The 72089-nt window shown below is 34.4% G+C and overlaps 2 protein-coding genes across 2 annotated transcripts; both read left to right on the forward strand.

Annotated features, from left to right (window-relative positions):
* Nucleotides 1–3065: 3065 nt before the first annotated feature.
* LOC128993169 (vacuolar protein-sorting-associated protein 36-like) lies at nucleotides 3066–32052 on the forward strand. The gene is made up of 4 exons (XM_054416931.1): nucleotides 3066–3095; nucleotides 11216–11380; nucleotides 11651–11866; nucleotides 31180–32052. Exons 1-4 carry the CDS (start codon nucleotides 3066–3068, stop codon nucleotides 31348–31350), a joined length of 582 nt encoding a protein of 193 aa, XP_054272906.1. The 3' UTR covers nucleotides 31351–32052.
* A 4654-nt stretch (nucleotides 32053–36706) lies between these two features.
* On the forward strand, nucleotides 36707–37531 carry LOC128993170 (uncharacterized protein K02A2.6-like). Its single transcript, XM_054416932.1, has one exon. The coding sequence runs from the start codon at nucleotides 36707–36709 to the stop codon at nucleotides 37529–37531; it is 825 nt and encodes a 274-aa protein (XP_054272907.1).
* Nucleotides 37532–72089: the final 34558 nt, after the last annotated feature.

Here is a 72089-nt window from a genome sequence, read left to right on the forward strand (position 1 = left end):
AATATAAAATGGAAATTATAAATCAAATAAAGTAAATACAAATAATCCTATGTTATTATATTATTTCATAAATTCCAATGATTTTTTACTTGGATATAACTGCTATTTGATTTTTGATACAGGGAAGAAGTATTTTGTTAGTTTTATTTTATGTGCTGTATTATTTGGCCATACTAGTGGTTCTGATGTAATATTAACTTCAATTTTAACAGGAGCTCGACTCTTAACTTATATTTCAATATTCTTTGTACTAACAACCAGCTTTACTTCGTAGCTTCAGAATTTTTGTGACATATATTTTATATACAGAGTGTCCAAAAATCACAGGTTGGTTAAATATTTGTTGAAATATTTGAAATACAGATACAAAACATTGCACACAATTCTGAACATATTTAATTATTTACTATTTTTAAGTGCGTTTAAAACGTGACTTTTAAAAAATATTTATATTTATAAACTATACTTATAAATAGGTGTATTACAATATAAAACTACTATTACTTACATGGTTCATGTCGGAGCGTTGTATTGACGTTTTTTTCTTAAAAAATTCTCGGTTTAGTGTGAAATTTAATTTTAACAAACTGACAATAAACTTTTCGCCGTCAAACTTCTCGGTCTCCAAACGCGATAATGTTTGTTGAAAAATTTTAAAAAATTTTGCCTTACTTTTTTTTGCTATCGTGCAGAAATTGTTGTATATGATAAATATTGAACTCAAAATGCATGAATGTTTGGAATGTACTAGATTCAGGCCCAATTTATTCAAATGAGGATTTTGTAATGTAAGTTTTTCGATGCATTGAATGTCAGCTTTTAACCCTTTTAATCCCTTAAGAAAAATATTTACATTCGTTTGTCTATCAACGAAGCCTCCTAAAGCTTCAAGATACTCGTACAACTCGATGGAAAATTTATTTTCCAGCAAATTAAACCTAGCGCTTAATTGTTGAACAGAACTCATGTTCAGAATAAAAAACTACAACCCGTAGAATTTTATAAACGACACGGTTGTATTGTTGAACTGAATTGGTAGGGTCTGAGTGCGGCGTTTATAAACTGACCCACCTCACGATGAAACACCCCACCACCCACCACCCCATGACCTTACACAAAGATGAGTGTGACGGCTTTTAATCCTGCCACTCAACACACCCTCTCTTACGCGATGTTGAATAATTAAATACAGATGCGAGTGACAGTTTTAATTACACCTGCCAATTAACACACACACACTCACTCACACGCACACACACACACACACACACACACACACACACACACAATCCCACAGTTGTTCGCATTCGAAAACGACATAGACGTACGACATGCGATATGTTTTAGTTGTTCGCATACGAAAACGTCATAGACATGTGACATGCAATATGTTTTAGTTGTTCGCATTTGGAAACATCATGGACATGCGACATGCGATATGTTTTAGTTGTTCGCGTTCGGAAGTAAAACATATTAATTGAAGTCAGCTGTAGATACTATAATTTGACAGTTAAAACAGTAGAGGTTAAGAGGTAAAAGTTCTACTCCCAAAATTCTAAAGTTTTATGATTATGAGAATATTTTGATTTAAATATTTATGAAAATGTACTTATTTCCATGGAAACAAAAGGGCCATTACAATGTATAAATCTTTTTTATGATCTTGATATGGTAGCTTTTTGATTGAAAGTTTGAACTCATAAAAAGGTTTGGATCAGGATTAATAGGTTGTTAATTAAAACTATGAGATAAATGTACAGGTAGGCCTACAGTTTTAAATATTCTACTAACTCGATATTTACATTTTTATTTGTGTTTTAATTCAATTTACAAACTAAATTTCAACTTTACCTACTTTTATTCTGTCCAGAGATAGCTACCTCTTATACTTTCTTCTATTATCTACTTCACATTAGCTCTTTTTACATTTACAGAAATCTCCTTAGCAGTTGTGTTCTTACAACACTGCTTTAATTTGACTTTTTTGTCCTAGGGTGCTAGGTACAAGCCCAGAGTTGATTTTCATATTAATTCAGGCTAAATCTAGGGGTTACAGCATTATCACTGAAATGAAGTCCATTAGTGATTTGGCGGGATTTAAAACCAGGACCCCAGGTACCGGAGTCCCGAGCTCTAACCACTAGACCAGCTCGCTGACTATTAATATCACAAAACTAAACTGCACGCAATTAAATTTTGTTTCTAAAATCAATTAAATATATATATATATATAACGTAACTATGTTTCTTTACTCAATGTTTTAAATAATGATGTAAATTAATGCAAATATGTACACGTTTTGAACCATGGAACGATTTAAAATAATAACTGTTATTTATTATGTTGTTGATTTATAAATTAACTTAATGAAATTTGTGCCCTGATTAACAATAATAGTGTTTGGATTTTTAACACAAGGTAATACAAGTTTTCCATTAGTTTGTTTTTGCTTATTATTGTGATATATCCACACTGATCTGCAGGTAAAGATTAAACTTTGAATAAAACTCAGTGGATACGGAAAAATATATCGATTATATCAAAATGAATAGTGAAATCAATACAAACTTTTTTCGGGGACTTTACCACCATATTCGTAGACGTTCGATAAGGCACTCTAGTACAGTATATCGAACCATCAAATCTAATTAAATGTAATTATCCACCGGCGTAGATAATTCCATGCCGATATGTGTTCAAATAGCTGTCATAGATCTGCATATATGTATGTTATATATTAAGGAATACATAAAAGTCGACGTATAAGAGTTTTGCTCACTCCGTTCAATGAATTTGATTAAAAGAATAGCATACTTTTTAACTTTTCCTAGACTCAAAGTCGCCTGTGTGCGCCTGACCTAAAACCCAGGTGTTCTGTATGAAATGTCTTTAAATATTAGATTCGCAATGTACACAACAAAAACTTCTTGGCTTTTGGAGAACGTACTTGGCGTGGTAATTGAAAAGGCGTGGTAATTGAAAAGGCGTGGTAATTGAAAACTCGGAAAGGAGATCGCTTTACGACTCGCTAAGGAGATATAATCGGAAACCCGAGGACTCAGTAATGAGATTTACTCAGGAACCCGAGGACGCGGTAATGAGATTTATTTGGTAACTTGACAACCGAGATCACAGAGATTACCGAGATTACTTGAGGTAATGAGATCACTCGGGAACGCGCACTCCGGATCGTAAACGCGGGAAATTATTTCGCAGCAATCTATAATATTAAAACGAAACAGTGTTTTTTTATTTCACGATTCTGAATCAACCACTCGACGGATTTTCATGATTATATTATAAGTGTTGAAAGAAAGATAATTTTGGGAACTAGGGAATGTCGAAGCCATAATTTTAGTTTAGGGTCCCAGTTTTTTTTTTTTTAGAAATTAAGTTTTAATTTTTAAAAAGTCTAGCAGCCGACGGTAAGATTCTAAACTAGCTTTTGGCATAAAATAATTTGCTTAACATAACAGCTGTAAACATTCAGCTTTTGTGTCACAAATTCAGCATTTGGATAAAAATGTAAAGACATACTTAGGGTTGACTTATTTATACTATGTATAATGCTAATCATTGATACGTTCAATTCTTCTGTAAGAGGATGACAGATTAATTTAATATACATAGTAAAATACTAGGATGTTCAAATTATTTTGTAAAGAAATCTTTGTAATCTTCGATTTGTTTTAGAGCAATATAATTTGTTTTAACTAACAGCTGGTTAGTTATAAAAATGCCCTATAGACCTATGAGGTTATTTACTCTGATTTTGTCATTGATTATAGGAAATAAGTAAGATTAGTAGACCACCAAGATAAGTACAGTAACAACATCGATGTGTACAAGTTGAGGCTCTGTACATGAGTTTAATAAAAAAAGGTATGCAAATTATTTTACTGCTAAACTTTTTTTTGGAAAGGGTAGGAAAATCACAATTTTTACATGTTTTAATAATTCATCTTGGCAGCTTTTTGTTTACAATCAATGTTTTTGAATGCTTGAACTTTGTTTGGATTAGGCCCGGAAATATTGATGTCATAAAGATGGAGATCAAGAATCCTCAGAAATACGATTTTAAATTACCACCACAACCTCAGACGGGTGTTATCCGAAGATATACAGATGAATGACATAGATTGAACACAACGTCATCATTGACCTAGGATACTGCAATTAGACTAACCATCCTTTTATGAAATCTAAAAAGTGGTTTTGCTTGTGTTTAGTTGTGGTTACGTTTGGAGGCGCTGAATATTTTATAGTTAAAATAAATTAATATGAGGAATTACGATGTACATTGATTCAATGAGGGTGGTTTAATTATCAAGGATATTGGAACTGATAACGGAATGGATAATAAACATAGACAGTTAATTACGTCACTAGCTCTACTAGCGTTTTTACTTCTTAAATTTCTTCAACATGTGACCAGTTCTTTTGTTCAAATGAATATTATTTTTGACTCAGCTGTTTACAAAACAAACTATATGTTGTTGTTTTTACATTTCTTTGTTTACACTTATTTATTTAGCAATTGATGCAGTGAAATTGATATAAAGGATATCTGTGGACGATTCGTTTAATGATGTCAGGACACTAACGTTATATTATGTGTACTGTGAATTTTATTGGATGTTTTTGTTTTATTTGAGGGAGTCTCAATTCAGATTTACTGGAAATTGTGTATAGTATGAGTAATTGTATTGTGGTGATATTGATTATGAAAGAGGTGGGTATGCGATGGAAGGTGATATCATTGACTAGACCTATACACTTCTCAATTGATAATTACTCTTTTTACTGTAGGCTGCAATAAAATTTGTCTTTATACGTGTAAACTAGCTGTTCTGAATTATAGGCCTACACCGTTGAGTTTGTTTATTCTGACTACTCCCGTACGTAGGACGGGCTAACACCTCGTACATATAAAAATAAAAACATGACATGGGTCACAATGACCTGTGCGTGATAGAGCACAGAATAAAATGTTTAAGCACACAGAATAATAAAATGTCCCGAATAAAATGTTTATTCAGGATCGGAACAAACGGTATAACGGTTTACAACAGTCCTCTAAATAGTTGTGCGAACCGCTTTATATGAAAGTCAATATGAAAGGGTCAATTGAAGATTACATAAGCAACCATATACGATCAACTAATTGTCATAGTGTATTTTATACGAATTCAAATTTTATAAAGACAACATTTTGATTAGATTCGTCAACGAATCTTCTATATATATTAATACGCAAGTAGGTTTCTTTTCACAGTCATAACTCGATAACGGTTTGACGGATTTTAACGTTTGAGGTGTCAAATTAAAGGTATTTTCACGTATATGTGCAAATACGTCTCAGAATATTAAGAAAGGGTACCACTTGAGTACACTTAAGGGCTAAAGTTTGGAAGGCGGCGCTATCTGTTGACATTAGATCAAACTCATTTCCTTTTGTTTATAAAAAATAACACATGGACGTAGTTTGAAATAGTTTTTAAGGTTAACCACAGACTGCAGGACTTAAAACTTCCAGAGCAAAGCTAGAATATTTATGTTTTGTTTCAATCTGTTAACTAAGTCTGGTTCATAGTAAAGAGTTTCCTAGCAATACTAGACAACAAAGTGTTTGTAATAGTTAAATCATAGACAAAAAGAATAAATATTTCATTCTTTTTGACTATGGTAAATCTGATTTACCTTACATCGTACTTTACCGATTATCGTGTAGTTACAGTTCGATGCGATGAAGTGAATGTTTAAAAGTGATTATTCTCAGGGCAGTTATCCGTTGCATTACCATATTATCATGTAATTTACAATGTATATCAAAATTCCAAATTCCTTTATAGTGTTTTCTGTTGTTTGGTTAACTTTCTTATTTCATTTCAATTTAAAATCAAACGCCGCCAGTACAACATGACCGCTTGCATCAACCTCTCAATTGAACATTTGATGGGTACATAGTGGTAGTACCACCGTTGTGATAGTCCAATCTTGGACAAATGAACGTTAAATGTTTACATTGTAGTGGCTTACATATTTTTTAAGCAAGAAAAGACTGGCCGAGACAGTTAAGTTTTTACTCTTTGTTGCCATAAATGAAAGGTTCTATATTTTGTTACATCATAATATTTTTATATTTCTATAATCAGTCATTTAAATTATTTAGAGCGACTCTTTGATTAAGGTCTGGCTGTTTATGTTTTTTGTTTATTTGTTTATACAAGTTTCGGTTTTGCTCGATTTTGAGCAACAGGTTATCTAGTTTTCATAAATCACTCCTGAAAACCCCCGTAAAATACATTTAAATGCTGCCTAATTATTACTAGTTACGTATATACAGTGTATATAATGAAATCAATTCTACATCCAGAGTTCCTAATGCCGGAGATCAGAAGACTCTATTAAAGCAATTTCGAGGTTAGAGACCGAATTGGTCAAATGATGTAACAAAGCAATACCAAGCAATGGAGATCCGAATGTGGGATACTAATATTTATATATATATATATATATATATATATATATATATATATATATATATATATATATATATATATATATATATACATAAGTTAAATAATAAAAACCAGAGTACCCTGAAATTCATTTTTATTTCAACTGATACGTATTTCGGCACTAAGGCCATGATCACAGTATGAGTTATAAAAGTATGTAAACAAATAAAATAAACAAATAGTTAATAACATATGTTTTGAATTCATATTAAATTTTGATTAAATGGTTAGGTGAATTTTTTTAACATGTGAATGTGTAAGATTCTTTCCTGATTTGACTGGTTTTTTCATGAATTGGATTTTGTTTTTGTTTTTGCATTACATTGAGAATTTGGTCGCCGTGTTCTTTTGAGTGTAGGTATATTTGCAGTTCTTCTTTTACATCCATTTTTTCACCCTTTTTCTCATAATTTAGAATTTTGACGCATTCTTCTAATTTGCCATAATTATGATTATTTTCTAATATATGTTCTGCATACATTGAGTGTTGAGATGTTTGATTGTTTGATTTTACGGCTTGGATGTGTTCTTTGAATCTGCATGTATGATTCTAAAATGTACAAACAATGTGATGGTCTAGCGATGGGATCACCACTTTCTGGCCTATTAGCTGACATATATTTGAATGACTTAGAAGAAAATAAGATAATGAACAAAAATAACCCTCATAAGGAAGATCTAGAAACAACGCATTCAATTTAATTAATAAACTATCAAACAAAAACCCACATACAATTGACAAATATAACAAATCTGGAATATACAAAATTAAATGTCTAAATTGTCCCAAATTCTACATTGGTCAGACTGGAAGAGCATTTTCATGCAGATTCAAAGAACACATCCAAGCCGTAAAATCAAACAATCAAACATCTTAACGCTCAATGTATGCAGAACATATATTAGAAAATAATCATAATTATGGCAAATTAGAAGAATGCGTCAAAATTCTAAATTACGAGATAAAGGGTGAAAAAATGGATGTAAAAGAAGAACTGCAAATATACCTACACTCAAAAGAACACGGCGACCAAATTCTCAATGTAATGCAAAAACAAAAAGAAAACCAATTCATGAAAAAACCGGTCAAATCAGGAAAGAATCTTACACATTCACATGTTAAAAAAATTCACCTAACCATTTAATCAAAATTTAAATGAATTCAAAACATATGTTATTAACTATTTGTTTATTTTATTTGTTTACATACTTTTATAACTCATACTGTGATCATGGCCTTAGTGCCGAAATACGTATCAGTTTAAATAAAAATGAATTTCAGGGTACTCTGGTTTTTATTATTTAACTTATGTATTGAAAAAGTAGCCCTAAAAAGTGAACAGAACTATCAAAAAAAAAAATATATATATAATAAGTATAAATGTGATTAGGGCTACTACTATATGAATAATTGAAAACATTTTAAAACCATTAGTAGCCTTTTCAAAACATTTTTATTAAAATGTTTTGAAAAGGGTACTAATGTTTTTAAAATGTTTTCAATTATTCATATATATATATGAATTTGAACGGATGGTGTTTTCGGCCTCTAGGGACCTCAAAACGAAAAAAAAATCGGTCCCGCGTCCAGGTCTTACCATGAGTACTACGGTAATAGCTTATTCCCTATATGGGAAATTCGCTAAAACAACAAAAATATTTGCATTATTATTATTATTATATGTTATTATTGTATTACAATTGACAAATATAACAAATCTGGAATATACAAAATTAAATGTCTAAATTGTCCCAAATTCTACATTGGTCAGACTGGAAGAGCATTTTCATGCAGATTCAAAGAACACATCCAAGCCGTAAAATCAAACAATCAAACATCTTAACGCTCAATGTATGCAGAACATATATTAGAAAATAATCATAATTATGGCAAATTAGAAGAATGCGTCAAAATTCTAAATTACGAGAAAAAGGGTGAAAAAATGGATGTAAAAGAAGAACTGCAAATATACCTACACTCAAAAGAACACGGCGACCAAATTCTCAATGTAATGCAAAAACAAAAAGAAAATCCAATTCATGAAAAAACCAGTCAAATCAGGAAAGAATCTTACACATTCACATGTTAAAAAAATTCACCTAACCATTTAATCAAAATTTAAATGAATTCAAAACATATGTTATTAACTATTTGTTTATTTTATTTGTTTACATACTTTTATAACTCGTACTGTGATCATGGCCTTAGTGCCGATATACGTATCAGTTTAAATAAAAATGAATTTCAGGGTACTCTGGTTTTTATTATTTAACTTATGTATTGAAAAAGTAGCCCTAAAAAGTGAACAGAACTATAAAAAAAAATATATATATATATATAATAAGTATAAATGTGATTAGGGCTACTACTATATGAATAATTGAAAACATTTTAAAACCATTAGTAGCCTTTTCAAAACATTTTAATTAAAATGTTTTGAAAAGGGTACTAATGTTTTTAAAATGTTTTCAATTACTCATATATATATATGAATTTGAACGGATGGTGTTTTCGGCCTCTAGGGACCTCAAAACGAAAAAAAAATCGGTCCCGCGTCCAGGTCTTACCATGAGTACTACGGTAATAGCTTATTCCCTATATGGGAAATTCGCTAAAAAAACAAAAATATTTGCATTATTATTATTATTATATGTTAAGCAGGTGTTCCATCACTGTATCTAGTATCACAATTAACGTCATCGGTAACTTATCACAAAAATCGGTAACTTATGCATTATGAATTTAGCTATTCATAATGTAATTCAATATTCATAATGTAATAACTACTACGAAATTATAAAAAATTCAAAAAAAATCTTAATAAGAAGAATTATTTAATTGCCGTGCCTGTACAATAAACATAATTGTTTACGTATTTTAATAGGTGCTTTTCCAATTACGTCATTTCATTTTCAATTAAAAAATTTAAACATTATAGGCTGTTATTTAAACATGATTGATAAAACCTATTTATCTAGTATATATCAAAATTAAATGCAAGAAAATGTAAAAACGGCCAAAAAAGGGATACAACCCATTAATTAAGATTAAACATAAATACCCCCGCCGCAGCAAACCTGCAGACTAAGCGAATTTCAACTTGTCAGATTACATATTTACTAAAATATTTCCATACATAAGACATATTTGTTTACAATTTAAATAATATTAGATTTAACGAGTGCTTAGGTTAGCTGCTACAGGGAAGGTAAAGAGTGTTTTTTGACCAAACGTCAATAGTATAGGATGAAATAAATAAATTTGCCAAATTTTATCAACATATATCCATAAACAAGTAAACTACAACAGTTTTCATTTTCTCCATAAGAATAACATGGTAATTTTAAATTTGCACTTTTTTGAATTTTCTCCGTAACCATTAGGCATACAACAATGCTTCAATATACTAAATGATTTCTTTTTTAAGCTCTACAAAATGGTTGGGAAGGAAGTTCCAAAATTTTATGTTTTAAGGCTCAAAAATGGGAAAAACCAATTTTTACCCCATAAAACCCCCCATAAACCCCCGTTCCCATGGTCCGATCATGCTGGTTCGCGAACTCGTTCGAATAAATGTAGGTTTACACGTTTATACCAAATTTCATCAAAATCGGATAATTTTTGTTCGAGTTATCGTGCTAACGGACACATATATATATATATATATATATATATATATATATATATATATATGAATTTGAACGGATGGTGTTTTTGGCCTCTGGGGACCTCAAAACAAAAAAGTAAATCGGTCCCGGGTCCAGGTCTTACCATGAGACCTACGGTAATAGCTTATTCCCTATATGGGAAATTCGCTAATAATCAAACAAATTAAACATTTATTTCAAAATTGTTGAAACTTACAATTTAAATATTGTTGAGAAAATTGATTTCAAAATTGTTGAAACATGTTTTTTTAAGAACTTCACAAACAATTGTTAAATAGTATTGTAAACAATTTAAACATTGTTTTAAAGTTGTTTATAAAAAAAAAAACTAAGAATAAAACAATTTTAAAATTTTAAAATAGTTACAGCTTGTATTAAAACTTATTTTTTAAACTGCAAAAAACTGATTGTTTAACAGTTTTTAAATTGTTGTAAAATAGTTACAACTTGTATTAAAACTTATTTTTAAACTGCAAAAAAACTGATTGTTTAACAATTTTAAAATTGTTGTAAAATAGTTACAACTTGTATTAAAACTTATTTTTTTAAACTGGATAAAACTGATTGTTAAACAATTTTAAAATTGTTTCAATCTTATATTAAAATTGTTGTAATATGAAGTTTAAAACAAAATGTTTAAAAATTGTTATACAACAATTGTAATACAACTTTTAACAATTTTTAACAATTTTTTTTGCTTATTGGGATATGGGTTCTGCCGTATTATAGGCCCTGGTAAAGACAAATACTGTGTGTTCTACCTCTCTCTGATTTTAAACATCGTCACCTGAATATAGTTTCTTCTTTTAACTTATTCTCAAACTCCTTGTGGGTCAATCAATTTATTTCCAAATATTTAATTAAAACGTATATTAGTTGAGGTACTGTTTTAAGAATCTACATAAAAATGTAACAAACATGCATCCTCCACCATTGTAAGTATTGTATTGTATTTTAATTTTGGCAGTGATAAAAGGGTGTAGGGGTACTTTTATTTTGAATAAAAATATTAGATTTTTGCCAGGAGAAGCAGGGTGAGATCACCAAGGATGAGACTGTCAGATTCAAGTCATATTTGTTGAGTCTTGGAATTGATGATCCAGTTACAAGGGACAATTTCCGCAGTGAAACGCAGTTCCACAAGAGTTTAGCCAAGCAGCTTGCAGACTTTCTAAAACAACCTGTTGAGGTAAGTTTACACCCCTTGGACAAGCTTCAAAATATTAACAGCGAATTTTCCCATAGGGTAGTGCATTTCACCATAGTCATTGACCAATGTATTTTTTTGTATTTCAAGTACCCAGAAGCCATTTAATGTTAAATAAGGTATGCACTTTTGGGAAGTTGTAAATTGATATTTTGTCATAAAATGGTTCCAAGGGTTATAAAATGGATTGTTATTTCCAATTTTTAGTGCTCAAATTAAAATAATTCTACATAAATCCACATCACTGTACAGGAGGTGGGAGGCATGATGTCACTGGCAGACGTGTATTGTCGGGTCAACAGAGCGCGAGGTCTGGAGCTATTGTCACCAGAAGATCTACTGACCGCGTGTCACACCATGGCTGGGCTCGGACTGCCGCTGCGGCTACACAAGTTTGATAGCGGAGTCATGGTGTTGCAGCTGTCCTCTCAAAACAGTGAGGCTGTCGTAGCGGCCACCGAGCAGTCAGTGAGTCCTTTATGATTTGTATAAATCCATAAGTGCATTTTGTTTTGTATTATAAACTTAGTCTTTGTACACTGGTTTTAGCATATTTCCTATATAGGGAATAAGCTATTACCGTAGTACTCATGGTAAGACCTGGACCCGGGACCGATTTACTTTTTCGTTTTGAGGTCCCCAGAGGCCAAAAACACCCTCCGTTCAAATTCATATATATATATATATATATTTATATATATATTTATACTTTTATACCCACCCGGAATGGCAGTCACTACGCTGGTAATTTACTCGGTGTGGCAGTCACCCGCCCGAAAGCCAGTCAGCTCTCCCATAAGCCAGTCAGGTATGGCTTCCCGTGCATTTTATACGTATGAAACAGCTTACCCGGTGCTGCCGCCTGTGTCGATAAGCGTAAGGGTACGTCCACAATGCACGCTGGTTTTCTGAGTCAGACTGTCGGCGCCGATTAAGTCAGACTCGGCGCGCTTATCATCCCATGCTAATAAACGTAAGCGGCCATAGTGCACCTGCGCGCCGATTTTCTGCGCGCAGGTAGTCTGACTCAGATTTTTACCGGAATGAATTGTTCATTCTGGTTTCAGACAACCTGCTTATATCGGACTGTTGATTTTTGTTTTTGTATTGAGTGTATAGGTTTTTCATTACATTAACCATGGATATCGACAAATTGCTACCAAACGTTCAACACGTTCCAAAAAATTGCAATAAGCGCATCAAAGTGCATAATTTTTAACAAATATAGTAACATTGTACCTTAAATTTATCTGCTGATTGACAATCAGCAGATAAATTTAAGGTACAATGTGATTTAATTAAATTGTTTGTAATATTGAATTTTTTCAAAATAAGCAATTTAACTTACGGAAATAAATTTAGTTACTTCAACGGGACATGCTATTTCAAGGTTTTGTGATATTTTCCCCAGTTTTTGGCAAGCTTGTGCTCATTTTTAAGAAGGTGCTCAAGCTCATTCTTAAATATTAAAAAAACATATTGTCGTCTGCAAGAAGTTAATAATATGTATTAAACCTGTATAAAATATGTATAAATATGTATATAATATGTATTTATCAATGTACAGTATCCCTTAAATAGGACTCAACACAGACAGGTCCGGCTGACAACCTGCTTGCATTATGGCCACCTCATCTGAGTCAGACACTCGGCACCGAAAATCTGAATCTGACTCCCTGCTTAAACCAACGTGCATTGTGGACGTACCCTAACTGCAATACCAATGCGGAGACTGTCTCATCGTCCCGTGTGTAAGAATGAACTATCGTGGAGTAGTGTAGCCAAGTACGGCACCCTCCTCGCATACTTTGTAGTGGTACACCGAGCGGTCTGTAGCCTTCGTTTACTCCTTGTTACTATTTATGTTGGGATAGTAACTACGTGATATCTAGTAATATCTAGTTAACTACGTGTTAATTTTTAAACATGTTCATAATCCAAAAAATATGATACACCGCTAATAAGGAAAGTCGAATATTAATTAATTATAAATGGTTGAATGTTGATCCTACCCGTTCATCATCTCATTTTTTAAGTTTTTTATTTTGTTTTTAAATTATAAAAGTGAAATATTTTCACCTTCAGTAGAACCTTTAGTCAATTTCCCCTTTATTGACGTACAATATTCACAGTGTGGCCACGGACCGGGAAGATTGGGAATTATACGGATTTTCTTTATCTCGGAAATATACGTGAATCTTGTCTGAGATACGGAGACTGTTTTTTTACGCTATTGCGGAACGCGAAGGAGGAACTATTACGTATGGCAACGATATTATCCTATCTGATAAGAATAACCACGAAATTACACTCGAAAGATAAAAGATTTTTATAATAATTTTAATTTTACCAACAAACTATTCCAGGAATTCTATTTTGGGACGGATGAAAGATAAGGAAGCAACAAAAGGTGGTCACGCACGAGTGCAAATGCGAGGGGGGGGTACAATATGACAAACGCCAGAAACGATTATTTGTTTACTTTTTCAGATTCCTTATCAAATCTCTCTCTCTCTCTAACGATGTACAGATTGTGGACTTTACTATTTAAGTTTCCCTGCAATTATTTTAGTTCAATCCCATACCTATCCTTATGGTTTCCTTTCTATTGTTTTTCAAAATAAATAGTAAAGCTGGTTAAACCATTTTTTATTTAATTTTCTTTAAACCAAACACTCTTTACCATCCGGTATTCTGTAGAGTAAAATGTTTAACACTGTGTTTATAAAAATTGAATGGCTCCACAATTTCGTGTTTTATTTTTTTAAAGTAATAGTAACTTTGATATTTATATATACCAATAAGTGCTGCAAGCTGTAATTAATGCTTCTGATTAATATCAAAATAAGTTATGAATTAATTTTTGATACATCGGTCATTGAATACCAACCATAATGTGATATGGTTTTCTATTTGTAACTTGCAAATACAGTAGAACCTCGATTTACTGGGGTCGGATCAACATGATGCCTATATATTATATAACCTCACAAATCACAAGAACATGTTTTATTAATTGTGTTTTCAGTCTAATATTTTTATATGAACTATATATTTAACTATTTCCGGTAATTTTAATGTACAGTAGGTTCCACATCATTGAAACATTACAGTTCATTTGACAAAAATAAAATGGAAGCAAGACAGAGAAATATTGATCAGTAGCTTCAAGGTCAAGCAATACTCTCGCACCTACAGACTGACAATCTTGCACCGACACTGACAGTGACAGACTGACAATCGTCTGCTCCTGTCTGCTGTCACAACACTACAACATTTTGTGGTTGGGTGATTAGTAACCATGACAACTTGTGGATGAAGAGAAACCAAAGAAAGAATAGAATAACAAAGAGAAATAATAAGCGGTGTTTTACATCATTGTTATCTATATCTTATTTTTATTACTGTTGTTATTACCTGAAAGACTTAAGTACAGTAGGCCTACTATGATTTTATGGTGTTTTATGAGTTATTTAACGTTTTTATCCACATTCCTCTGTTGTGAAACATCATGTAGCCTAGTAGTAGCCTATGATGACTACGGTATAAATAGTTTACTATATATAGTCTAGACTTTCTTTTGTTTTGTTCTCTACGTGATTTATTGCTGTACAGTAAGCAAGTTTTGTTTTATTTGAGTAAGCACACGGTGTAGTTTTTATTACTGAACTAAGGTTAATGACTTAACATATCACGGTTGCGCAATACTTATTGTATTTTGACTATTTAAAATGCAAATTTATCATCACATTAACGTACATTTATACAGGGTGTCCCGGTATTCTCTACCAATATTTTAGGGCATTGTTCCTGAGTAAGAAACATATCTAAATATCGTACTGTATTTAAATTTTCCAGAATTTTTTAGTTACTCACAAAGCTACCATTTTGATTTTTTTAGGCCTAAATCATTTGAAACCTGTTCATTACATATTTTTGGTCGAGTTTTCGACCCCTGGACGACCACTAGTTAAGCTTAAATCGGACTTATCTACCTTCAGCTAATCCATCATATGATAGTATGTTAGAGAGTATGTCCATGCTGAAGTTTTACTTATACATGAAGAATGACTTAATTTAGTACCAAGAAATTAATCACACCCCTTGCATACGCTGTATTGTAGCTGATTGCTACTATTTTAACCTGTGGTCGCATATTAATTCCTACAATAGGAACGTATTAAAAAAATATACTTTTTTTATTTTTTAACATTTGTATGATTTATTTACAATATAAGAAATGTGTAAGATTAAAATAAATTAATGTGTTGGATTGACCAGTTAAAATTTCCATCATAGTAAATTAAAATTCCACTGAAACTTAAACAATAAAAGCCGAATTAGTTATAAAGAAAACGCTAGTTTCCCTTATATTGCTTTTACAATCCAAATAAACATACCGAGCCACGGCTCGGTCCCCCGGTACTTTTTTTTAAATATTCAAATAAAGTCGATTATTTTATACTAGCAGAGTACCCGTCCTTTGTACGGGGTTGGCGTATAAGTATAAAATGCTTATTGCAGTCATACTCGTGCTTTGCGTTTGCAATGGGAGAGGACGCGTACGTTATAAGAAAAATTGGTTTACTATAATTTACTGTATACTATAGTATAGCACATCTACGATATCCATAATGTTCTACCACTGCACCTAAACAAAAGAAAAACGTAAAGTTCTCACAGCTTTTTGTTGCTGTTTGGTTCAAATTAGCTAAATTGTTATAAATGCAAAAAGAATTAATAGTGCTGCACCCTGTTGGTAAACCTTATAACCTTTTAATGCAACTTAATGCATAGGCCCAACTTGTGTAGTTGAAACAGCTGGAAACATTCTTTAATTCCTTTTAAATATGAATACTCATAAGGTTAACGTGGGAAATTCTAGAGCCACTGGTCCCCTAAAGGATTTTTGAGATAAGAATATGCCTATAAGTTAATCGGGAATGTGAGCTATCATCATACCAAATTTCAACTCAATCCGACCAGTAGTTAATGCGTGATTGAACTTCAAACAAACAAACAAACACACAAACTTTCACATTTATAATATTAGTATGATGTTTAATGAAATATGACATGAAAAAGTTCGTCCGCTGCTACTTTAGTTTATTTTTTGGTCAGGTAAGTTTATAAAACAATGGATTCTGTATCTACAGGGTGTTTTTTTAAAAACTTGCATCTTTATTTATGTAAAAACCGCAATAGATAGAAATATGCAGTTTGCGGGAATCATCTATTGACGTAGGGGGCCCAATTGTTTTGAATTTAACGTTACATTCACATTCCCCCCTTTCCCCCCTGCCCCCAACTTATTTTTTTTAAATAGCAAGGTACCCCTTGTGACATATCAAATGAAAGAGCATGAAAAAAAAAATGTTTGATGAAAAAAAATTAAAAATCGGTTCATAAATTTGCGAGATATTTCCCCCCCCTTCCCCGGAACTTGATTTTTTTTTTAATAGCAAAGTACCCCTTGTGACATATCAAATGAAAGAGCATGAAAAAAGAAAATTTTTGGTGAAATTTATTTTTCATTTGATATGTCACAAGGGCGGGTACCTTGCTATTAAAAAACAAGTTATGGGTAGGGGGAAAAGGGGGGGATTATCTCACAAATTCATGAGCCGATTTTACATTTTTTTTCACAAAAAATTTTCTTTTTTCATGCTCTTTCATTTGATATGTCACAAGGGGTACTTTGCTATTAAAAAAAATCAAGTTCCGGGGAAGGGGGGGGGGAAATATCTCGCAAATTTATGAACCGATTTTTAATTTTTTTTCATCAAACATTTTCTTTTTTCATGCTCTTTCATTTGATATGTCACAAGGGGTACCTTGCTATTTAAAAAAAATAAGTTGGGGGCAGAGGGGAAAGGGGGGGAATGTGAATGTAACGTTGAATTCAAAACAATTGGGCCCCCTACGTCAATAGATGATTCCCGCAAACTGCATATTTCTATCTATTGCAGTTTTTACATAAATAAAGATGCAAGTTTTTAAAAAAACACCCTGTAGAGAGTAAAATTTTCTAAATCATAATTTTTAATTTTTAGCTTGTGTACTTAATTTAAATTGTACGAGAGGGGCTTCCCGCCGTGCCGGGTTGCGCCATGCGGGCATATTCTGATCCGGTGGCGGGTGTTTGGTGTTTTGAATAAGAATACTGAATGGCTCGTTTTAAGATCGTATCATTTTAAGATTTCCTTGCATTTACGAGAAATGTATTTTCCATTTTTAAATTTCTCAGGTACTACAAATTTTATGAAATAACATTATTGCATTGTTTAACAATAATATTGTACTTAGTAACTGAAATAAAAGTCAGGAGGTCAGTTATCAAACATACAATAGGCTTAAATAACGTTAAGTATTACTAATTAACGTTAATCATAAACAGTAGTCAATATTTAGGTTTGTCGCACTAGATTTAGACACTTCACTTTATTTTGGTAAATTTTAATTACGTTACTGATTAAACACGCAAACTGCGGACTTGCATTTGCTATTTTATATTCAGGTCGGATTTATTTAAAACTAAACAAATACCAACTCATTCGTGGTCCAAAAATCCCCCTCTTCCAAGTAAGACTATAACGGTACATTGCAAAACGAGAAAGTTGAAATTCTCAGAAGTCATCAGAATGTTCGTCTACCTTTGCGCGCATCCCTTGCAGTGATTCAATGGTGTCAGACTCCGACCAGCTTGTCGTGTGCCGAGTGCTTGAAACTGTGCAAATTTGACTAGTAGAGTAGCAATCTTCTTCTATATAAATAAAATTACAGTTTTGTCTGTCCATTGCGTAAAATCATGCAGTTTTTGGTTATTTTTACGTTTCATAGCCTAAGAAAGCCGAAACGAGTCTTATCTCAATTTCTGTCTGTCTGTCTGTCTGTCTGTCATTCTGTCTGTAACGCCAAAATGTCAATTTACGCTGCCTACTCCGAGAAAACTAGATATGGCCTCGCTACTTTGGAAATAAAATAACGAACCATCAAAAACCCGATTTTTAACTCTTACAGGTGCAGCATATCTTAGTACTCATTAAACTAATGTTATTTAAATAGAGAATGAATGTAAATATTTTTATGAGATATTTTAGTGTAAACACAATCTTGCAAATGGAAATTCGCTTATTCTGCAGGTTTGCTTCGGCGGTAGTATTTCACTGTTAGTAGGGCAGTGATTAATATTGTGCAGTTTATATGCAACTTACAATCAGGCCCGGTTTTATTACTTAAATTATAACAAAAATAGTTTTATTAGGGTAAGATAGTAGGTAGATGAAAAAATACATCTATGATGAAGAAATAACTGCAAACTGGATCAGTTTTAGTAACTTAGCCTGCAGTAAAGACAGAAACTGTATTGTTTGTGAAATCAAATATTGCAACTGTTATGTCTGTTGAATAATTGAGTAAAGTTTCAGTTTTTGAGATACTAAGCTTTATAACAAAAAATGATCACATTTTAAAACTTATCTTGCCTGCTATAGCTGGTAGATAATGGAAAATAGGATTTTCCAAGATATGTTTGGCCTGAAGGATGTTTTAGCGAATTTCCCATACAGGGAATAAGCTATCACTGGGTCTCATGGTAAACCCCGTATTATACAACATGAATATATTTTTATACACGAGTCTGTTGAAAAATTACGTTCATTCTAACGAGTTCGCGAACCAGCATGATCAGATTCGATTAGCCTTACATTGAAGGTTTGCATGCACAGATGTCACATCAAGCATTGGCATATATTTATCTACAACCCCACTCAGCTTATACGTGAACGAAATTTGCTCCCATGTGCCTATGGGAGTTTTAGTTTTTCTTTTCCGAGTTCGTTTGGCTCTTCTACCCGACCGATTTTCATGATCGAGGTCTCAAATTGAAGGTATGCACGCACAGATTTCACACCAAACATCGGCATCAGCATAATGATATTTATTTATTCATTAATGCTATTTATTTCAATGCTGCGGGGCAGCATGGGTCCTCTAGTCTTATATATGTATTTTTTTAAATTGTTTTTTATTTTCCGAGTTCGTTTGGCTCTTCTAGCCGACCGATTTTCATGATTGAGGTCTTATATTGAAGGAATGCTCGCACAGATTTCACATAAAGTATCGGCAATATTTATCTAATTTATTACTTCACCAAAAAACATATATTTGATTTTTTTTATTTTGACTTCGATTTAAGATGTATTTTACCAGTTATGATTATTTAATCCTATATATTTTGGTCCAAGAACCTTCAGTGAAATACCGGCTTTAATTTAAGCTCTTAGTTATTCAAATTGGACGAGTTTCAAGCAAACACAAGATGAACAACCAAAATAAAACTTATTTTCATAAGGTTTTTCTATGATTAAAAACCAATAGTTCCAGTATTTAGATTTAAAATAATCCGTGAATTATATTAATTTGAGCTATTAATCTTTGGCTTTAGCTTTAATTTGAGCTATTAATCTTTTGAAACAGTTAAGTTCAAGATACTGTATTACTCAATCAAAAATCATAAATTTGACTTAAATCAACGGCATATCTTACGATCCAACTTATTTTATAGTAGAGACCTAGGTTTCTACGTCAAAACGTTATCGTCAGTCCTGTTGTCTCATAAATTTGATTATTTCTCGAATATGATAATTTTAATTTAAAGCTGCGGAGCAGCATGAGTCCTCTAGTTTTGTTTAAATTTCAAATCACATTTAATTTTAAATAGTTAACCCTCTATCTGGTATTTGTCCAAAAAAGGACACGAAGTTGACGTGTGGGATAGCAATGACATATTTTTACATTTCGGACATGGGACAAAACAATTAAATATTGTACTGGTAACCAAAAAACGGCCTCAAACCGGAAAAAATATTGCAATGGGGGAGGACACGGTTTGAGAACATTTTGGGTTTTTAAATTTACTTTATGCTATAGTATAAAACATCTACCATAGCCATAATAATGTTCTACCACTGCACCCAAACAGCAGAAAAAAGTAAATCACCAAATATTCGCACAATATCACAAATTATTTATAAATCATAAACATAAGCATAACTTTAAACAATCCTATTTTGTCAGTTCCAATTGTGTATCAAAGATCAAGATCAAGATGGCTCCGCCAAGAAACAAGTCACTAAAATGTGGCTCATGTAACAAAATCATTAATTTAAAATCTGACAAAATCCAATGTAGTGGTGAATGTAAATATATGTTTCATTTAAATTGTACCAGTTTATCAGAATCAAACTTTGTGGAAAATTGTTCTCAAATTGGTTGGAAGTGTGACATATGCTCCGTCGCTGAAAGTAACGTGAGTAACAACACAGACAATTCGGTAGCTTACGACACCAACTCAATTGTCAACCATATCTGCCCTTGTTCAGAGAAAATTGAATATTTGATATCAAAAATCAATGAACTATCTCAAAACAACTCAGAAATTAAAGCTGAAATTTCCGAAATTAAAATAGAAAATGTAAGGTTAAAAACTGCTTTGTCTAATCAGGCAGAGGCTGTCAGTGATCTTATGTTAAAAGATAGTAACACTTTTGCAAGTGTTTTGAGAAATAAATCTAAAATGATTGCTAATAGTGAAAAATTTATAGACTCATCTAAATCTTCAAATGACAACTCAAAGAATATTATTCACAATCATAAAGACAATTCTAATTCTAATCTTAGTAGTTGTCATCAGTCTGTCAATAATTCGACTACTTTTCCCGTGTCGTCTGCCGCCAAAAGTTCTGCTAGTTTTCCTGCGACGTCTGCTCCTGTAGTAGACAAGCGAAACAGCGAAACTGTTACGCCTGCCAAACGAAAAACGTCAGTGAAGAGGAATGGTGGAAAACGTCAAAATGAACTGTCAAAACCGTATAAACATAACCCTAACCTACCAACTACAACAAGTACAAGTGCAGTTAACACTAATGGTCTTAAGGTGTACAAACAAATACAAAGTTCTGGAAAACAACATTTTAATAACGAAAATTCTATCACAGGTTCTGCCAATACTAGCAACAAACTAAAAACTGTCAACAAATACAGGTATTTATTTATCTCAAGGCTGGCTACAGACGTTGACTGTGACACAGTTAATAAATATATAAGTGATGAAATTAGTGGTGATTACAAAGTCACACAAATGAGGAACAGATTCCCAGGCTATCGAACATTTAAGGTAGGGGTTCCTGCTCACTTGTGGGACAAAATATATTTGCCTGAGTTCTGGCCTACTGGGGCATATATAAATGCCTTCAGGTTTGCTAAAAAAGCAACAAGCACTGTTAAGCGCCAGGAACATTTTTTAGAAACCCCCCGACTCTGTAGATTTAACGTAGAGTCTGAAGTGTCAGATAACTCTGACACACAACTCTCTTTGCATAACAAAGCGATTGGGAACTCCTCTAACATTTGCTTGCCCCAGTTGTCTAATAAAACACTATCTAGGTCAGTTAAAAAATTAAACATCCTCCTGTGGAATATTCAATCTATTACCAACAAACTAGATTATCTACGATTGCTTGGGTATGACAGTAGTGTGGATGTGATTTGTTTGACTGAACACTGGGTCTCGAAAAATGATATTAATAGCTTAAGCCTAAGAGGCTACTTAGTTGCAACCTCTTTTGCTAGATCAATGTCTAAACATGGTGGGTCTGCTATACTTGTAAAAGAGAACCTAGACTTTATAATTTACGATAAGTTAAATTTGAGTATATTAGTGGAAGAACTCATGTTTGAAGCCTCAGCGGTGTACATCGTTAAGTACAAAACAGTGATTGTAAACTTCTACAGACCACCCTCAGGTAATGTTTTTTTATTTCTGGATAAACTGCATGATGTATTCTCAACTATGCATGGTGTGAAACTAGACTTCTTTTGCACAGGTGATTTTAACATAGACTTCTTGTCTGACAGCATTGAAGTCCGGGAACTTAAAAACCTAATATCTAGTTTTGGTCTTCACACTGCAATTAATGAAATCACTAGGCCTAATGTTGCAGCTGGAAGTGTAAACAAAGGTACCTGCTTGGACAATATTGTGACCTCAGTACACCCAGATAGATGGGAAGCCTCAGTTATACACACTCCTGTCTCAGATCATAATGCGGCCTTTCTGTCAATGAACATTGAGTCATATTCTAAATCTAATCCAATTTCTTTACCGAGAAAAGTTACTAGGAAATTAAATCCTCAGAATTCTTTAACATTTTTATCTAACCTTGGCCAGTTGAATTGGTTTGAACTGTATGACCATAGCCTAGACTTAAATGCTAAATTCAAAGTGTTTTTTGACAAACTGTTGTGGGCCTTAAATAGTTCGATTCCTTTGAAAACTGTCGGTTCTAACAACAAACCTAACAAAAGGTGGTATCATCAAGGACTTGTAAAAATGAAAAATGAGCTGGACCGGCTATATTTTTTGTTTTGTAATGCAGGGACTGCTGAAATTAAAACTAAGTACAACTCATTAAAGTTGCAGTACCGCAAAGAAATCAAGAAAGCCAAACTTGACCATAACAACAGTTTATTGCAAAACTCTAGTAATATTTCTAAAACATCCTGGTCAATCATTAATGAACTAAGCAACTGTAACAGTAAGCCTTTGTCTATTCCTGACTGCCTAACTGCCGATGGACTGAACTCTTACTTTGTCGACTGTGTTGAAAACCTGAGAAGTAATGTTCCTGCCTCTTCTAATGGTCCTGAGCAATATCTAAGTAATTTGACATCTTGCAACGTTCTTCCGACTATTGAGGACAACAATGCTTTTAGGCTTGAACTATTTACTGTAGAAGAGGTGTATGCAGCCATCAACAGTCTTAACAATAGCTCTTGTTTAGATATTTACGGAATTAATGTCCCCATCTTGAAGTTAGCTTCTAGTTACATAAGTGAAGTTTTGACATACCTATTTAATCTCTGTATAACACAAGGTTGCTACCCAAACAAGTTCAAGATATCTAAGGTTATACCAGTCCATAAAAAGGGGCCTAAAAATGTTATTGCTAACTATATGCCTATATCTATTATCCCTGCAGTGTCGAAGGTCTTGGAACATCTCGTACATCGTAGATTTTCTCAGTATCTTGAGGATAGTAACCTTTTAGCAAGTAGTCAGTTTGGCTTTAGGCCCAAACACAGCACTGTCCAAGCAACCCAGGCACTGATATCAAATTGCTTTCAAAGTTTAGAGGCCAAAAGTGGCATAGTGTTTAGATCGTACGACATGTCTAAGGCCTTTGACACAGTGGCTCATGATCTCCTTGTGGATAAGCTTTCTTGCTATAACCTTGATGCAGTTTTGGTTAAGTTCTTTCAATCTTATCTAAGTGACAGATGGCAAAAAGTCTATCTAAACGGCACTTATTCTAGCCCTGTTCGAGTGCCCCACGGAGTGCCCCAAGGCTCTATATTGGGCCCTACCCTGTTTATACTGTATATAAATGACTTACCTTGTAATATTAATGATTTATCTGTAAAAAGCTTTCTTTTTGCTGATGACTTGGCCTTGTGTGTACGGGGTAACTCTTTGAATGACGTTACAGATACATTGGATACAAAATCTGCTGTTATTAATGACTGGTGTAATGCAAACAAGTTATGTCTTAATGCTGATAAGACTCAAGACCTAACCATTAGTCTTAGCAGTAATGGTAATGATGTAAACACTCTGAAGTTTTTGGGTTTTCACTTGCAGTCAAACTTGAAGTGGTTTTCACATGTAGATTTTGTAGCTTCTAAGATTGTAAAAGGCATATTTATGATAAGAGCACTTAGGTCCACTGTTTCAGTTGATGTCCTTATTTGTATATATTATGGCCACATTCATAGCTATTTGTCCTATGGTACCTCACTGTGGGCCAACAGTTTTTATGCTAACAGGTTGCTCTTTACTTTACAAAAGAAGGCGGTGAGGTTAATTTGTAGTGTGAATAGAAGAACACATTGTAAGCCCCTTTTTGTGGGTCTTAACATTCTCACATTTCCATCTTTGTATGTTTTGGCAAGTTTGTTATATGTAAAAGAAAACATTTCTCACTTTGAAAAGATATCTGATGTGCACAACTACTGTACTAGATCAAAAGATAATCTGTCTACACTAAGGCATAAGTATACAGCCACTCAAAATAGTTTTGAGTACCAAGGTGTTAAAATGTACAATTTCTTGCCTGCATCCATCAAAAACCTGTGTGTTTTAAAATTCAAACATGTTATAAAAACTACTCTAACCCAGGCTTGCCTGTATAAACATGAAGAGTACTTTGGTTTAGAGTTTTAGATATTTTAGTTGCCAGAGCCATCTTGATTGTTTTGTTTTTGTTTTGTTTTTATTTTGACGATTGTCATGAACTTTGTACATAGTTTTAACGACAATAAATCATTTCATTTCATTTCAATTCATTTCATTTCAAAGGTTTTTGTTGTGGCTTGGTTCAAATTAGCTGTTGTCGTAAATGAAAAAAAAATAAATAATAGTGCTGCAACTAATTGGTAAACCCTAAAAAAAATTAATGCTATTGAATATCATAGAACCAACTTGTGTAATTGAAACAGCTGGCAAAATTCTTTAATTAATTTCAAATATGAATACCTACTGATAAGGTTAACATGGGAATCTCTAGAGCCACTGGGGTGGAGCCCGAAAGGATCTTTGAGATAAGAGTATGTATATATGTTAATCTGGGATGTGAGCTATCATTATACCAAATTCCATCCCAATCCGTAGTTTATGCGTGATTGATAGTTTCTACTTTTTGAACCGTAAAATCAAAGCACTGTATTAACAGCTGACTTCATTTAACATTCTGTTATCTACATTCTTCGAAAACGTAAACATTGTGAAACTTTGGAATCCCATGGGGCTTAACTTAAAGAAAACATGTTAAAAGGAATCGGTATATGTGTTAACCAGGTAGAGGGCTACCTCTTGAATTTATATAGATAATAAATCGAAAAATAAAGAAAATATAAGTTGATTGATTATTGGCTCTTATAAAAGGATAAACAATCAAGGAACATGATTTGATTAAGTAACCACACATCACTGAGTCTATATCTTCATTCTTTCTTGTAAAAATCGCTTCGATTGTGGCTATATGAAATAGGGAAGTGAGATTTCACTGTAAAACAAGCTCATTTATCTCGAGAACCAGCAATAGGTCAGTGGCTCGCTAGTCGCTACCCCAGGTCGGTCGGTAGCCCATCAATGGAACCCGTTAGGCCAATTGGTTAGGCTCGCCCCTGCCTCTCGCCGCAAGAGAGACAGGAATTTTGCCTTGTTCCACCCGCTTGTTTGAGGCGGGAAAACTATTTGTGTGCTACGGCCCGCGCAACACAGGATATTGTTTTCGTATTAGTTGGCCTTTTTCCAAGATGGCCGTTAGCTTTCATGGACTCCCTTGGAGAATAATTTAAAACTACAAAGAACATTTCTAATCTCACAGTATACTAGATATTTAAATTATAATCACTTTGGTGTTTGAAAAAATATTTTTGGACGATAAATTCAGCAGCTGTTTGAAATTATCCAAGATGGCCGCTTATCTCCAAGGACTGAACAATACTTGTGCGACTATAAAGGAATAACTCCCCCCCCCCCTTGCGCTTGCGAATTACAGTAGCACGGTACATATTTGTATCCACAGTTGGCAAGACCGATCGCTATTAAGACGACCAAAGATTACATTGGCATTTAGGTATTTAACCTGTAGAATAGTAATTGTTAAGTAATCTGGAAGACAACAAATTAAAATGAAGTGCGAAAGATTGGTTATGAGAGTGCTCAATGCCTGAAGTATAATCCGTTTGGTCGAGGTGCTGATTTTCAAGCTTGTAGAACAAAAATAAATATTACAAAGTAGAAGGGCAGGGGTCTAAGTGACTGAAGTGACTGGATACCCGTGTGGATTTTCAATGACTGGATTCCAGTGGTATGCGGTAAAATATAGTGACTGGCTTAGCAGCACAAATTTTACGTGACTGGCTTTCCCATGCAAATGCGGTGGTGACTGCCTTAGCATAGCAGTTTTTACGTAATTATATTTTTGTATTTTTAAGAAAAAAAGAGATATATACGTTCAGAAATGTCTATAAGCTTAATATATTTGCCAATATATATCATATAAATTATATATCATAGTCTTGACTGGGACGGGTGGCGTCGTCCTGTAATCCAGCTACTAGGAGGTCACGAATTGTGGATATTTATAGGCATGCACTGTGGATGCGATACTCCCTGGTGTGGATTAACGTCCGCACGAGTGAGTAATACGACTATCCGCAGTAATATCCTGATAATTAGACCAATTCGTATATACCATGGCAAAAAGTGGTTCGGATTCCACTATAAACTGTAGGTCCCTTAGTTGCCATTAGCTGTATGGGCTATTAATTAACAGCTGTGTCTAAGGATTATGTCGGCCTTAGTCACTAACAAGACTACAAGATCGCGCCACTCATCCCACACTCATCTCCATTCATACTTGGCTTAAAATACCTACATTTGTATGGTCGCCATTTCAAAGAAAAGTATAAAGTATAATATATTGGGGGGTGCAACTGACTGACTTCCAGTGTATATTTTATGTGACTGACTTCCCGGGCGGGGCCGTGTATATATATTTATATATATATATATATATTTATATATATATTATATATATTTATGTATATATATATATATATATATGTGTCCGTTAGCGCGATAACTTGAGCAAAAATGATCCGATTTTAATGAAATTTGCTATAAACGTGTAAACCTACGTTTATTCTAACGAGTTCGCGAACCAGCATGATCGGACTATGGGAACGGGGGTTTATGGGGGGTTTTATGGGGTAAAAATAGGTTTTTCCCATTTTTGACTCTAAAAACGTATAAAATTTCAAAATTTCTTTCCAAACCATTTTGTAGAGCTTAAAAAAAGAAATAATATTGTATATTGAAGCGTTGTTGTATGCCTAATGGTTACGGAGATAATTAAAAAATCTTTAAATTTAAAATTCCAATGTTATTCTTATGGAGAATAAATCAACTGTTGTAGTTTGCTTGTTTATAGATATATTTTAATCAAATTTGGCAATTTTGTTTATTTCATACTAAGCTATCAACATTTCAATAAAAATCACACCTCAATACCTTCCCTGTAGCAGCAAACCTAGGTACTCATTAAAAATGTTATTTAAATAGGAAATAAATCTGACAATTTTCAGGGTACATATTTTAGTAGAAATCCAGCCAGGTAAATGGAAATTCGCTTAGTCTGGAGGTTTGCTGCGGCGGGGGTATTTACTTTTGTGTTTTGCATGTAAATTGTAAATAAAAACTAACGCCATTTGCATTGTTTATGTTTTAGCGAATTTCCCATATAGGGAATAAGCTATTACCGTAGTACTCATGGTAAGACCTGGACCCGGGACCGATTTTTTTTTTCGTTTTGAGGTCCCTAGAGGCCAAAAACACCATCCGTTCAAATTCATATATATATATGTATATATATATATATATCTATATAAATAAAATTAGAGTTTTGTCTGTACATTGCTTAGAATAATGAACTTTTTGGTTATTTTTACATTTCATAGGTCAGAGAAACCGAATCAAACCTTATCTCAATTTCTGTCTGTCTGTCTGTCTGTCTGTCTGTCTGTCTGTCTGTCATTCTCTTGGTAACGCTAAAATACGCACTTTATTACAACTACTCCTCAATAACTATAGCACTGTCCCGCCTGAAACTTATTTTCCAAATACTATACATATATGAGATGGTTTTAGACGTATTTCATCGAATATGAGACAGTTAGATATTTAACAGTAAACCCTTGAAAATCAAGTTTTTGTCGATTTTTGACGTGGAATTTCTGGAAGAATGTTGCTTTGTTTACATGAGAAATGAAATTATTGAATCTTAACAGCTGTTTCAATTAAACAAGTTGGTTCTGTTCTGTGATGTTCAATAGCATTAAAGTTACAAGGATTACCAACAGGGTGCAGCACTAGCACTATTATTTCTTTTACATTTATGACAACAGCTAATTTGCAACCTGGAGGCGAGTGAGCGTAGCGAACGAGCTAACCTGAAGGCAAGTGAGCGTAGCGAACGAGCTAACCTGAAGGAAAGTGAGCGCAGCGAACGAGCTCCAACCTAAAGGTGAGTGAGCGTAGCGAACGAACTTCAACCAGGACGTGATTGAGCCAAAATAAATAAAAGAATTTTGTCACCTGTTTCAAATACACAAGTTGGTTCTATGATATTAAATAGCATTAACAAGTTATAAGGTTTACCAACAGGGTGCAGTAGTACTATTAATAATTTTAATATAATACTTCATTATAGAATACTTTTTAAAGATCAAAATGTTTCTATTTTGTGTCCTCTTCCCGTTGCAAAGCACGGGTACAACAGCTAGTATATATATATATATATATTTATATATATATATATATATGTGTCCGTTAGCGCGATAACTCGAGCAAAAATGATCCGATTTTGATGAAATTTGGTACAAACGTGTAAACCTACGTTTATTCGAACGAGTTCGCGAACCAGCATGATCGGACCATGGGAACGGGGGTTTATGGGGGCTTTTATGTGGTAAAAATGGGTTTTTCCAATTTTTGACCCAAAAAACATAAAATTTTGTAATTTCTTTCCAAACTATTTTGTAGAGCTTAAAAAAATAAATAATTTAGTATATTGAAGCGTTATAATGCGCCTAATGGTAACGGAGAAATTGTTAATTTAAAATTCCCATGTTATTCTTAAGGAGAATAAGTAAACTGTTGTAGTTTGCTTGTTTATTAACATATTTTGATCAAATTTGGAAAATGTTTTAATTTCTTACTAACTATTAACATTTTACATAAAAAAAACACTTTTACCCTCCCTGTTGCAGCAAACCTAAGTATGTGTTAAAATGATTCTATTTAAATAGGGATAAATGTGATATTTTTAAGGAGACATTTTAGTGTAAATCCAATCAGGCAAATGGAAATTCGCTTAGTCTGCAGGTTTGCTGCGGCGGGGGTATTTTTTATTTTTAAGGGAATACGATCTATTGCCGAACTTTTGTTAGATAGCATCATTAACACGTAATATGCGGCCGTTCCCAACCGGGTACGGTGCTCGGCGCCCGTCGGGTGCATCTGTACCCGATCAAGAAGGCTCGGCAATGCCTTCCGTATGTTTTCATTTCTCTGTCAGCGTTGCTTCGTTGCTTGTACACTTTAGTCTCGCGTTGTGTGTGACTTGCGTTTTGTTGTGGTGTAGGTTGGTAGCAAATTTTCCCGTAAAGTCCCCGTCTGGCAAGCTTAGAAATCAACTTGTTGTCCCGTCTTTCTCCCTCCAATTGGCAATACAATGGGACCGGCTACGTTCCAAGCAGTGCAGCTATCTGTGGGTATTTAAGCGAACTATGTCGATTATCGTCGTAATGTAGTACATCACCGCATGTTATTTGATATTCATCAGACCAAAATTTCGACAATGGGCCGCAGTGAACGTGTTAATTGATAGTCTGATGATGGATTAAATCCTGGTTAAAAAGCTTTTCTGATCAAATCCCAGATAGCAGAATAGGCCCAAGGCGTATAAAAGAAGGTGTGTGCATAGTGACGTCACGTGCGAGCTGAAAGTGTTTTATTTTACCAAAACATATGTTTTCTTGTAATTTCCCAAAGACTTTCGAATGACAATCATTATGAATTAGCATTGAATATATAACACTATTTAACGTTTTACATCCAATATAGTGTTGTATTCAATATTATTGAATATAGTCAAAGTGTTATACAGTATATTCAATGGTGGTAGTATTAGTATATAACATTTTGATAGTGAGTACCTTTTAATCGAAAAACAGTAAAGCAGTAAATACTGTAACTGTGGCTGCCTACCAGGCAATATATTTTTAGGTGACCATATACAAATAGTTTTAAAATGATATTATTAAAATATACTATATTAATAAATATATTGCCTGTTAGGCAGTCACAGTTACAGTATTTACTGCTTTACTGTTTTTCGATTAAAAGGTACTCACTATCAAAATGTTTATATACTACCACCATTGAATATACTGTATAAAACTATGACTATATTCAATATTGAATACAACACTATATTAGATGTAAAACGCTAAATAGTGTAATATATTCAATGCTAATTCATAATGATTGTCATTCGAAAGTCTTTGGGAAATTACAAGAAAACATATGATTTGGTCAAATAAAACACGTTCAGCTCGCAGTGACGTCACTATGCACACACCTTCATTTTTACGCCTTGGAATAAGCCTACTTCCTCCTCTATACAAATAAGCCCTTTAATAGCCCATACCTACTTTTCTAGATTAGTAAACTTAAGGCGGCATTATCGACAATAGTTAGTTATGGCACTGGAAGTCTACAATATTACTATTGTCTGGATGTACTCATAATATTGCTTCCACAGTTTGAAAAGAATGCAGTGTTTCTGGCTTTTTCTCCATATAATATCAAATATCTATTGATAATTTTCTAGAGATTGAGTGGAAAGTTTAAAGTCTTGAATGTGGTATGATTGTATAATACCTACCTAACTATAGAGTATAGACTGTTTCAGTATTGACAATTTGGGTTTCTCTTTTGTTTTAACTTTTCCATAAGACTACTTTTTCATTGAGTATTTAAAATCACAATTTCCCATATAAATTATTTGACCTCTGTAGTATTTCTTACTGTGTAAAAGATTTTATTGTAAGTTTTATATATATATATATTTTTTTATGAATGTTTTGCTCAGATCCGAGACTTGGGCTCCATCAGTGCTGAACAACTTGCTCAAGAACTCGGAATCTCTGTTGTTTTGGCCAAAGAAAGACTTCTGGCTACTGAGAAAGCTGGCAAAGCCTGCAGAGACGATACCATAGAAGGCCTTCGCTTCTACCCTAACCTTTTTCTTGAAAAGGTTTAATCTAGTTTAATAGTCAATTTATTTGTAAAATTTTTTTATTACAATAAAGCAGTCTTTCTTTTGTTTTTATAGTTTTCTTCATCTTTTTGTACTGGAGTAAAAAATTAATTAAATCTTGACGGTTGTTTGGTAAATTAACCACTCTTCAAACTACTTTACAATTATTTATTCTCTGCTTGTAACTCCTATCTTAACCCTCCAACTGGCAATGGACAAACTCTGTAGTGGCAATGCATTTTTGGCAATTTTGCAGTCATATTTTCGAAAAGTCATATAAACTAAACCAACAGAGCAAAACTATTGAACCGTATACTTGAATTGATCGCAATGAAATGAAGAATTTGAAAATGGCAAAAGAATAAATATTTAGAACAGTAAATATTGACATTAGGTATAAAAAATTAGAACTTTGAAAGTAAACTTTGCTGCATGAACCAAAAATTTTTCATGTAAAATTCAAGATATACAAAATGTTTGGAATTCATTTACCTACATGGAAATGTAAAAAATTGCAATTACCATTTATTTTTACAAAGTTATGACCCAAAAACAATAAAATGGTAAGTTTCACAATTTTGCAAACAAAAACAAAATAAATGTGTTATCAAGACATGTAGTAAAAGTAGACATTTTTGTAAAGGCAATAGCATGGGAGATCAAATGAAGTAAGAGTTGTTCATGGAAAATTATCATTACAATAAATATTTATGACTTTTATAAATGTTTATATTTTTCTAGAAAACATTTTGTTATTTCTACATGTATATTATTTTTCAAACACATAAAACCAACAGACCAACTATATAAAATGAGAGTAAATTTATTTTCCTACATGAATATATATAGTTATAGAGGTAAATATAAAAAAAATAATATTTTATAGTGTTTTATATAAAACTAGAGGTCGTCCAGTGGTCGAAACTCGACCCAAAATATGTAGGCCTACAGTTGGATTTTTTAGCTATAAGCGGTTGAGGTATGTTGGAATATCTTTGAGGATGAACCTTTTTGGCTGTAGTCAGTGTGATCATGTGTTAAAAGTTCACATTTCAATCTTTGAGGTTAAATCAAAACAAACAAACTGGCATGTTGTCAATTAGGGACAAAGTTGTATTACTTACGAAAGAATGTTCATTTAAGATCAAATTAATTAATTTAGTATTACCTATGTCATTGTCTGATTTATTAGAAGAGATTCAGTATTTAGGCTACTGTGTTTTATAAACCAAACTCGAATCTTGCTACCTCGGCCTATCGTATAACGTTTTACTATTTGGTACCTGGTAAACTTATCAGAATCCATAAGTGAATTATTAGCAATACAATTTAGCAGTTAATTATAATTTAAATGGGTCAAAGCTCAAAACGCTAGGCTATAATTTAATTGAAAAGTATTAAAAGTATAAAGGTTTATCTTGTCATCTCGAGAGTATATAATTCTGACCCCTAGCTTGAAACCCTTAAAAGGTGGGTCTGGGTCTTCAGATATTTCCAAACGAAACGTAAATCATCCCAACAGTTTATCATGTGTATCCCAGTCACAGCAACTACATTATTCTATTAATATAATGATCGACATTAATTTTGCAAGAAGATTCATTATTTTAGTGAATAAAACTTGTTTTACGACTGTGACTATTATAGTCGCTCTGCCACTTCACGAACACGTAAAAATTGTTTGTTTTGTTTTTGTTGTTGTGAAATCATATGTAACAATGTAATGTTGGTATTGTGCTACCATTCCAGGAGTTTCATTAAAACTGCTTTCTTGCTTTTGTTCTGTGTTGTCAGTATCTAGATCTAGATTCATTTATTCTTTTTAGATATGAATACCCATAGGGTAAAGATGGGCAACCCCCAGAGGCACTGGGGCGGAGCCCAAAAGGGTTTTGAGATAAGAATGGGCAATTTAAACTAACATCATGCCAAATTTGAGCCCAATCCGACCAGTAGTTAATGTGTGATGTAACATAGAGCACAATGGCCTATGTTTTTAGGATTTTTTTTTGAATATAGCAGGCTTATCTGAATTATGGCACTAGAAACAAAAAATGGGAATATTTCACTGTCACTGAGCATTTTCAACTAAGGAAGTGGGGGGTTTTCTTCGGGTCTCAAGGCTACATGGATTGTGGTATTTCATCCTTTTATTAGTGCTATTTAAAAGAAATCACTGTTAGATAGTTAAATATATAAGTAATTAATACATCAGCTGATTTATTATTATTAAGTTTGTTAGTAAATATTCTGCTTAGGTTGATGTGTTTAAGAATTCAATAAAATGGTTCTTTTATATTTTGAATATCATTTAGTGTAATTCTACATTGGCGACGATGAGTAAACGAACCAAAAGAAGAAATAGTTATTTCAATGAAGAAGATAAGTATGAAACTATAGAAGACGCATTACAATCAAAGATAGAGAAGTTTAAATGTCAAAGCTATGATGAGTCTAGTAGGTGGGATGATTATGAAGCACACTTTCTATTGTTATGCAAGGTAAAAGGATTGGGAGAAGATTCTCAGAGAGCAGAGGATGCTCGAAGGGATCTTTTGCTTGCCTATGTGGGTCCTGCACCATTAAGAAAAGTTTAAAACTTTCTGCTGCCTTTAAAAGTACATCAGGCTACGTGGGCAGAACTAGTTAATGGTTTCAGGTCAGTATACAGAGCTAGTAAAACTATATTTTCAGCTAGAATGGAATTTGAAAAAAGTATCAGAGAAAGTAGTGAAAGTCTTTCAGAATTTGTAATACGTTTGAAAAATTTAGCAGATTTTTGTAAGTATGAGAACAAGTTTGATGAAAGAATAAGAGATAGATTTGCTGGAGGTATAAATTTTCCAGAGTTTGAAGTAGAAATTAGACAACGATGGCCTGATGGGGTAAAAGAAAATGGTGACAAGTTAACATCTGAAGATGTTTTTGAACTGGCCACTTCAATGGAAAGAGCTCGTCATGAGATATTCAAGAATAATGATAAAGAGTTGGAAGTATCACAAGTAAGAAGAAACAATAAGAAGTTTAAAAGAGAAGTGAAATACAATGAAAAGACAAATCATCCATGTAGTAGATGTGGAACAAAGCATGAATTTGGTAAATGTCCAGCCTGTCAACAAAAGTGTTTGAATTGTACAAAAATAGGACATTTTGCAAAGGTATGTCGGCAAAAACGAGTGAATAATTTGCATGAAAAGTCAGAAGATGAAGAATCTGAATCGGACTCACATGACATGAGGATAAACGATGTTAAAAAGGAAAGAAGACATATTTGTAAAGCACGTATTCATTTAAAGTTAAATAAGGTAGCTACAAACATTGAATTCGACTCTGGAGCTTGGGCCTCAATGATAGGTAAGCCTCTTTGGGAGAAAATTGGTTCACCAAGACTTGATAAGACCAATTCAAAATACGTGGCATATGGAAACAATATTTTAGATATACTTGGTGAATGTTATGTCAATGTTTCAGTAGGTGATGAGACACGTAGATTAAAAGTAGCAGTAGTAAATGGAAATGAGAAACCGCTGTTTGGTTTACCATGGATATTAGCCTTTAATATGAACCTCCCTCCTGATGTTACTATTAGTAAAGTAAAATGTAAGCAGAATCATAATCAATATAAGATGGATGATGTGAGGGTTAAGGAAGTACTAAAAGAATTTGAAGATGTGTTCTCTGAAGGGCATGGGAAAATCAAGGGTTATAAAGCACGAATTCACGTTCGAGAAGATGCAAACCCTCAACATTTTTCAGCGCGCAGGGTTCCGTTTCCCTTGAAAAAACGAATTGAGAATGAACTTACAAGACTTGTAAATGAGGATATCATTGAAGAGGTAGATCCTGCTGCTACACCTATTCCCTGGGCTGCCCCAACGGTTAATGTAGAGAAGAATGATGGTTCAATAAGAATTTGTGGAGATTTCCGAGTCACTTTGAATCAAAATTTGGTCCCAGAAAATGCAATTATTCCGACATTTGAGGAACTAACAAACAAAGTTGCAGGCGGACAAGAGTTTTCTAAGATAGACCTACGAGATGCATACCTACAAATGGAGGTTGCAGAAGAACACCGAAAGTATTTAGTAATAGCAACGCATAGTGGTTACTATAAATACAAACGTTTACCTTTTGGGATATCATCTAGTCCAGGTATTTTCCAAAGATATATGGAAAGACTCTTAGCTGGGATACCACAGGTTGGAGTTCTTCTGGACGATATTATAATAACTGGAAGGAATAAGAACGAGCATTTACGAAATTTGAGAGAGGTTTTGAAACGAATGAAAGAAGCTGGTATAAAAGCAAAGTCTAGTAAATGCAAATTTTTTGAAGAGTCAGTGACTTACTTGGGACATACAATCGACCGGAATGGAATACATCCTACTGAAGAAAAAATAAAAGCCATTCGAGAAGCACGGTCACCTACTAATGTCAAGGAACTCCGATCATTTTTAGGTTCTATTAACTACTATGAACGATTTATTCCGGGACTTCATGCCATTTGCAGTGATCTCCATAAGCTGACTGGGACTAAATCACAATGGAAATGGTCCGAACAAGAAGAGGGGACATTTAAAAGAGTAAAAGAAATTCTATCAAGTAAAGACACAGTAGTGCCATACGAAGAAATGAGACCATTGGTAATGGTCTGTGATGCATCAGAAAATGGATTGGGAAGTGTACTAATGCACAGATATGAAGGTGGACTAGAAAGACCAATTGCTTTTGCCAGTCGTACACTATTGCCCGCTGAAAAACAATATTCAAATATCGACAGAGAAGCGCTAGCTATTATGTTTGGGCTCAGGAAATTTCATCAATATGTATATGGTCGGAAGTTTACTTTAGTAACCGACCACAAACCTCTACAACGGATATTTGGAAATATGCGAGATCTCCCAAAAGTTGTAAATAGCCGTTTAGTGAGGTGGGCTCTCCAGTTGAATCAATACAACTATGACATAGAGTACAGAAAAGGGGAAGATAATGTGTGTGCTGATGTTCTATCAAGACTTCCGATTGAAGAAGATCAACCTGAGGAGGCTCACATTGGTTTTTTGAATGTTGATAAGGTTAACTCTATCATGTCTTATGACCTCTTGAAACAAAATTCATTTACAGATAAAGCAATTAAAATGGCAAAAAACTTTGTATTGAGAAATACATGGCCCCCTGTTGTTCCTGAAATGTTGAAGTCATACAAACAGAGGAAAGATGAATTGAGTGTTGAAGATGACATATTATTGTGGTTTGGAAGAATTGTAGTTCCAGAATGCATGAGAAGATATTGCACACAGGACATCCTGGTATTGTATCAATGAGGTCTGTAGCACGACACTATGTATGGTGGCCCAACATGGATAAAGATATCGAAGTTTATATCAAAAGGTGCACATCTTGTCAAGAGAATCGAGATAATGTGGAAGAAGTACCATTATATCCTTGGAATGTACCTGATAGAGTTTGGGAAAGGGTACACATTGATCTGGCAGGGCCAGTCAACGGATCTATGTGGTTGGTAGGTATTGATGCTTTGTCAAAGTGGGCAGATGTGGACTGTCTCAAGACAACAAACTCTTCAACAATCATTCAACGATTGAGATCTTGGTTTAGTCGATATGGAATACCAAGTGAAATTGTGACAGACAATGGACCTCAATTTGTATCAAAGGAAATGGAAACATTTTTTGAGAAAAATTCTATCAACCACATAAAAACAACTCCTTACCATCCTAAAAGTAATGGACTTGTGGAAAGACTAATTCGTACTTTGAAAAGACGGTTCTACACAACAAAGCAGGATGTTGGAGATGGAATGCTAGCTCTTCAAAATGTTCTTTTTAGCTACAGAAACTCGCCTCAGAAAACAACTGGTAGGGATCCGGCAGAATTGTTTCTCGGTCGTAGACTACCAACAATTTTTGACAATATGAAACCTAATCTTATGAAAAAGATGGAGATGAAGCTTTGGAAAGAACAAGGGAGGGACAACAAAAAAGTTCGAACTTTTGAAGAAGGAGAAGATGTGTGGATTAAGAATGAACATGGGAATGGTTGGTCAGCTGGAGTGGTGAAAAATAAAAATGGACTGTACTCATATGATGTACTTTGTGGAGGTGTTATAAAAAGGAAACATGCGGACCAGATGAGACAAAGAATGGGAGCTGTTGAATCCTTGTAAAAAGAAAGAGGGGAAAAGTGTTAGATAGTTAAATATATAAGTAATTAATACATCAGCTGATTTATTATTATTAAGTTTGTTAGTAAATATTCTGCTTAGGTTGATGTGTTTAAGAATTCAATAAAATGGTTCTTTTATATTTTGAATATCATTTAGTGTAATTCTACAATCACCAATTTGGTTTTGTAGACCTTCAGAACACTACATCCAAATAGGGTAAAAATAAAGCAGATTTACAATAATTACTCTTTTAATTCAACATTCATATAAAAATATAAATCTACAATCAAAATATGTTGATAATATAATAGTAAAATATCTACTGTATACGCTCGTTATAGTATATTTTAATACATTTCCATCCTTTTATAGTACACTCCACTTCTAAAGGTATAAAATCAATAATGAAAGCAATATCTCTTGACAAAATATGACACATTACCAGACATGCTTCGAGTTGAATATGAATGCAAAAGCAGATGGATTTCCAAAGAGAAATCAAAATGATTACTGGACTGTAGCTTATTGAGCTCAGGACTGTATCTTATTGAGCTCAGAAGATAAATATTATACAAAAAATAGTAACAGACAATACGATAGCTATTCAGTCTTCATAAAAACAAAATTCTATACAAATTTATGATTGGTGTTTGAAAAGCCCTGTAATTAGCATCTTATACTCCTAATATGAATACATTAAGCCACTTGGTATCAAGCAAGATATTAAAGTTTGGAGAAGATGGGAGGAGGACTTTTAGTGGCCAGAGCAACACTCGCATTCATAAAGTCCTCACTTTGCAGCATAATCTGGTTCCAATCAGCCTGAAACAAGAATACATTTGGTTAGGACACAACTAACACAACTTCAATCCAAACTACTAACTTGATGATAGTATTATAGCCTCCGGAATCTGGATTACCGACAATTGAAAATGGTGTAAATTCCTGCTTATGATTATCCAATATATGGATCAAATACAATAACCACTAAGATTAGTGATTGTAAAATGACTAAGCATCAGTGTTAATAAGTCTGCAAGGAGCACCACCAACTAGCATTGCCTTTACGTACCACATGATCCAGCCCCTCCTGTACAGTATGCTCCCGAGAGTACAAGAGGCTCCGTTTAGTACCTTGCACAGCCACAGGGCTCTTCTCTGCAATGCTTTTGGCCACTGATACTGCCTCGGCAATCATCCTGTACACATATCACACGTTTCTTTGAACTGGGCTAAACCTAAAGCGTGTTAGTGATGTGATTGTTGGAGCACATGACGTTACATCATTTGTATTCAGCTTAGTTATCAGGGGTGGCTCCAGAGGGCCGACGTCTGTCGGGCCAGCTAGTTATATAAATAAAGGGAAAGCATTTAAACCAATTATTTTGCATTACAATTTTAAAATTCCCCCCTTTTTGCCCACAAACCCCCAAACACCCCTTTTTGTTGTTCATCCCTTCAAACCTCTCATCCCCGATCAAACTCTTATTTAATCCTTGTCAGGCCTACCCAAAACATTATTCCTGGAGCCGCCCCTGTTAGTTTTGGATACTAATGTATCTTCTAATTCAAGAAGTAAGGCTTCACACTAACAATAAATTAGGTCTTCTCGGTCCGGCTGCGGCACTGGGGGAAATTTGGTTTCGTTGCAGTCAGTAATCATCAGAGCCTGACACTTACTGAATGAACTGCTCTGATGACTGTAATGAGGCTGAAACATTAGAGCATAGTTATAAGCTGCTATCGGTGACATTGCCAGAATACCTAGTTTGTGGTTGATGTGTCTTTTCTAACATACTGTATGTTAAAAAGAATACCATATGTTATGTTTGATAAGTTTACTTTGTTTTTGTTTACAATCATTGTTATTTTAGGTTTCAATTCTGAATACACCTATTTTATTTTACACATCTTTTATTTAATATGTAACAGTTTGGCGATGAGGAAAACCAGTTTTCAATTTTTTTTTTTTTATTCTATTTATTACATTTTATTTTTTAATATGAGTGACCTAAGTAACACTGAAAGTTTGACTGATTTAAAGAAGATTAGAGTAGTAGTGAAGGGTCAGTTGTCTAAGTCTGAAAGATGGCTAGCAAACCTACAAAACATGTCAAAAGAAGTAATCAAAACTCAAAACCAGGATAGCAACAATTGAAGAGTATTGGGAAAGATTTAATTCTGTACAACAATTAATAGAAGAGAAAACTGAAGAAGTTGAAATTGAGAAAGAAATAGATTACAGAGTAGAAATGGAGGACAAATATTACAAGGTAGGTAATGGATGAGTTACAAAAACGTATGGGACAGCTTGCAGAACTACAAGTGAACATTCAAAATATTGTGCCTAGTACATCAAATTTGCCTTCTCCACAACGTCGATCCACTACTTCTTCAATAATTTTCACACCATATCAGGAAAATGAATCATTCAAGAACTTCATTCGTCGATTTGAGATATTTCTATATCTACATAGCCAAGAAATGGAACCAAAGGATCAAGTGTATACAATGCTACATGCCTTAACGCCACATTTACATCAGAAGCTGTATGATTTGTGCGCTCCTGAAAGTCCTTTGGATAAAGCATAGGCTATGCTGAATTAGTAAGTCTTTTGGCTGATTATGTTGACCCTAAACCTAGTACTTGGGCCTTACAACACAAATTTATGACAAGAACACAAGAATCTGAAGAAACCATAAAAATATCTTCCGTCGAGCTTCAAAAGTTATCTTCAGACTGTGACTTCAACTGTAATAATTGTGGGAAATCAATTGCAAACACATTACTACGCATGCAGTTTATAATTATAATATATAGTTTATAATTATAATATTTATAATACCTCTTAAGAGGTATTAACAATTCAGACATAAGAACAAAATTATTACAAGACAGATCTGCTGCATCGTTTCAAGATGTAGTGAAACTTGCCTCCATCATGGAATTGGCAAAGAACGAAAGCCATATAGTAGAAGAAAACATTCATTCAAATGAGAAAATCAACAAGATTGCAGGTTCAGAAACAAAACCACCCCATTTTTCTCCTACGTGGAACAAAAAGTTAAAGTCTCCATTTGAACGCCTCAAAGGTAAATGCTATCGTTGTGGATCACCTAGACTAGACACAGGGCACATCAGTGTAAATTTATCGGAGAAATATGTAAGAAATGCAACAAACAAGGGCATATTGCTAGCGTATGTTTAGGCACAAAACAAACAGAAATTCATTGTACCGAAACTGACAATACTATTATAAGGAATTATTATATTATAAGGACTATTATAAGGAAGAGAAACAAGAGGTTTTTAAGATACACAACCAGAGTGCTGGTAATGACAAGTTTATGGTCGAGATACTTATTGAAGGTAAACCTGTGCGGATGGAGTTAGATACTGGAGCAGCAATAAGTATTTTACCATACTCTACCTTCAAAAGTCTCAACATAAATAAAAAGATTTTCCACACAAACATAGAACTAAGGACATACCTACTCAAGTGAAGTAATCAAACCCAGGGGTGTCGTCTTTGTAGAGTGTACTTACAATGATCAGGTGTTTGTTGGTAAACTCTACATAGTGAATCAAAAATTTGATGCAATTTTCGGAAGAGAATGGATTAGAGAGGTCAAACTGGATTGGGCAGAACTTAAATCAGTTAGTAGCAATACTACATCTACTGTAGGCTACTAGAAGATCTTTTGGATGAATTCAAAGAATTATTTGAACCAGGAGTGGGACTCATACCTCACAAAAAAGCACACTTACAGCTTGTTGAAAGGGCAAGACCTATTTTTGTGAAAGCTCGTCCAGTCCCATATGCACTAACTGAAAAAGTAGAACTCGAGTTGAATCGTCTGGAAGAAGCTGGAATCATTTCCAAAACGGACAAGTCTGATTGGGGTACTCCAATTGTACCTGTAGTAAAGCCTAATGGTAACATAAGAAAATCCGCAGATTACAAGGTTACAGTAAATAAACAAATCAAAGAAGAACATCATCCAATACCTCGGATCGAAGACATTTTTGCTCAAATGAATGGAGGACAGTTGTTCTGTACTTTGGATTTAAGTAACGCTTATCTCCACTTGGAAATGGATGCTGAGAGTGCAGAAATTCAAACTTTGAGCACTCATTAAGGACAATACATAGTTAACAGACTGATGTTTGGTGTAAAAGTTGCTCCAGGGGTTTGGCAAAAGGTGATGGACGGAATCCTTCAAGGTGTTCAGCAAGTGTTTGAGCGTTTAAGGAGTCAAAATTTGAAGTTGAACCGTGACAAGTGCAAATTTTTTCAAAAGAAAATTGAATACTTAGGACATATTATTGACGCCACTGGAATCCACAAAAGTAAGGATAAAATCACAGCAATTACAAATGCACGAAGGCCCCAAAACATACAAGAACTCCGATCTTTCCTAGGGCTTGTTAATTACTACAACCGGTTTGTAAAGAATTTGTCCACTGTTTTAAATCCTTTACATAGACTTCTAAAAAAAGGGCAGTCATTCATATGGGACAGTAAGTGTGAAGAAGGTTTCCAAAACATCAAGAAAATAATAACAAGTGACACAGTTCTTTGTCACTTTAACCCAGACCTGCCATTGATCCTTGCAACTGACGCTTCACCGGTGGGACTTGGAGCAGTGATATCACATCGTTTCCCAGATGGAAGTGAAAACCTATAGCTTTTGCTTCAAGATCATTGACAAATGCTGAAAAACATTACAGCCAAATCGATAAAGAAGCCACAGGTATATACTGGGGGTTGAAGACATTTTTTTCTTATTGCTACGGACGTCATTTTACACTCATCACGGACCATAAACAATTAGTATCAATATTCAATCCCAACAAGAGCCTACCGTCAATGTCAGCTACGTGACTATTCAACTACTCCCATTTTTTATCAGGATTTAACTACACAATTGAATTCAAGAGAACTGGTGACCATGGCAATGCAGATTTCCTCTCAAGATTTCCTGTGGAAGATTCAAAATTTACAAGTATTGACCAGTTTGGACATTTTCAAACAAACCAATTGAACACCATAACTATCAATCCCAAAGAACTGGCCGAATAAACTAAGAAGGACGCATATCTAAAACAAATTGTGGAGGCTCTTGAGGAGGGTCAATCATTAGAGCCATTGGGATTTCACGATAATGAAGTTACATTACATGAAGGATGCCTCTTTAAAGGGTGGAAAGTAATCATCCCAAATTCTCTCAAGAAAAGACTTCTCAATGAACTACACTACGGGCACATTGGTATAGTAAAAACCAAAGCTTTGGCAAGAAGTTACTGCTTTTGGAGAGGAATGGATAAAGACATTGAAAACATGATTGCTGTTTGCAAGCCTTGTCGGGAGAAACAAAATTCTCCAACGAAAGAGATCAATCATCCTTGGGAACCAGCAACTCAGCCATGGGAGAGAATACATATAGATTTCATGGGCCCATCAAATGGACAACAATTTTTCATTGTTGTTGATGCATTTTCCAAATGGGTAGAGGTAATACCTACAAAAACAGCAACTACCGATTGGACTATTAAGGAGTTAAAGAAACTTTTTAGTACTTTTGGTCTTCCAAGCCTCCTAATTTCAGACAATGGACGAAGTTTCACTTCTCTTACTTTTCAAGAGTTTCTTAAGTCATGTGGAACTCAACACAAAACGACTGCTCCGTTCCACCCATCATCTAATGGACAAGCTGAACGTTTTGTACAAACAGTGAAGAAGATGTTGAAGTCGATATTAGATGAACCAGGAACACTTGACAGTAAAATTCACAAGGCGTTATTTCAACTCCGTCAAGTACCAAACTCAACAGGAAACTCGGCATACTATCTCATGTTCAACAGACAAGTAAGAACATACCTCAGTGTTATGATACCTTCTAGAATCGAGGACTCAAAAGACAAACCTAAAGGTATAAAACGCATATTTAAGGTCGGGGACCGTGTTCAAGTGAGAAACTACTACAAGGGTCAGAGAAAATGGAGTTTCGGAAAAGTGACATCAAGAGATGGAAATCTACATTACAACGTTGAACTGGAGAACGGAGTAACATGCAGATGACATGTAGATCAAATGCTGCGGTCAAGACTTTAAAGGGGGAAAATTGATGTGTCTTTTCTAACATACTGTATGTTAAAAAGAATACCATATGTTATGTTTGATAAGTTTACTTTTACTTTGTTTTTGTTTACAATCATTGTTATTTTAGGTTTCAATTCTGAATACACCTATTTTATTTTACACATCTTTTATTTAATATGTATGTAACAGTGGTGTTAATGTATCTTATTGTAATTACACTAGCCTATCTAAATTCTTAATCAATTCTGGGATTTTAAGCCTCTGCTGGTAAAAAAAAGTTTTAACCTAATACTACTTACTACAGGGTGGCCACAAAACTCCTGGAAAAAATTATCACATTTTTTGCGGTTTTCCGGTAGAAAAACATGGGTTTCCCGGTCACCAAGGTACATTTCACTCGAGGTCAATGTGACATAATATTTTCGAGCCGAGCGCAGACTAAATACTTTTCTTAAATTTGTGGTGAAATTTAAAAACACTCACGATTCTTAGTATGTGGCCACCCTGCACTACTATAGAAGAGACAGAAGATATGGATCAGTTAAACTGTAAGTTATGTTAAAATAAAAAGCTTACGAGTCTTTTGTGTCAAACAACTTGCTGACCAGTCCGGCAGCGGCCGCCTCAGCAGCTGGCAGCTTGCGCGCTGTGAAACACAACTCATTGACTAGAGAAGCGTTGCCAATGAGTCGGGGTAGCCTCTGTAGCACTCCTACATCTGCTGTTAAACCTGGACCACAAACATAAGATAAGGAAATACCCCCGCCGCAGCAAACCTGCTGACTAAGCGAATTTCCATTTGCCTGATTAGATTTATACTAAAATGTCTCCTTAAAAATATCACATTTATTCCCTATTTAAATAGCATTAGTTTAACGAGTACTTAGGTTTGCTGCAACAGGGAGGGTAAAAATGTGTAAAAATATTAATAGTTTAGTATAAAATTAATGCGTTTTTTAAATTTGGTCAAAATATGCTCATAAACAAGCAAACTACAACAGTTTACAATTTTCTCCATAAGAATAACATGGCAATTTTAAATTTACATTTTTTTTTAATTTTCTAATTAGCCATTAGGCGCGTAATAACGTTTCAATATACTAAATTATTTGTTTTTTTAAGCTCTACAAAATGTTTTGAAAATAAGTTGCTAAATTTTATGTTTTTAGGGTAAAAAATGGGAAAACCCAATTTTTATTCCATAAAACCCCCATAAACCCCTGTTCCCATAGTCCAATCATGCTGGTTCGCGAACTCGTTTGAATAAACATAGGTTTACACGTTTGTACCAAATTTTTACTCGAGTTATCGCGCTAATGGACACATATATATAAATATATACAGGGTTAGTAAAAAGTGTGGAGACCCCCTGTTATTTTTTTAACGGCCCATACTAGAAAACTAAACTCGGCACAGCTTTATGGCATGTTATGAAGTACTTTATGGGCATAACCGCCACTTGGTGTACATCCCCAAAATGAGGGATTTTGGGGGAAACTCAAAAATTTCAAATAGAAAGACCCATCGAGTGAAGGTCCTGGTAAAAGAAAACCAACAACGCGAACTAGAGGTCTCTATCTCAATCCAGTAAAAAATGGTAGCCAATTGAAATTCTCAGAAGTTAAATTTAACTTACAGCTTTCCAAGTCTGGAGACCCCCTGTAAATTTTGTAATGGCTCACACTAGGAAAACTAAACTCTACACACCTTTTTGGCATGTTATGAAGTACTTTTTAAGCCTAATAGCCACTTGGTTCCCAAACCCAAAATGGGGGTTTTGGGGGAAACTCAAAAATTTTAAATGTTAAGCTCCATTGAGTGACCCATCATTTTGAAGGTCATAATAAAAGAAAACTAACAACGCAAACTAGAGGTCTCTATCTTAACACAGTAAAATATGGCAGCCAATCTATATCTATAAAAGAGGAACTATGTATGTGTGTATATATATATATATATATATGTATATACGTTATGGACTCCGAAACCGCTCGACAGATTTTAATGAAACTTTCAGGCATTATTAAGCATCTTTCAAGGATGGTTCGAGTGAGGTTTGGTGCAGATCTGTCAAAAGGGCTCTGCCCCAGAGGGTTTTAAGTGGGCCAATGTCAGACTTTTTGATCTACAATGTTTACAAATAAATATAATTTAAAAGCAGATGTTTACTTTCACCAACTGTTTTGTAGGTTTGAATAATTACAACATTCTGTATTAGCATTAGTCATGATTTGAAATAGTGCCACAGTGTTTCTACAGAGTGCAGCACAGAAAACTATTTTACTTTTGAATAAGTCCAAATGTATTAAACCCCAATCGCAGCACACCTGTGCACTTAACAACGTTTAAACTCTCCAATGTTAAATATTAAAACATAAAAACCTTTATCAAAGTATTATAAACAATAAAAGGGATGACTTTTAAAAATTTATGACAACAGCTAATTTGCAATCAAAAGGCGAGTGATGAGCGTAGCGAACGAACATCAACCTGGAGGCGAGTTAGCGTAGCGAACGAGCTAACCTGAAAACAAGTGAGCGCAGCGAACGAGCTCCAACCTAAAGGTGAGTGAGCGTAGCGAACGATTTTCAACCGGGACGTGATTGAGCCATGCGAATGCGAATACTTATGAAGTTAAACGGGGCAAAGCCCGTGGGTACAGCTAGTTGAATATAAAATTGCAAGTTATTTCTGATTTCTAAAGATTTCAATCAGCTTCCATTTTTTACTGGATTAAGATAGAAACCTCTAGTTTGCGTTGTTAGTTTTCTTTTACCAGGACCTTTAAAATGAGCGGTCACTCGATGGATCTTTCCATTTGAAATTTTTGAGTTTCCTCCAAAATCCCCCATTTTGGGGATGTAAACCAAGTGGCGGTTATGCCCAAAAAGTACTTCATACCATGCCATAAAGGTGTGCCGAGTTAAGTTTTTCTAGTATGGGCCGTTAAAAAAATAACAGGGGGTCTCCACACTTTTTACTAACCCTGTATATATGAATTTGAAAGGATGGTGTTTTTGGCCTCTAGGGACCTCAAAACTAAAAATTAAATCGGTCCCAGGTCCAGGTCTTACCATGAGTACTACAGTAATAGTTTATTCCCTATATGGGAAATTCGCTAAAAGTATATTAATTATTAATTAACGGTTAAAAACCAGTAAAAGTAGAAACGGGACAAATTTTAATTTACAATGGATACGGAGAAACAGTTCCCACAGAGAACTAGTATGAATCTTCTCATAAAAAGATTGTTTTAAGTCTGATTGAATTAAAATGTTTTTAAGGTTTTTAAAATCATGTATGTAGCAACACCACAGAGACGACAGTATCATTGTTATAAATGTTTTTTTATGTTATCTTTAACAGTACAGACAGGTACTGACCCTATTAAATACTCACAGATTGAGAAAATTAGAAGGAGCGTCATTAAGAATGTGAAACGGAATAACAGACCAGTGCCAACATTGGTTTAAGAAATTCAAAATTATATCTAAGTTGTTAATTATATCTAAGTTGTCTACAAGTAACAACAAATCAGTACAGCTCCAAATAACAACCTGATCTAAACAAAGGAAGAATAAACTAACGCATCGTCATGACTGCTTAGCTTACCTAAGTCAACTTCTTTGACTTGAAACCAAGCGTCATTCGTGCAATATCTGATATCCGTGGCTGCAATCAAGTTGATTCCTCCGCCAATACAAGCATTATGTACTGCTCCGATCACAGGCTTGTGGCACTGTAAGGGACAAGTGAATCTTAATCTTAAAGCACTCAGAAAGGCTAAAGAGATTGTAATATTTTCCTAATATCTATGTAGTAAGTTAATAAGGATCACAAACTTTTGCCAAAACCGTAAACCGCACACCTATCAACCACATCCTTGAATGAAAGGTCTCGTTGAGAAACTTCACATAAATTTAAGTTATTCAGTTTTTCAATAATTCTGATACAGTTGAGATTTGCCTGTAGGAAACCATGATGAGTGTCTGTTTTTTTGTTTACAGTAGATAGATTTAGAGAATCACATGATTCTCTTAAGTATTCTAGCCCCGTTGCAAAGCAAGGGTAGAACAACTTGTATTAGATAACATAGTAGACTGAACAAAATTGATTTTAGAGAAATCTCAACAACTTTTTGTTCTTTTACTATAGAAATCAAATCAGGCAAAATTGCATTGATTCTCATTAGGGCCACTTCCATATGGTCTAATAAATAATTGTTATAAACACTTTTCAGATTATTACAACTGTAAACCAACTAAACATGTGTGATTTTTTACCTAATTACACTACTTGGATATTACCATTGGACCAAAGATATTACCTTTATTTATTACGAAAGAGGAATATTTAAATTAATGAGATATATATGGCCATAATTTGTTAAAAGATCCTATAAAAAAGCATTTTCATTTAATTAAATAATGACATATTACCATAGATAAAGGAGTATAGACACAGATAGACACAATGCTAATATGTGTTAACAATTTTTGGCCAAAAAACCGACTAGATCCTAGGCGGCGCTAGTCTTGAAACCGACTAAGCGCGGTTGCCATGTCGTGCAACTCAGTCGGTCGACCGGCCAACTCAGCCGGCTGGAAGACATTCCCTCGCCTCGCACCCTCAACGTACATACAGTGCACGAGCACTTCACTCACGCTCTTCTGCTGCTCTGTCCAGTGTTGAGCTTCAATAAAAGACGTTTTCATCTTAGAGTTTTAAAGCCTTTGTGTGATAAACGTAACATTAATTGGTTACTTTTAAAAATATTTGATGCCAAATGACATGAAAACTCTTAATTTTACAACATATTTGCAGGACACGTAAAAGTTAGTAAATTTTATGCAGATTACAAAGATATATTATAAGCTAAAGTTTGGATCAAGAATAACTGAGAAATTGATTTTATTTTCTTGCCCTACCTACAGTTTTCTCGATTAAACAATAATTATATATAACTATAACATAACTAAATAACTATATTGAACAATGATAAAAAGTATTATCAATTAGTGTATAGTCACTATTTATCAAAATCAATTATCAATACGAATTTGTACCCAAAACCATCAGATGCGAATGGTCCACAAGGAACACAATTATTGAAGGGTAAATTGTTTTGGATATGCATAATAGCCGGACTGTTATCAAACGAAAGAGAGATGAGACCCACAAACTAAAGTCGGGACCACGTAAGTTTGCAGTTGGTGGCAGCCAATCACAAGACAAGGCTAGTGCGACGTTGCCACATCACCCGTTGACAACACTAATTAAAATATACTAAGCAATATTTTCAAATCAGCTGGTATTATTAGATTTGGCAACACCGCACGGTTTTCATTGGTTCATTCAAAACTATATGGTAAATAGGCTCCTCCTTCAACTGCAAACTTACGTGATCCCGACTGTAGCTACATGTTTCAATGAAGATGTAAAGAAACAATATATTAAAAGTGAGGGAAAATAAAATTAGGAGGAAAAATAAATTGTATTTAAGAATTAGAGTGATAGTGGAAGCGACTCTCATAGTGGAAGGGTAGTGAAAAGCATAAGTCACTGTTCCAGGTTTTACTCTAAAATAATCTCCTTAGAAATACAGAAACCAAACCCAGCACAAACATGGAGGTCGGCAAACAGTGAAACTTTTTTATAGCCTACTATCATTACAGTAGACTCCTCGGGACCGAGGCCAGTCCGGATAACGGGGTTTCCGGTTAAACCGACGTCCCAAATGTATAAAAGAGGTTAAGTTACCTTGATTCTGTCCAAGTAATCCTTAAGTCGTCATTAGTGCGACCGGTTTCGATGTCTATGGCATCATTGTCAAGCTGAACGTAAAATCGCTCCTAGGAGGTCGTCATGAGTCTTGAAAAACACGTAACACATAACACGTACACAAACAAAAAACGATAAAATGCATGGCCACACAACTAATTTACAACACGGCGGCGGGTACAGGGTGTAGGTCTAGACTGACGCCGTGTCTTCCTCTCCCCACCTTCCCCCTCGAGTTATCAGCTGTTGATAATATTTCGTCGAGGTTTAAAGCTGTCTCATAAATTATATTGGATTCAAATGAGGATTTATCATTTAGGATGTGTTGGGGGTGTTTTTTGCCGGCCTTGTAAATTTCATATTCCTCAATAGTATCTAATAATCTTCCTCTTCCTTTTACGTTCAGCTTGACAATGATGCCATAGACATCGAAACCGGTCGCACTAATGACGACTTAAGGATTACTTGGACAGAATCAAGGTAACTTAATCTCTTGTATACAATTCATGAAGTAATCCGGAAGGCAATACACAAGATGAAGTGATAAAAATTGTCCGGTTAAACAGATGTCATTTCCGCCGAGTGTAGTCCGGTTAATCCGATGTCCGGTTAAAAGGTGTCTGGATAAGAGGGAGTCTACTGTACAAAAATAAATGAAAAACTAGGGTCCCACGGCAGCAATTGCTGTCCTTCACCTCCGTTCACAGTCTTGCCCTAACACAATACCACAGACAATATAATACTGTACAATACATTTCAACACTGCATTGCCATTCTAACCTAAAAACAGAACACTAAAATCTGCTTGACATACAGACTTTACAGGCCAGTGGGGTTTAGCACTAATATTAAATACAAAACTGGATATGCCTGTATGATAATCGAGACAGAGAATAATCCAACGAATCAAAAATCATTCAAATCGGCACAGCCGTTCTTGAGTTATAAGTGTTGTAACTAACACGACTTTGTTTTATATCAAGTCAAATCAAACAATTCTTTATTCAATAAAACACTGAGTACATGTGTTGAATAGAGTCAAGTCAATAACATTAGAAAGTAAACATTTAGTCGAGGGCTTACATAAAATAAAAACAATAATGTATTTCTAAGCACCGTGAAGATAAAAAAAGTAAATAAATAAACAAGTTCCCTTAGTTATGTTATGGAATTCAAATTTAATATTATGTGCTGATTTTTGTGCTTAAAAAGTTCTTCTATAGAATAATAAGGATATTGAATTAAAAACTTGTTTAGTGTGCGTTTGAATTTATTTATATTTCCTTCTATCTTTAAAGGAGCCTATCTATCTTTAAATAATTCCAGATTATGCCGTGGTAAAACAATTTTAAATCTAGTGTTATGGACACCAGTGTTATTTATACTATATATATATATTTAGATTTTAATTTGAGAGTATTTATTTTGTTTATTTAACATATATTATACTTATTTAATACGCAAGCAGGTTTTTTGTGACAATTACTCCTCCGAAACTACTGAACCAATTGACATGTTTTTGGTGTCATTGGAAAGAGCGTAACGTGAAGTTGTGCAGGAAACTTTCTTTTTAAGGAAATAATTAGAGAGTGAGGCCCTGGGGCCCTTTAGGTTTCGTATTTCTCCATAAGATTAACATGAGAAACAAAAATTGTTAAGAAACTCCAGCTGTTGTCAGAAATTAAAGTGAAAAGAAGAACATACAGGTATGTTAATTGTAAACAGTCAATAAGTTTGCTAATTTAACAGTTTGCTACAAACATTACTGACTTGGTTGAAATGAAATATTTACTATTTGCATTTGGGTTGGCATAAATATTACAATGGAAAAAAGCGAGAGAGCCTGGATAAATTGATAATATACCAAAAAGAAAACTGAATTAACACTGTGCTGCATTTCTTAATAATCATTGAAAGAGCCAATTTGCAAACTATGGAAACATAGGAAAGTCATAGAACACCACCAAGGAGAAGAAATAGAAATAATTGTTTTTTTTTTTAGAATTTATAATCGTTATTATGGACAACCTAATGCGGCAATGAGTAAGGCTATTTGTAGAAAACACTATAAAACAAGATCAGCTTTTGAAAAATGATAAGATATTTACAAGAAATGTTGATTATATCGATCTGTTATGTACATCTTGGGTATTTCCATAATATTTGAGTCAAATCTTTTAAAGTCATCAGAAATTATGAATGTTATTCGTTTTAAAATAACGCCTGTAATACTTAGCAATTGCTCGAATTCGAGCAACAGGGGCACTAGTTTAATTTATTATGTATTATTTGGATATGTTTTACAGCAGCTAAATAGCAGGATATTATTTAATCTAGTTTCGTCTAATACAGGGACCTGCATCCTTCTGTATGAATATATTTATGATATAAGGGTGTAAACATATTTATATTTTTAATTAAATTCATAAACTTCATTCACACTCATATTTTTAAAATGCGTATTAGGCCCATTTAAAACAATTATGTAAATCCAAAGTAAATCAAATATTACAATTTTCTAATACAATGAGACATGTAGAATGGCACCGACGAGTCTACAAGTGTCATATTCAAGGTCCCGGGCAATGTACGCACAACCTGACGTCTACAGTGAACTGCTGATCGAAGTGGCAGCCAATCACAGCATTGAGCACCAAAGGGATCAACTATGATTGGACACTGTAGGCGGGGTTAATGAGAATGATGGGAAATCTGAAAAAAGGAAGGGACAGGAGGAACAAGGTGGCATCAGTCTGGAAGAAGATTTGCGAGGCTTAGGACGGGGTCGGATCGAGCAGGCCCCAGTTTATATCAGGATTGGTAAAATCTGCCACCTGAATACGCCCTAGGCCGAACTACTTCGCCAACTCAGCTCACGCCGAGAGAAGAGGTTCCAGGGGGTCGTCATCCGCCATCGAGGACCAGGATCAACCACCGAGTCATCCGCCAACGGAGACAAGGGGAGGCCTGGACGTCCACGACACGGGGAATCTTCTACCCTCAAGATCGCCTCATCGGTATGTTCCTAAATTCAATTAATTCCCAGGACAACAAATTTTAGAAGAAAGAAGATAAATTTAAATTATATAAAAAGGGCCTAAGTAAAATAACTACAATTCATTCAAATCAAACCTAACTTAAAATAAAAATTTAAAACCTAAATAATCGATGATATAAATCATAAATAATAATAAAAATATTATTTCCTACCCAAAAATAAAAACAACAACAATATAGCCTTGAAGGTTAAACCTGTAAAATAATGTATTTGATATAAGTAAGTTCTCATTTAATATATTATTTTCAAACGTGTATTTTTGGTAGTTTGCTAATGTAAATATTCCTTGTTTGTAAAGAGTGTTAATTATAGAATTTCATATTAGCATTGTGTTTTAAGTTTGTGAACAGGACTTTGGCCAAATGGCAAAGATATAGATTAATAACATTTTATAAATATCTATATTTTTTTTAAAAGGGTTTAATTAACTAAGATCAAGTCGTTTTACATTTTTGTATTATATCGATCACTTTTAAACTTATATATGTGTTCAATTATCCTTTAATACTGGGGCCCCAAAATAATTAATTTCTTTGATTTATGTGTTATCTGAATATTATGTATATATATATTGTGTTTTAAAGGGTTATAGATCTAAGTTAGTAGTGAAATAAAATTTAGTAACTCATACAATGGTGTCAGTTCAATCAGTTCCTGAGTATTCTCACATTTGCCAAGCGAGTATACTGAGCTTAGTAGTGATTTTGTATTTTTCACATTTAAAGTAAGAACAAAACCTGTTTACAAGGGTCCAACAAACATAATCAATAATCATGATATTTAGTGCTAAACATGTCTTTTTCATTAAAAGGAATATTGGATTATGTCGGATAGGGGCATGGACGGATTCTGAAACGTCGGGAAGTTCTCGAACCAAAATACCCAAAAACGCAAATTTCTACAAATGATTTTAGACCTGAATAATGAGTGTGCCAAATTTCAGCCTTCCAGCTAGTCCAGAAGTTTGACAAATTAGTGATTAATGTGTCAGTCAGTCAGTGAGTGAGGCTTATACAAAACAGTGAGGAAATACAAAACATTAATCTAGTGATATTGAACAATCCTTATATATAATACGTGAAGGCGATTTCTACGAAACACTACTCCTCCGTTAATAATGGATCAAATCAAATCAAATCAAATATGTCTTTATTCATAATATGTACAATTAATGGTGTCAGATCTTATTTCTAAGAAATAAAAATAAGTACATTAAAATTAGCCTATTTACAAGTATAATACAATATACCTAAATCTTACCAACAACACCATTTTTGTTATTTAAAAACTCATTAATTGAATAACAAGTGTTCTCAATCATGAATGCCTTTAATTTTTTTTTTTAAATTTCTTTATATTAATCTCACTTTTCAAACTCTCTGGCAATCTATTAAAGAATTTGGCGCCCTTATATGTGGTCTTTTTTTTAAAAATTCTAATTTGTGTGTTTCTAATTTCAAATCATTTTTGTGCCTAGTGTTGTAAGTATGATTATGGCCAAGAAAACTGGTATTAGTAATGTTTTGTTTCACATACATTACACATTCATATACATATAAATTAAATACTGATAAAATTCCTAGTTCACTAAACCTACCCTTTACATGAGCCTTGTACTTCAAACCTAGCATGATTCTTATACATTTCTTTTGGAGTTGCAATAACTTTTTTAAGTTTTTGTGAGTTGTTGCTCCGTATACACAGATGTTATATGCCAAATGTGAATGTATCAAGCTAAAATATATTACTTTTAAAGTGGCTAGATCGCAGAATTTAGATAATCTTCTAAGGACATAAATTCCTGAATTCATTTTGCCTTTGACTTTGTTAATATGTTTATTCCAGTTGAAATTGCAATCCACAGTTAACCCCAAAAATTTAGCATCCGTTACTTCTGAAATAATGTTGTCATTTAATTTTATTTCTGTTGAAAAACCATTTTGGTTCTTATTTTTATTAAAATTTATAAAGTTTGTTTTATTTAAATTTATCTGTAAGTTTAGATTTGTCAAAAATGAAACTATGTTATTTAACTCTTCTTCTGCAGATCTTTTAATATGTTCATCAGTTGGTCCTGAAACTTTCAAATTTGAATCATCAGCATACAAAACTACTTTGTTGGTATTCTGATCAACCAATATATCATTAATTCCATTTATGTAGATATTGAATAATAATGGGCCTAATATTGACCCCTGTGGGACTCCAAATTTTATGCACTGTGTTTTGGAATTTATTTTTGTTTGTTTTCCGCCATTTGTATAGGCTATTTCAACAAACTGTTGCCTATCGGTTGGATATGATCTGAACCAATCAAGTGCTTTGCCTTTAATACCAAACTGTGTCAAAATTTTAACCATGGTACCATGACAGACTCTATCAAATGCCTTTTGTGTCCAATACATTTTTCACCCCTATCAATGGCATCAATAATGTAATCGATAAATTGAACGGTTGCTGTTTTGGTCGACTTTCCTGTCCTAAATCCATGTTGGTTGTCATTAATTAAGCGGTTACTTTCGAGGAAATACATTAATCTAGTATAGACAGATTTTTCGAAAATTTTTGAAATTGTGGGTAAAATTGACAGTGGCCTGTAATTTGATGGGTTTTTTGGACAATCTTTTTTGTGTATAGGAACAACTTTGGCAATTTTAAGTTTTGATGGAAATATACCTGACACAAAAGATGAGTTTATTAAGTGAACTATGACCTTAACAATAGCTTTATCAACATGTTTAATCACTTTAATAGGCACTTCATCATAACCACTAGCAGGTTTGTTTTTTAGATTTTGAATAATGGTTAGTATTTCTTTTTCATCAACTGGTGTTAAATGGAAAGAGTTTTTGATATTATTCCTATCTATTTGATTACAATTATTTTCATTGGCAGAACCAATACTATTGCCAGTTAACGATTCCTGTGTAATATTAATGAAATAATCATTAAAAGTATTAGCTACATGTAAAGGATCAGTAACAGTGGTATTATTTTTTTCTAAATGAATGTTTTTTGTATTCAACTTACATGAGCCGGTTTCCTGATTAATTATTTGCCAAACATCTTTACTAATATTTTTTGATCTTAGGATTTTCTGCTTGAAGTAATTTCTTTTATTATTAATGACATTTTTATGATAGTTTATGTTTTTTTGTTTAATAATTTTTCCTAGCATTTTATTTTTGTTTGATCTATAAGTTAGCGCCAGCTCTGATATTTCTTTCTTTTCTTCTATTAGTGAATTACATATCCACATGTTTCTAGCCTTATACTTTCTAGTTTTAATTTTTGGAAATGATATATTAAAATAATATGTAAAAAGATTGAAAAAACAGTCATATTTTAACTCAACTGGAGCTGCGTACACAGAATACCAGTCTTCTAGGCACAAATGATTTTTAAATAATGCCATATTTTCATCTGTGTATGCTCTTTTACTTATTGTAATTTTTTGAACATTACTGTGATCGGTATTGTTTAAACGAGACAACATTAACAATTGGGCATCATGATCTGAGAGACTTGTTGAGCGGAGCGAGCGAAGCGAGCGAAGCTCTTATACGTCGACTTTTATGCATTTCGTAATACGCAAACTCCTCCTAGACGGCTGAATCAATCGTTTTCAAATTTTGCATGGTGATAAAGACCATACCGGTGAGTGCCAACATCTATATGGCGTTAAAAAAGTCTCTCAGGAATCCGCCCCACTGGGTCTCAAAGTTTCAATGTAATCCTTATGGAAGCAGTATTTGACACATAAACAAAGACATATGATCAGCTGTTGACTTTTGAATGCAGTAGATAAATAAATAGCTGATAGCATTATTCCACAGATATTAGAACATAAACGGTGGTATGGACCATAAATAGGCCCTATAATCAAATTACGACACTAGCTTGAGGTCCGTGACGTAGGAAGTAGTAAAGGTGAGCTGTCCGGAATGTGGAAACTGTTTATGACTATTAGATTAAGGTATCTGCAATCCTAAAGTTCTGTGGTAAGGGAGGAAAACGGGTCCGCGACGTAATAAGTAGTGAAGGAAGTAGTCCAGGTGAGCTGTCCGGAGTGTGGAAACTGTTTATGACGATTAGATTTAGGTATCTGCATTCCTAAAGTTCTATGGGAAGGGAAGGAAACAGGTCCGCGACTTAGGAAGTGGTGAAGGAGGTAATAAAGGCGAGCTGTTCGGGGTATGTGATCTTTTTATGGCCATTAGATTACTGTATTTGCAATCCTAAAATGCTATGGGAAGAGAGGAAAACAGGTCCGCGACGTAGGAAGTGGTGAAGGAAATAATCAAGGTGAGCTGTCCGGAGTGTGGAAACTGTTTATGACTATTATATTAAGGTATCTACAATCCTAAAATGCTATGGAATGGGAGGAAAACAGGTCCGCGATGTACGAAGTGGTGAAGAAAGTAGTCAAGGCGAGCTGTCCGGAGTGTGGGATCTGTTTATGACCAATAGATTAAGGTATTTGCATTCCAATAATGCCAAGGGAAGGGAGGTAAACAGGTCCGTGACGTAGGAAGTGATGAAGGAAGCAGTAAAGGCGAGTTTTTCGGAGTGCGGGAACTGTTTATGACGGTTAGATTAAGGTATCTGCAATGCTAAAATACTATGGAAAGGGAGGGAAACAGGTCCGTGACGTAGGAAGTGGTGAAGGAAGTAGTAAAGGCGAGTTGTCGGGAGTGTGGGATCTGTTTATGACCAATAGATTAAGGTATTTGCAATCCAATAATGCTAAGGGAAGGGAGGTAAACAGGTCCGTGACGTAGGAAGAGATGAAGGAAGTAGTAAAGGCGAGTTTTTCGGAGTGTGGGAACTGTTTATGACGATTAGATTAAGGTATCTTTTTATCTACAATCTTTAAATTCTATGGGAAGAGAGGGAAACAGGTCTGCGACGTAAGAAGAGGTGAAGGAAGTAGTAAGGTGAGCAGTGTGGAGTTTGGGAACTGGAAACCGTTTGTAGCAGCTAGATTAATGTATCTGCAATGCTGAAATGCTATGAGAAGAGATGGAAGCATGCCCACGACATAGAAAATGGTGAAAGAAGTAGTAAAGGCTAGCAGTGCGGAGTGTGGGCAATGTTTGTGGCAATCAGATTAACGTATCTAAAATACTTAAATGCTATGGAAAGTTATGAAAACAGGTCAACGTAGGAAGTGGCTTAGGAAGTAATAAAGTATGATCATATTGTGAGAACCGTCTGTGGCAGTTATATTAGTGTATCTTAAATCCCAAAATGCTATGAGAAGGGAAGGAAACAGGCCCCACGACGCAGGAAGTGGTGAAGGAGGTATAGTAAAGGCTGGCAGTGCAGAATGAGGGAACCGTTTGGACAGTTAGATAAATGTATCTAATACTTAAATGCTATGAGAAGGGAGGGAAACAGATCTATGACGTAGGAAATGGTGAAGGAAGTAGTAAGGCTTGCAGTGCAGAGTGTGGGAACTGTCTTTGGCAATTACATTAATGTATCTGCAATCCTAAAATGCTATGGGAAGAGAGGGAAAACAGGTCCACGACGTAGGGGTGGTGAAGGAAGTAGTAAAGGTGGGCAGTGTTTAGTGTGGGAATGGATTAATGTATCTGCAATGCTAAAATGCTATGGAAAGAGACTTGTTAAAATGATTATGAAGCACGAATCGTTACATATGTCGATACGTATTCAATCGTTTACAATAGAAATTTACAACTGAGTTGACAACAGCTGAGTTTTACTCCATAGAGGCTAAAAACAAATTTTATTCCATAAAGAGCAAAAATGCTACTTTAGACCCGCAACGCATGCATCAATGACGACTGTTTTTACTGCAGTATGACAAAAACAATATAATATGAACCCTTGATGACTCCGCTCAATTTTGTGAATGCATCTGCGAACGCCACCTAGTAATAATACCTTCAACATGAATTTTACTTTTGTCAATATTGGAAACAAAATTATCAATTGCTGTAGCTGTTGACTCAGTAACTCTAGTGGGAAAATTAACATAATATTTGCAACCAAATCTTTTTAGTAAATTAACAAATTCATTTCTCATTAACTGATCTTTAGCATCCTCCAAGACATTAATGTTAAAATCTCCTGCTATAATTATGTACGGACAAATCCCAGTAATAATTTCTAGAGCATTATTGAGTTTTTCCAAAAACACCTTATCACTAGCTGCAGGTGATCTGTAGATCCCCATCAGTGCAATTTTATCTTTCCCGTTTTTAATTGATACAAAGCAACATTCAAATATTTTATCTATACACAAGTCTGTTATGCTTGGTATATTAAGGTTTTCCCACTTCACACTGCCATTCGCCATTATCACCACCCCACCATTGGATGTATATCTAGAGTAAAAAGAACACATTTTATATCCATTGACATTTATTTTATCAAATCTGTCATGTTTTAAGTTATGCTATGTTAATACCAAAAATGCTGGATCAATTTCTTCAAGTATTATTTCTAATGACTCTATTTTATGTATCAAACCTCTTATATTTTGATTTAATATTGTTATGTATTTCTTGGGTGCATTACAAACTATCCTGGGTTTGTGATTTTGGCGGTATGGGAGTTTAAAGTGTTGGAATTTACACTACTATCTACATGATGGACATTGGTATTTATAAAACTATTTACAAGATTATTAACAGCACCATTTACAACAGCATTTTTACTTGTAATAGTATGCTCAGCAAGAGATGACAACCGGGCACTCACATCACTTACACCCCCACTAACTGCACTTTGCTCTGCTTTCAAACCCCCCTTGTCACATGACACTGCAGCGGCTTCTGCGTAGGAGTGGTGTCCAGGTGTGACTCTAGGTTGGCTGGGGCTGGGGCAGGTCTGATGTGATGTGTTGAGGCTTGTCTCCACCGAAGCACCTGGTGATGAAGGGCCATGATGAGTAGCTGATGACGGAATATGCTGCGTTGGATTTGTAATGTCTGATTTTGGTTGGGTTGCCTTTTCTACGCCGTTGTTAGATTTTAAAAAGTCCAGAGAATTGATAAATGATGTTTTTTGTTGATGTTGGTTGGCAATTATTAGACGTAATAGTTTGACAAAATATTTGTGTGTCATACCATTCCATAATATTCTTGATGATGTTTGATTGTAGCTAACTATGTCCACTGTTACTCCAGTAAAGGTGTGGAAGTCATATAACTTTTCAACAAAGTGGTGGGGTGATATCCGGTCCCTGACACAACCCATTGCCGAACAGACTAGCTTTTTCAACCCTTTAGCTTTGAAATCCTCCTTTAGCGTTGTAAATGCTGTGTCGTAGTCTATGATTGTAGGTTTGCCATTATATGTTGCCTTAGTAATCAGGCTGTAGATGATTATAGTGGCTCCTCCTGTTGTCTTTTGGCATGCCAGGTGGTTGTTTATACGATCTTCGGCCTTCGGTCGTCCAAACATTTTCCTAAATGACACAGCAACACCGCCACTCATGTTTCTTGAGCTATCCAGGTCTGCGGATATGGTATGAGCAAAACCTACGCCCTTGTCACTTTGATACTTAATTATAGCATCTGTCATATTCATTTCAACCACCCTGATGAAATTCTCAATGTTGTTTGACATCGTAGGCTTGGTACTGGCTGCTCCTTTTGGCTTATCAGGTTGAGCAGTTGACATTGTCGGGATTGTATTAACGATGCATTTTGTTACTGGCTTGGAGGTGTTTTGTTTGTTATTTACTGCATTTATTAGCCAGTCTGCCACTTGACATTTTCCTTTTTTGTTCAAGTGCAGGCCGTGCTTAGTGAAATGCTTTTGTTTCAAAGTATCAAGTTTGATTATGTGCAAGTTTTTTAGTCTGCCTTCCAGTGCTTTAATCAAGTTATTTACTAGCTCTAGTTTCAAGTAGCTGTCAGGTTCCATGTGTAGACTGTATGGTATGGTTGCTAAAAATATTGGAACTTCCTTGTTGAAAGATTTTAATTCCTCTTCTAATTTACTAACAATGCTATCAATGTTACCTTGTAACACATCATTAATTCCTCCAAGCAAGAAAACAGCTGATTTGATAGATGGGTTATTAGCACTTTTAACGATAGGTAGCAGCTTGGCGTTTGTCATTACCATACCTGTAGCTTCAATTTCACCATTGCCTTTGTTGTTAATGATACTTGCTATGTGCCTGCCTTGACTGTCTGAAAAGAACTCAATTCTAATACAGGATTTTGGTTTAAATCTATTTTTTTATTTTATTTCCAAATTTTGAACTAATTTTTGATTGAGTGTTTTGTTGTTTCATAGGTTTTGTCAGACTGGAATCCGTACTGCTTTCTTCTGTTGCTTCAGTAACATCCTTGAGTGCTAAATATCTGTTGGTTATTGGAATGTGATTGTCTATGTCAAGCAGTCCATCTGTAGTTACTTTTCTCTGTTGCATAACAGTTTGTGTAAGCTTTTTATTTATATTTGTTACTACAGTCCATTCGTTATTGTTTGTTGCGGAGGAATGATCTTGAAGGTCTGTTTGTTGTTGACAGTCAGCAGTGTTTTTATGTTGGACACTCTTATTGCCGTCACAAAGAAATTGGGATATTACTTCAGTCTTCATTACACTATAATTTGTTATTAGATAAGCAATCACAGACCGTTTGGTTACTAATTCTTTTTCATTCAATGCCGGGATAAAAATTGTTTTCAATGAAGTAGCTGTGTCATGTTTAATCTGATTTATAATAGTCTCTGCAATATGTATAATATGTATACCACAGTCGTACAGGTTAGTTTGCTGAGGTGTGCTGCAAATAGTAATTAAGGGTTCCATAGTTTCTACGTTTGAGGTATTCAGATTCAACACAATTCTGTTTGCCAATTTTTTTGCATGTGGTAGATTATAATCTGCTATTGTATCGTAGTAATAGAAACTTGTATCACTAGTTCTGCATACAAGTAGGCCATGGATGGATTTTTACAAACAACGTGTCAAAATAAAGTATTTTTTGTGTAGACGCCCCCTTTCACCAATTCCTGTAATAAAAATCCTCGGGCTTTGCCCCACAGGCCATCAAAGTTGGAGTTTCTCCCATAAGATTAACATGGGGGAATCCAAATATTTTATTGGAAACTTTGTCCCCGATAATTTGAGAGAACGGCTGGGCGTAGAAACTTGGTAGGGGTGTCCAAAGAAAGGTCTTAGTCTATAGATGAGTTATCAAAAGTAAAACTAAGCAAAATCCCTTAGGACTCTGCCCCAGAAGCATTTAAAGATCCCTTCACAGAGTTGTTTACATTTTGGTCATGTGAATAATACTTTTTAATGAAACAGCTGTTCATTTTTAAATTGTATTCCAAACAACACACATTTATTGGGAGTTACTGAATTCTACCAAATAAGTATTTGCAATGTTATTTTCTGATTTTAAAATTGATTTTCTTCTTTATCATGTCAAGTTTTGCATATAACGTTTCATTACGAAATCAGTGGAAAATCCTTTTATCACAGCAAATCTTAAATGATTTCTTATTGAACTATCCTTTATCTATTGTACGGGTTGGTGTTTGCCTTTTTTACCACTTTTGCCTACATTTTATCATATTATTCTACAAATATCAAATATTTATGTAGAAATATCTGCTCTTATCGTGTCTGATAAAATCTAAACATAGAAACCTTGACTAAAATGGTACCCATCTTGAAAAATGTTTTGCACCTGCCTATATTACGAACTTTGGCGCACTGGGTTGGTAACATTATTGAAAATAACACGACATTTTGGCTGTAAAATATGGTACAAAGAGAAAATACTATTCAAGCAGCTACTGTCATGACAGAAAGGTCATATTCCTTTTAAACTAGATCACATAATCCTTTATAAGATACGTTGATTAACAATATGTAAACGTCAATATATACGTAACAGCCAATTTACAGTGTTTTTGCTTTTTGGAAATGTCCCATTGCTATGTCATTTGCATTATTTGTTGCCAATGAAGCCACAAGACCATATGAACTAGGAGGCCCCTAACAGTTCAAGAAGAAAAGCCAACTTCATTTCAAGTATTCCACTACTCCTAACATTCCGTAGAGAGATTATATTGACAACTTTATGTTAATGATAAGGCTGAGACAACTAACTGACATCCCCCATGTCAAGGAATTCCAGCTTAAACAGTAACCTTACAATCAATTTCTCAAAACTATGCCAGAGGGTTCATTCATTGGCACAGAAGTACGATATGAACTGACGCGACGTGACGAAGGAAAAATCAAAATTACACTGTAACGAATATACCTCCCTTTGAAGTTAGAATATGTATTCCCAAAAAATGTTTTCTTTTGAAATAAAATCATATTACACTGATGAAATCACGGAAGTATTTAACTACAAAAGATCCACCAATACGATTACTATTTAAAGGTTCTTCCAATGGAAGAGATACCATATAACATAATAATAATAACTCCGATGGGGAATATTTTATTCATTGAATGATCAAACAAATTTGGTAACTAACGCAATTAATATCATTATTGTTTTTACACTTATTAAACAATGCTAAATGCTCTAACTATGTATATTTCACCCAATTTATCGCAGTTAGATGAATTAACGTAAGTCTTGAAAGTAACCGTCGATTTCGACGGGTTTCACCTAGTAATTATCTAAATAATTTCTATTGATTTTCATCTATATAATTAATACGCTACATGAAACTTTGTCGGTTGAACTCCTCCGCCATTTCTTAACCGATTTTATCCATTGACGTCTCAATGGAAAGAGCGTGTCGCGTAGTCAAATTTAAAAGTTGGCTAAATCGGCTCAAGGCTCAGAAATAAAAAAATCCTATATTAATTTTCAGGTTTATGGGGGCTAAACTTTTTACTTGACGTGCCCTGCCTCATTCTGTGTGTGACAGCAACAAGACAGGGCTTAAGTCAGGCGTCTCGTCGTGCCCTGTCGCACCCCGCCCCGCCTGGTTCTGTGTGTGGCCATCCTTAAAGTTGTAACAAACAGCTTGTTTGTGTAATAAGCTGTTGTTTGTTGTAAAGTTACTAAAATAAGCTGTTTGATAAGGCCGGCCACACACAGAACCAGGCGGGTCGGGGCGCGACAGGGCACGACGAGACGCCTGACTTAAGCCCTGTCTTGTTTCTGTCACACACAGAATGAGGCAGGGCACGTCAAGTAAAAAGTTTAGCCCCCATAAACCTGAAAATTAATATAGGATTTTTTTATTTCTGAGCCTTGAGCCGATTTAGCCAACTTTTAAATTTGACTTTATACTTGGGAGCAGGATAAAAAACCAAATTCAAACAGTCATACCTCCAGAGGTGTGGTTTTTGAATCCCTTAAGATGAACGTTGGCCCACTCTTTCCTCAGTTATCAATACCAAGATAAATTATTAATTATTCAACCACTGTAGTAATATCATCACTGTATAGTCGTATCAAAGGGTGTAATCTTTGGTCGTATAAATTGTTACAGTCTTGTATGTAAATTGTATCAGTTGTAAAATAAACCTTATCAAAATTAGCCCGTAAGGGAATAAATCACATGACCGCGCATGCGCAGAAAGTTCTGCCCGGCAGCGACTTGCCTCAGGGCATAATTTTGGAGAGCTTCACATTTTGCCCTGCGGGCGCCCAGGGGCGTCTTTTTGACGTGCCCTGCCTCGCTCGGTCCTGTGTGTGGCACTCCATAAGAGCCCATGCAATTCCCGTCGCACAAGACGCCCCGGGGCAAAATGCCCTGTCAAACAACAATTATGTAACTGTGTGTGTTCTGTAACTGTAAGGCCGGCCACACACAGAACCGGGCGGGGCGGGGCACGACAGTGCATTTTGCCCCGGGGCGTTTTGTGCGACGGGAATTGCATGGGCTCTTATGGAGTGCCACACACAGGACCGAGCGTGGCAGGGCACGTCAAAAAGACGCCCCTGGGCGCCCGCAGGGCAAAATGTGAAGCTCTCCAAAATTATGCCCCGAGGCAAGTCGCTGCCGGGCAGAACTTTCTGCGCATGCGTGGTCATGTGATTTATTCCCTTACGGGCTAATTTTGATAAGGTTTATTTTACAACTGATACAATTTACATACAAGACTGTAACAATTTATACGACCAAAGATTACACCCTTTGATACGACTATACAGTGATGATATTACTACAGTGGTTGAATAATTAATAATTTATCTTGGTATTGATAACTGAGGAAAGAGAGGGCCAACGTTCATATGTTAAGGGTTTCAAAGACCACACCTCTGGAGGTATGACTGTTTTAATTTTGTTTTCTATTCTGCTCCCAAGTATAAAGTTAAATTTAAAAGTTAACAAAATCGGCTCAAGGCTCAGAAATAAAAAAACCTAAATTAATTTTCAGGTTTATGGGGGCTTAACTTTTTACTTGACGTGCCCTGCCTCATTCTGTGTGTGACAGCAACAAGACAGGGCTTAAGTCAGGCGTCTCGTCGTGCCCTGTCGCGCCCCGACCCGCCTGGTTCTGTGTGTGGCCGGCCTAACAACAAACTGTTCAGGTTTGTTACAAAAAATCTGTAATTTTTGTTTGCTTTTTTTCTATTGACTCTTGCATCATCAATGGCATTATTTAAGACAAACAACTGTGCTAAAGGTTGTATAGTTTCCTGTTATGACAGGAAGGAATCCCTCCCTTCAAATTATAGAGTTTTGCTGATGGACGTTCCAAATCGGCCTGACCTCTGCTTGGACTTCAAAATACCCTTGTGTATCAAAATGCATGGTAAAAATATGAAATATTAAGAGATTATTTAGAGACTGAGATTTATTTTGATTTATCAAATGTTTCGATTTAGGCTATCAAGTGTTTGAATTACCGAGTAGACTGTATCACATTTAAGAAATCAAGATCAAACATAAAAAAAATTATTTTGGGACTACCATACCTTACTTTAATACATTTCAACTTTCTTCAGTGAGCACTGCCACAATTTCCTCAGTCCTTCACACCCTTCCAATGCTCTTTAAAAAAGAATCTACAAGTCAAGTAGGCTACATTGATTGTTTTCAGTGAATGTTTATTTTCCTAAAAATTCATGTTTTTCTTTTGTACTTTAACCCTTACCCGAACAAAATAGTTTCCCAGCCCCAGAAAGGACAACCGCTCTGCAATCAGCTGCAGCACCCAGCTGTGTAAAACATTCTCCAATCTCGCTGGAACAGACAGAAAACTAGTCAGTTGTTTAAATGTGTTAATCAGTGCAAACATATTGTTGAATATCAATCATCTTTCCATAGTTGATCTTTAGTTAAATCAGTGAGGAAGCTGGAGGAAGGTGTGAAGTTTAGTTATATAAAACAAGCCTAAGGTTTGTAAGGTAAGTAGAGTAGTACTTTTTTGAGGATTGACAACTCAAGTATTGTATTTTAACATAAAGAAGACAAGTGTTCCTAACACTTTTTTTATTCAAGACTAACTTGAATTGAAAACTTAAAAGTTGATAGCTGTGAATAAAAATTAGTTTTACCATGCCTTAGGCCCCTTATTTTATTCACTAGCGGTCACTGCTCAGAATCTTTTGCCCGAATTCTTGGTTTTGTAGTTTATCTCAGTAAAAAAAAATGTAAAAATAGGCCCAATTAATATAATTTATATTGTTCTTAAACATGTTGTATTATATTGGTCTGAGGTCTGGACATTCAGCGAAAAATCAGAAAAGAATCTTAAAGTCTTTGTAAACAAAATTCTTCGATCAATTTTTTGTCCAACTTGTGATCAAGGAATATGGACCAACATGGAACTCAGAGCTTTGTATCAAGATCCAGACATAATAACTTTAATCGAAATAGAAGATTGAGGTGGGCTGGCTATGTAAATAGATGAGAGCTGAACTCCACACTGAGAATGGAAGCAGAAAATCTTCCAAGAGGCAAACGACCATTGGGGCGCTCAAGACTGCGATGGAAAGATCAGGTGCAGAGCCTACACATAACACCAGATCTCATGCAAGACCGAGATGGATGGCGAGCAGCTGTTGGCGAGGCCAACAACATTTTGGGGTTTGAGTGGCCGTGTAGGTTGACGTGCATTCACTTATACAATTAAAAAGTACAACTTAGTAAAACGAAACTTGACTTTAATCATGTAAAAACTAACTGACAACAAAAAGTAAACAATCTTGTTATTTGTAACATATGATAATAAATAATGTGAACTCTATACAGACCAAAAGCACGAACACTTCACCTTCTCGCCGAGATTGAACTACTGTCCTTGTCTTCAAGAAGGTTTTTATGCTTTAGTTGGTCAGCGTGTTTTTTAAAGATTCTTCTATTGTTACCTTCAACTTTTCACACGTTTCGCCCTAGTCTCTGCAAGATTACGCCGGGTTTCCACACAACATTTCCGTTTCTGGTTTCTGCCCAAAACGAAGGCTCATTTATTTTGAAGTTTTTTAGGCTAGTAGTGGCTCCTTCTTTATTCTCTTTCTCTTTTGTTTTATCTTCTTTATTTTCTTCCTCTTCTGTTTTAATCTGACTTCCTTTTTGGGGTTGAACTAAATCTAAGATACATCTTAGCTGACGTCCTAAAAACAACTCAGAAGGTGACATTCCAGAAGTTATGTGTGGTGTTAACCTGTACTTAAATAAAAAGTTGTTTAAGTCAGCTTCCAAACCTTTAGGGGATTGTTCTTGGCAAAGTTTTCTCAACGCCTGTTTCATGGTACCGACGTATTTTTCAACTTGTCCGTTGGAACACGGATGGTGAGGTGGAGTGGTTACGTGGTCGATTCCAAATGCTTTACAAAACTGTGCAAATTCTATGGACGTAAAACAGGGTCCGTTGTCTGTCACTATGGTTTTAGGGATTCCATATCGGCATATTAACAGCTTAATTTGTTTGATTATTACTGAAGTCGTCATAGAGTTCAACTTGATAATTTCTGGCCAACCGGAGTATGCATCTACGACCAAAAGAAAAACACTATTAAGGAAAGGTCCAGCGAAGTCCAAGTGTATACGGGTCCAAGGGTCAGTGCATCTCGGCCAATTACTGAGGAACTTTCTCTGTGGTTCTCTTGCAGCATACAAGTTGCATAGTGCACAAGTTCTTGCCACGTTTTCGATGTCATTGTCCATCGATGGCCACCAAAAACGATCTCGGGCCAAAGCCTTCATCTTTACCATTCCTAAATGAGTGTCGTGCAGGTTCATAAGTAATTTCTGCTTGAACTTTTCTGGGACAATTGCTCTAACCCCCCACATTAGGCAGCCCTCATGTATGGATATCTCGTTCTTCCTTGACTCATAGGGTTTTAACTCCAGATTGTTTGTCTTGTTTGGCCATCCATTTAATACAAACTCTTTGACCCGATTAAGAGTGACATCATTCGACGTTTCTTCACTGATTTCTTTAGCCGTAACTGGTAGACAATCTATGTTACCTGAGAATATTAATCCAACTACGGTGCTATAACTCTCATCGGCTTGGTCAAACTCGACATCTTCCTCGAAAGGCAAACGACTTAAACAGTCAACTTTCCCAAATAGTTTAGTAGAAAAGTATTCTATGTCAAAACGAAAATTTGTTAAAAACAAAGCCCACCTTTGTATTCTGCAAGACGTGGTTACTGGCACTCCTTTGCTGGATCCGAATATAGACAATAGAGGTCTGTGGTCTGTTTGGATCAGAAAATGTGTGCCCCAAAGGTAGATGCGGAACTTTTTAATAGCATAAATCAAAGCTAAAGCTTCTCGTTCAATTTGCGAATAATTTTGCTCTGCCTTGTTCAGTGTTTTAGAAGCATACGCGATCGGCTTCTCTTCTCCGTTAGGATATCGATGAAAAATTGCGCAACCAATCCCCACTGATGAAGCATCGGCTGCAACCACTATAGGTAATTCACTATTAAATGGTACTAGAATAGGAGTGGAAACTAAAGCATCTTTAATACGGTTAATTGACTGAGAGCATTGTTCTGTCCATGTCCATTGAACCTTTTTCTGTCTTAGTTTGTTTAATGGTGCACAGATCTCAGAAAAGTTTGGGATGAACTTTGAGTAAAAGTTTGCCATTCCTATAAATGATTCCAACTGTTTAATGTTTTGGGGTTCAGGCATATCTACTATGGGCTTTATCTTGTCTTGATTCGTCGAAATTCCATCTTTGGAAATACATAGACCCAAATAGTTGACTTTTTCCTTCATGAAGTGACACTTAGCTCTGTTTAAACAAAAACCATTGTCCTCAATGCGTTTCAAAACCTCTTTTAACGTGTTTAAATGTTCAGTGTCATTTATTCCTGTTATAATGACATCATCCAGTAGGAAAGCGACTCCATCTAATCCAGAAAGCATAGAATGCATCTTTTTTTGGAAAATTGCCGTAGCAGGAGCTACGCCAAAACACAGTCGATTGTATCGCATAAGACCAAAAATAGTATTAATGACAAGGAGTTTTTTAGATTCTGTGTCCATGGGAATAGAAAAGTAAGCATCAGAGAGGTCAAGGGTAGTAAATTTCTGTCCAGAACCTATCTTGGTCAATAAATCGTCTTGAGTTGGTAATGGAAACTGTTGCACCTTTAATGCTTGGTTGAGTCCCGTTGAAAAATCTGCGCATATTCTAATAGCTCCATTCGGTTTTCTTACAATCACGCATGGTGCAGCCCATTCTGAATGGTCTATTTCTTCAAGGATACCATTTCTTTTTAACCGGTCAAGTTCTTCTTTAACCTTGTCCCTTAAAGCTAAAGGAACAGGCCTTGCCTTTTTAAACACTGGTGTAGCACCCTCTTTTAGGTACAAATGAGCAGTTGTCTTTGAACATTTATTTTCATTGGGTTGAAAAACGTCAGAAAACTCATCCACAAGTTTGGCAAGTTGTTGATCCGTATTTTCTACTTGTAAGGTTTGTTTATACGGTTCTGAACATATCCTTTGCAAATCGGAAAGTGATATTTTGTGGAGAAATAAAGGTAAAATCCAATCTCTTCCCAAAATATTTTGTTTGACACCCGAAGCGACAAAAACTCTGAGTTTGGTTTTAACGTTTGCGAAAACAACTTCTACATCCACCTCACCAAAAAGTTTAACACAATGACATGTAAATGAAGTAAAATTCTGTTTACTTAACAAAAGGTCGGGTTTTCCTATCTGTTTCCAAGTATGATCTGAGATAATTGAAGCGCAGCTACCTGTATCAAACTGCATCCTTACGATCTGGTTATTGAGTAAGATATTAAGAATAAGTATCGGGTAAAAAGTTGCCTGCTTTCCGATTGAAAGAACGTCCTGTATTCCTCCCAAAGAGTTCGTGTCATTATAGCTAGTTACATCATTATCAACAACGTTACTACCGGATTCCTTTGACTTTGGACCATTCTCAACAATGTTGCTTTTAAGGTGTCGTTTCTCCACCTGTCCCGTTTTACATATTCTAGTTATGTGATTCCTACTCCCGCATTTGTAACATATTGGATTTTTAATGTTACAATTCCTTTTCAGATGTTTACCACCACATATAAAGCATGGTCCTAGAGATAAGACATTACAATCTTCCCTCTGAGAAAAACTATTTAATGAAGCATCTTTTACTGAGAAAAGAGAATTAGCTACGTTAATGACTTCTGAGAACGTTTCATAATCCTTCTCCATGAGTTTGGATCTTATATTGTTATCACATATCCCCATTACAAAAGCGGTAACAAGTGCTTGTTGGAAAAATTGAATGGGAAATTGACAATATAGTGTATCAAAGAGTATCAAAGTATATCAAAGTATATCTAAGTGTATCAAAATATATCTAAATGTATCAAAATGTATCAAAGTATATCTAAGCGTATCAAAGTATATCTAAGTGTATCAAAGTTTATCTAAGTGTATCAAAGTGTATCAAATTATATCAAAGTATATCTAAGTGTATCAAAGTGTATCAAAGTATATCTAAGTGTATCAAAGTGTATCAAAGTGTATCAAAGTATATCTAAGTGTATCAAAGTATATTAAAGTATATCAAAGTGTATCAAAGTATATCAAAGTATATCTAAGTTTATCAAAGTGTATCAAAGTATATCTAAGTGTATTAAAGTATATCTAAGTGCATCAAAGTATGTCAAAGTATATATAAGTGTATCAAAGTATATCTTAGTGTATCAAAGTGTTTAAAAGTATATATAAGTGTATAAAAGTATATCTAAGTGTATCAAAGTATATCAAAGTATATCTAAGTGTATCAAAGTGTATCAAAGTATATCTAAGTGTATCAAAGTATATCTAAGAGTGTCAAAGTATATCTAAGTGTATCAAAGTATATCTAAGGGTGTCAAAGTATATCTAAGTGTATCAAAGTATATCTAAGTGTATCAAAGTATATCTAAGTGTATCAAAGTGTATCAAAGTATATCAAAGTATATCTAAGTGTATCAAAGTATATCTAAGTGTATCAAAGTATATCTAAGTGTATCAAAGTTTATCTAAGTGTATCAAAGTGTATCAAAGTATATCAAAGTATATCTAAGTGTATCAAAGTATATCTAAATGTATCAAAATGTATTAAAGTATATCTAAGTGTATCAAAGTATATCTAAGTGTATCTAAGTGTATCAAAGTATAACTAAGTGTATCAAAGTTTATCTAAGTGTATCAAAGTGTATCAAAGTATATCAAAGTATATCTAAGTGTATCAAAGTATATCTAAGGTTGTCAAAGTATATCAAAGTATATTTAAGTGTATCATAGTATATCTAAGTGTATCAAAGTATATCTAAGTGCATCAAAGTATGTCAAAGTATATATAAGTGTATCAAAGTATATCTAAGTGTATCAAAGTATATCAAAGTATATCTAAGTGTATCAAAGTGTATCAAAGTATATCTAAGTGTATCAAAGTGTTTAAAAGTATATCTAAGTGTATCAATCTAAGTGTATCAAAGTATATCAAAGTGTATCAAAGTATATCAAAGTATCTAAGTGTATCAAAGTGTATCAAAGTATATCTAAGTGTATCAAAGTGTATCAAAGTATATCAAAGTTTATCAAAGTATATCAAAGTGTATCAAAGTATATCTAAGTCTATCAAAGAATATCTAAGTGTATCAAAGTATATCAAAGTATATCTAAGTGTATCAAAGTAAATCTAAGTGTATCAAAGTATATCAAAGTATATCAAAGTATATATAAGTGTATTAAAGTATATCAAAGTATATTAAAGTGTATCAAAGTATATCTATGTGTATTAAAGTGAATCAAAGTATATCTAAGTGTATCAAAGTATATCTAAGTGCATCAAAGTATGTCAAAGTATATATAAGTGTATCAAAGTATATCTAAGTGTATCAAAGTATATCAAAGTATATCTAAGTGTATCAAAGTGTATCAAAGTATATCTAAGTGTATCAAAGTGTTTAAAAGTATATCTAAGTGTATCAATCTAAGTGTATCAAAGTATATCAAAGTATATCAAAGTGTATCAAAGTATATCAAAGTATATCTAAGTGTATAAAAGTGTATCAAAGTATATCTAAGTGTATCAAACTATATCTAAGTGCATCAAAGTATGTCAAAGTATATATAAGTGTATCAAAGTATATCTAAGTGTATCAAAGTGTATCAAAGTATATCTAAGTGTATCAAACGGTATCAAAGTATATCTAAGTGTATCAATATG

The sequence above is a fragment of the Macrosteles quadrilineatus genome, unplaced genomic scaffold, assembly GCF_028750875.1.
Source record: "Macrosteles quadrilineatus isolate MER2022 unplaced genomic scaffold, UCM_ALF_1.0 Scaffold_4__1_contigs__length_99947679, whole genome shotgun sequence".
Taxonomy (NCBI): domain Eukaryota; kingdom Metazoa; phylum Arthropoda; class Insecta; order Hemiptera; family Cicadellidae; genus Macrosteles; species Macrosteles quadrilineatus.

Coding starts and splice junctions, on each gene's coding strand:
- LOC128993169 (XM_054416931.1), top strand. CDS start 3,066: ATGAGATTTACTCAGGAACCCGAGGACGCG. Junction 3,096..11,215: donor CTCAGGAACCCGAGGACGCG/GTAATGAGATTT, acceptor GATTTTTGCCAG/GAGAAGCAGGGTGAGATCAC. Junction 11,381..11,650: donor TTCTAAAACAACCTGTTGAG/GTAAGTTTACAC, acceptor ATCACTGTACAG/GAGGTGGGAGGCATGATGTC.
- LOC128993170 (XM_054416932.1), top strand. CDS start 36,707: ATGGATAAAGATATCGAAGTTTATATCAAAAGGTGCACATCTTGTCAA.